The sequence below is a fragment of the Heptranchias perlo genome, chromosome 25, assembly GCF_035084215.1.
Source record: "Heptranchias perlo isolate sHepPer1 chromosome 25, sHepPer1.hap1, whole genome shotgun sequence".
NCBI classification, from domain to species: Eukaryota; Metazoa; Chordata; class Chondrichthyes; order Hexanchiformes; family Hexanchidae; genus Heptranchias; species Heptranchias perlo.
The window spans coordinates 3,531,972-3,604,060 of NC_090349.1; the positions used below are offsets into that span (position 1 = coordinate 3,531,972).

The 72,089-nt window shown below is 47.7% G+C and overlaps 1 pseudogene; it reads right to left on the bottom strand.

The window, feature by feature from the left end:
• Window positions 1-14,549: 14,549 nt before the first annotated feature.
• Window positions 14,550-56,192, bottom strand: LOC137341937 (putative nuclease HARBI1 pseudogene; annotated as a pseudogene).
• Between the last annotated feature and the right edge of the window lie 15,897 nt (window positions 56,193-72,089).

Genomic DNA, 72,089 nt, shown 5'->3' on the forward strand with positions numbered 1-72,089 from the left:
AGTGACTCTCCAGTGTGAGTGCCAGAGCGCAGAATTATCCTTTATTTTTAATATTCATTCTGGGGATGTGGGCGTCGCTGGCAAGGCTGGCATTTATTGCCCATCCCTAGTCGCCCTGAGAAGGTGATGATACAACAGAGTGACTTGCTAGGCCACCTCAGAGGGCAGTTAAAAGTCAACCACATTGCTGTGGGTCTGGAGTCACATATAGGCCCAGAGCGGGTGAGGACGGCAGGTTTCCTTCCCTAAAGGGCATTAATGAACCAGTTGGGTTTTCTTGGTCAATTCTTCCAATCACGAGACTCAATATAATTCTGTTTGTTCAAAAGATCACAAGATAATTCCAGATGAGGAAGGTCATTTGGCCCTTCTTATATCTGATATGTACTGTACTTGCACATTGTTAATTAAACACTAGAGGGCCCTCTGATGGGAGTAACCACACTACAGTAGTTACACTCCAGGGACTCCTCTTATATTGAAAGTTATATCCAAGCAGAGAATGTTCCAGAGAGTCTGAAAGAAAAGCAGCCATTACGTTACCACACCAACTCGAGTGTTTATCGGATATAATAATTTTATCCATTCTCAAACAAGCGTACTGAGCTTGAATAAAGGAGACTATGATGGTATGAGAGCGGAATTGATTAAAGTGGACTGGGAAAATAGATTAAAGGGTAAGACGGTACATGAGCAGTGGTGTTCATTTAGGGAGTTATTTTACAACTTTCAAAATAAATATATTCCACTGAGGAAAAAAGGGTGTAAAAGAAATGACAGCCACCCGTGGCTAAGTAAAGAAATCAAGGATAGTATCCGACTAAAAACAAGGACATATAAGGTAGCCAAACTTAGTGGGAGGATAGAAGATTGGGAATTCTTCAAAAGACAGCAAAAAGTAACTAAAGGATTGATTAAGAAAGGGAAGTTAGATTATGAAAAGAAATTAGCAAAAAATATAAAAACAGATAGCAAGAGTTTCTATAGTTATATAAAAAGAAAAAGGGTGGCTAAGGCAAACATAGGTCCCTTAGAGGATGAGACCGGGAAATTAATGGTGGGAAACATGGAGATGGCAAAAATGCTGAACAAATATTTTGTTTCAGTCTTTACAGTAGAGGACACTAAGAATATCCCAACACTGGACAAACAGGGGACTCTCGGGGGGGAGGAGCTAAATACGATTAAAATCACTCAAGAGATGGTACTCAGTAAAATAATGGGACTCAAGGCGGATAAATCCCCTGGACCTGATGGCTTCCATCCTAGGGTCTTGAGGGAAGTGGCAGTAGGGATTGTGGATGCTTTGGTGATAGTTTTCCAAAATTCCCTGGACTCAGGAGAGGTCCCGGCAGATTGGAAAACTGCTAATGTAACACCCTTATTTAAAAAGGGTAGTAGGCAGAAGGCTGGAAATTATAGGCCAGTTAGCCTAACATCTGTGGTGGGTAAAATTTTGGAGTCTATTATTAAGGAGACAGTAACGGAACATTTAGATAAGCATAATTTAATAGGACAAAGTCAGCATGGCTTTATGAAGGGGAAGTCATGTCTGACAAATTTGCTTGAGTTCTTCGAGGATATAACGTATAGGGTGGATATAGGGGAACCAGTGGACGTAGTGTATTTAGACTTCCAGAAGGCATTCGACAAGGTGCCACATAAAAGATTATTACTTAAGATAAAAAATCACGGGATTGGGGGTAATATTCTGGCATGGGTGGAGGATTGGTTATCGAACAGGAAGCAGAGAGTTGGGATAAATGGTTCATTTTCGGACTGGCAACCAGTAACCAGTGGTGTTCCACAGGGGTCGGTGCTGGGTCCCCAACTCTTTACAATCTATATTAACGATTTGGAGGAGGGGACCGAGTGCAACATATCAAAATTTGCAGATGATACAAAGATGGGAGGGAAAGTAGAGAGTGAGGAGGACATAAAAAACCTGCAAGGGGATATAGACAGGCTGGGTGAGTGGGCGGAGATTTGGCAGATGCAATATAATATTGGAAAATGTGAGGTTATGCACTTTGGCAGGAAAAATCAGAGAGCAAGTTATTTTCTTAATGGCGAGAGACTGGAAAGTACTGCAGTACAAAGGGATCTGGGGGTCCTAGTGCAAGAAAATCAAAAAGTTGGTATGCAGGTGCAGCAGGTGATCAAGAAAGCCAACGGAATGTTGGCTTTTATTGCTAGGGGGATAGAATATAAAAACAAGGAGGTATTGCTGCAGTTATATAAGGTATTGGTGAGACCGCACCTGGAATACTGCATACAGTTTTGGTCTCCATACTTAAGAAAAGACATACTTGCTCTCGAGGCAGTACAAAGAAGGTTCACTCGGTTAATCCCGGGGATGAGGGGGCGGACATATGAGGAGAGGTTGAGTAGATTGGGACTCTACTCATTGGAGTTCAGAAGAATGAGAGGCGATCTTATTGAAACATATAAGATTGTGAAGGGTCTTGATCGGGTGGATGCAGTAAGGATGTTCCCAAAGATGGGTGAAACTAGAACTAGGGGGCATAATCTTAGAATAAGGGGCTGCTCTTTCAAAACTGAGATGAGGAGAAACTTCTTCACTCAGAGGGTGGTAGGTCTGTGGAATTTGCTGCCCCAGGAAGCTGTGGAAGCTACATCATTAGATAAATTTAAAACAGAAATAGACAGTTTCCTAGAAGTAAAGGGAATTAGGGGTTATGGGGAGCGGGCAGGAAATTGGACATGAAGCTGAGTTCGGATCGGTCAATGCCCTGTGGGTGGCGGAGAGGGCCCAGGGGCTATGTGGCCGGGTCCTGCTCCGACTTCTTGTGTTCTTTAGATTTGTGGTTGGGATCAGATCAGCCATGATCTTATTGAATGGCGGAGCAGGCTCGAGGGGCCGATTGGCCTACTCCTGCTCCAATTTCTTATGTTCTTATGTTCTTATGTTCCAGTTGGTCCCTTCCCAGCGCCGATTACAACATCCAACTGTTTCTTAAATGATTCCACCTTCACTACCCAGAAGTCCGTTTAATGTGTCGATCGTTCTTGATGAGAAAGTAAAAATGACAGGGTTACATTAAAAATCAGGGTTTACCCTTAAGTGGATTTGAGTTTGATGTGAGCAAGAATGGGTTTGTGGAGCACCATGCAGCCCCTCTCCTGAGTGGCCCAGTTTAATCAACCCAAGCTTTTAATGCCACGTAAGGAATGGGAGCCTGGAGCTGGAATGAGCCAGCTTTGAAGGGTCAAAGTTCCCTCTGAGATACTGAATGAGAGAAAAAAAGCAGAGAGGAATGGAGGGAATACTGTAAGGGGAGAGAGAGAGAGAGAAGGGAGATTGAGGGAGACTCTGCTCAACTGCTTTCAACAAGTTCAAACTTCTGCAGAAGAAATTTGAAACCAGTCAGATCACTGGGCCGTTTAACAACTCAGGCAATCTCTTCAAAACCCTTTGCCAAGGAGGAAATGGTTGGCAGCAGTGAGCATTAACTTGTTGCTTGTCGATCTCTCCCTCCTCGTGGAAAGGCCTCTGCTCGGTGGGGGGAGTGGGGGGGTCTATGAGGAGATTCCTTGACAGTTCTGAACTGTGCAGTCTCTGCACCAGGACCTGCTGCCTGCTGGACCAAGAGCCCATGCTTTACCTGTAGCCGTCAAAGTCACTACTGCCCATAACTTCTTCACCTCGGGCCCCTTCCAGGCTGCTACAGTGGGCATCGCCCCATCTCCCAATCTTCAGTGCACAGCTGTATCAAGCAGCTCACCAATGCTCTCCTTGCCGGAGCCAATCAGTATATCACCTATGGACAGCCAGAATGAGAAAACTCTGAGATTTGCAGCAGCGGCCAGCTTCCCTCATGTCCAGGGATTAATAGACTGAACTCATGTAGCTATCAGGGCAGTAGAAGGCGAGCCAGGAGCTTCTGTGAGCAGGAACAGCTTCCACACCATCAATGTCCGACTGGTGTGTCATCACCACAGAAGGATCATTCAAGTCTGTGCTGCATTCGCTGGCAGCAGCCATGACCCCTTCATCCTGCGACACTCCTCCACCATCCAGGAATGGCAGAGGATGGCTGTTAGGTGACAAGGGATACCCCCTACAGATGTGGCTAGTAACACCCCTCCCAACACACCGTGCCTAATCAGCTCAGGTACAATCACAGCCACAGCACCAGTAAGGACATCATAGAGCATACCATTGGCACATTGAAGCAAAGTTTCAGGTGCATTGATCGCTCTGGGGGTTCCCTACAACATGGCCCAGGCAAAGTGAGTCACATCAAGGTCGTGCACGCCATTCAACACAACCTGGCAATGGAAAGACGAGTGTAGTTAAAGGAGGCAAAGCAGCAGGTAGCAGCAATATCTGACAAGGAAGAATTGGATGAAGGTGATTGAGAACCAGAGGGAGGGGTGAAGGGATTTGCAAAATTTCACATGTTCCCCCCACCCCGAAGATTTATTGGAGTTATTAAAGAAACCCTGGTGTGACTGTTTTAAAAAATCCAAGGTATCTCAAAATGGCTGCGGTCAGACACACGGCCGAGGACCGGCAGATTTGAAATTGCATTCTCAACAACTCGGCAGGCTTCGTGTCTCAGACAGGTTTCTTTAAACAATGCAGCTGCATTCTAGCCCTGAGGCAAACTATCAACATGGCCGGCCAACACATCAAAATTCGAGCAGGAAGTGATCGCAGGACAAAAGGTGAACCATCAAGGTACATTCGGAACAATGGTAAAGCAGTTAGCGAACAGATCGATACAGGAAATGGCCATTAATGTAAATGGGCCAGAAATTAGGTCCTTTGTCTTAAAGCAGTTATGGAACTCAGAAATACAGGAATTGGCCATTAATGTAAATGGGCCAGAGATGGGGTCCTTTGTCTTACGTTTCGTGCTTAAATCAAACAATGAAGCAAGCTGATGAGGTATGAAAAAAACCTGTTACCAAGAGGGTATAACTGGGGCTGCCCAGTATCTCTCTCTCTCTTCTCTCTTCACCTGGTGGCCGGGGTCCTGCTGCTCACTAGCTCAGACTTGAGAAGGAAGGCCATCCAGAAAAACCTCACAAACGCAGCAGGAGGCCAGGCCTTTTCATCTGTTTCACCGGTGAGCATTAATTTTCTGGCCGCCACAATAAAATCTAGCTCGGTATAAGGGTGGGGGTTAAGGGATATTGCTAAACTTGTGATTTTAGAATTTTCCCTCGATGTGTCCGTTTCTTCCATCCCGATAAGTGTAAGACTGTATTGTATCTATAGCGATTTCTTTTATCTTCTGTATTATACTGTTTACCTTGTAGTTTTAGTTTTCTTATTAATAAACATTGGTTTTCCTTGTACCAATCCACTGGTCTGTTCGTCTGTCTTTGTTACCACTCGATAAGTCCTCAGCTCAGAATCAGGAAGGGGTAAGCGATTCGCAACCGCACTGCGGGCAGGGCAGCTCAGGAAAAACATAACTGGCTGACCTATTATAAGCCCGAGAAACAGTAAAAGAAACCCCTTACGGGGGCAGCACATCGCATTGCAGAGGGTGAGGCCTGGGATCAGTTAATAGAACAGCATTTTCAGTCACCTGCTTATTACCTCCCTTGAAAAGTTACAGAAAGCCCCTCTGCATTAATAGTCCTTGTTACCCTCTTCATTCCTCCCTTAATCCTGCATTAAAGTACCTTGAAACCATTCAGCCAACCTTTGTATCAAAGACATACTGGAAAAGTTACAATGAAAGAACACTGCAGACCAAAGAGCCAAATATGATAAAGGGGACTAACTGACTTAGATTTTGTGCTCAAGTCTCCAAAGTGGGGCTTTGAACTCCCTACCTCCTGACTCAGAAATGAGAGTTGACCCACCGAGCCACAACATCGGGCCAGGACGTTGAAAGGTTTAGAGAGGGACTCAAATTACAATCTGTAGGTTTTTACAAACCTCTCAAACCCATCCTCGTTCCTTGGGCATAATATAACTGAGTGAGAACATTCTACAGGGAATGATTTAATTAGTTGCAGTCTCTGAATTCACTCTTACTATGATTTCATTGTCAGGGCTGGAAAACATTAAGCAATTAGTCTGGGCAAGAATGAAACTATGGCTGAATTGTACATTCTGAGCATCTTTTATTGTTGTTTCAGAGCGGGTGACAGAGAGGAAGTGCAGTTCCAATGATATGTGGATGGTTTAATTCTACACTCTGTATTCATACATTGGTATGTTTGTATTGAGAAGTGTAAGATTAGGGGTGCTTGATAGGACACTGTAGAGGGAGCTTTACTCTGTATCTAACCCATGCTGTACCTGCCCTGGGAGTGTTTGATGGGACGGTGTAGAGGGAGCTTTACTCTGTATCTAACCCGTGCTGTACCTGCCCTGGGAGTGTTTGATGGGACAGTGTAGAGGGAGCTTTACTCTGTATCTAACCCATGCTGTACCTGCCCTGGGAGTGTTTGATGGGACAGTGTAGAGGGAGCTTTACTCTGTATCTAACCCGTGCTGTACCTGCCCTGGGAGTGTTTGATGGGACAGTGTAGAGGGAGCTTTACTCTGTATATAACCCATGCTGTACCTGCCCTGGGAGTGTTTGATGGGACACTGTAGAGGGAGCTTTACTCTGTATCTAACCCATGCTGTACCTGCCCTGGGAGTGTTTGATGGGACAGTGTAGAGGGAGCTTTACTCTGTATCTAACCCGTGCTGTACCTGCCCTGGGAGTGTTTGATGGGACAGTGTAGAGGGAGCTTTACTCTGTATCTAACCCATGCTGTACCTGCCCTGGGAGTGTTTGATGGGACACTGTAGAGGGAGCTTTACTCTGTATCTAACCCATGCTGTACCTGCCCTGGGAGTGTTTGATGGGACGGTGTAGAGGGAGCTTTACTCTGTATCTAACCCATGCTGTATCTGCCCTGGGAGTGTTTGATGGGACAGTGTAGAGGGAGCTTTACTCTGTATCTAACCCGTGCTGTACCTGCCCTGGGAGTGTTTGATGGGGCAGTGTAGAGGGAGCTTTACTCTGTATCTAACCCGTGCTGTACCTGCCCTGGGAGTGTTTGATGGGACAGTGTAGAGGGAGCTTTACTCTGTATCTAACCCGTGCTGTACCTGCCCTGGGAGTGTTTGATGGGGCAGTGTAGAGGGAGCTTTACTCTGTATCTAACCCGTGCTGTACCTGCCCTGGGACTGTTTGATGGGACAGTGTAGAGGGAGCTTTACTCTGTATCTAACCCGTGCTGTACCTGCCCTGGGAGTGTTTGATGGGGCAGTGTAGAGGGAGCTTTACTCTGTATCTAACCCGTGCTGTACCTGCCCTGGGAGTGTTTGATGGGACAGTGTAGAGGGAGCTTTACTCTGTATCTAACCCGTGCTGTACCTTCTCTGGGAGTGTTTGATGGGACAATGTAGAGGGAGCTTTACTCTGTATCTAACCCGTGCTGTACCTGCCCTGGGAGTGTTTGATGGGACAGTGTAGAGGGAGCTTTACTCTGTATCTAACCCGTGCTGTACCTTCTCTGGGAGTGTTTGATGGGACAGTGTAGAGGGAGCTTTATTCTGTATCTAACCCGTGCTGTACCTGCCCTGGGAGTGTTTGATGGGACAGTGTAGAGGGAGCTTTATTCTGTATCTAACCCATGCTGTACCTGCCCTGGGAGTGTTTGATGGGACAGTGTAGAGGGAGCTTTATTCTGTATCTAACCCGTGCTGTACCTGCCCTGGGAGAGTTTTGTTTCGGATCCAGCTCCAGGCAGGTTTTGCCTGATGGGGGGAGCAGGCACTGCCCCCTCCCCCGCTCAGGCTTCTGGTTGAAATTACAGACTGGTTCCTGATGACCTAATCAGACCTGATCCTCATATTTAAGCAGGACCCAGTTCCATCGTGCGGGTGTGGTTAATATGGGGATGTGGTGAGAAGGAACCGCGATCAGTGGGGGAACTGACACCTGTTATTTTAAGTTTGCTAAAACTCAGGAACTCAGTTATGGGAAGGGAATTAAAAAGATGAATTCACATCCGAGTACTGTGTGAATTTTTCTTCAACAGGGAAGAGTTAGCTTGCTGTTGGCGGTGTGATATCCCATTGTCGGGTGTTACGTCCGTGTGAGCATCTGTTCACATTCCCTCCAATTCATGGGTTTTTCTTCCTAATTATATTGCACTCTCCCTGACTAACAGTTTCCCTCTGCAGGTTAGAGGGCAGGTTACAGAGAGTGCTCAGGGGATGTCAGCCATGGCTCAGTGGCAGCACTCTCGCCTCTGAGTCAGGACGTTGTGGGCCTGCAGCCCATCCCCCACTGCTGCTGTTACCTGCTGAGCTTATGACTGTCCCATTGGCCTTAAATCAAATCAGAAAATGCTCGAGAAGCTCAGCAGGTCAGGCAACAGAGTTAACGGGCCTGATATTAGGAGGGAGGCGGGTTGCCATCGGGGGGTCGACTGGGCGCGTGGGTAACCCGCCCAGTAAAATCGGTGGGTTCCGCATGCGATCGTAAGTAAATTGAAGCCACTTACCTTGGCTTCCGGGTTTTGCGCTGGAAAGCTGCGCAGCGAGCGGACTGCGCACCCGCATCATAGGCTGTCAGCTGGAGGAGCCCTATTTAAAGGGGCAGTCCTCCACTGACTGATGCTGCGGAAAGGAGCCAAAATTACAGCATGGAGCAGTGCAGGGGGGAAGCCTACGCCCAGGTTTAATGATGCCTCACTCCAGGTCCTACTGGATGGGGTGAGGAGGAGGGGGAGGACAGAGATTTTCTCCCCGGCGGACGGGAGGAAGCGGCCTGCCTCTGCCACCACGAAGGCCTGGCTCGAGGTGGCAGAGGAGGTCACCAGCACCACCAACATATCGCCCACCTGCATACAGTGCAGGAGGCGCTTCAATGACCTCAGTAGGTCAGCCAAAGTGAGTACACTTACTCATTCCCCTACACTCCGTCTGCCACATCACCGCCCCCACCCCACATCCACTTCTGCACTGCCAACACTACTCTGTCACATCACCCCTCGCACCCACTCAAAGCTCATCCTCATCTTACCTGCACTTACTCACCTCGCCAGTACTCATCCTGCCACTACCACTCAACACAATCCTCATACAATCTCATGGCTCTGTCTCATACTCACCCTCTCATGCACCTCTTTCACGGTCAGCCTCACCCCACCTGCCACTACCTGTGCTACAGCCACAGGGCATGCATCACATATGTGTAGTAGGAAGCATAAGTCAAATGTGTAGTGAGCATGAAGGGGATGCACAAGGGTGTTTAAGGGTTTGTCATGGTTTTTACTTATATTTGATTTCTGATCAACTCACATTACATATTATATTGGCACCACTACTGTCACGTCTTGGCCATTCTTGACTGGCTTGTGCAATAATGCCCTTTCATGAAGTTCTCCATGAACAACCTTGATGCCACCATTGGGTCACCCTACAGTGGGTGTAGGAACATAGGAACAGGAGTAGGCCATTCAGCCCCTCGTGCCTGCTCCGCCATTTGATAAGATCATGGCTGATCTGTGATCTAACTCCATATACCTGCCTTTGGCCCATATCCCTTAATACCTTTGGTTGCCAAAAAGCTATCTATCTCAGATTTAAATTTAGCAATTGAGCTAGTATCAATTGCCGTTTGCGGAAGAGAGTTCCAAACTTCCACCACCGTTTGCGTGTAGAAATGTTTTCTAATCTCGCTCCTGAAAGGTCTGGCTCTAATTTTTAGACTGTGCCCCCTACTCCTAAAATCCCCAACCAGCGGAAATAGTTTCTCTCTATCCACCCTATCTGTTCCCCTCAATATCTTATAAACTTCGATCAGATCACCCCTTAACCTTCGAAACTCCAGAGAATACAACCCCAATTTGTGTAATCTCTCCTCGTAACTTAACCCTTGAAGTCCGGGTATCATTCTAGTAAACCTACGCTGCACTCCCTCCAAGGCCAATATGTCCTTCCGAAGGTGCGGTGCCCAGAACTGCTCATAGTATTCCAGGTGCGGTCTAACCAGGGTTTTGTATAGCTGCAGCATAACTTCTGCCCCCTTGTACTCCAGTCCTCCAGATATAAAGGCCAGCACTCCATTAGCCTTCTTGATTATTTTCTGCACCTGTTCATGACACTTCAATGATCTATGTACCTGAACCCCTCAGTCCCTTTGGACATCCACTGTTTTTAACTTTTTACCATTTAGAAAGTACCCTATTCTATCTTTTTTGATCCAAAGTGGATGACCTCACATTTGTCTACATTGAATTCCATTTGCCACAGTTTTGCCTATTCACCTAATCTATCAATATCACTTTGTAATTTTATGTTTTCGTCTACACTGCTTACAATGCCACCAATCTTTGTGTCATCGGCAAACTTAGATATGAGACTTTCTATGCCTTCATCTAAGTCGTTAATAAATATTGTGAATAATTGAGGCCCCAAGACAGATCCCTGCGGGACTCCACTAGTCACATCCTGCCAATGTGAGTACCTACCCATTATCCCTACTCTCTGTCGCCTTTCGCTCAGCCAACTTCCTAACCAAGTCCGTACTTTTCCCTCGATTCCATGGACTACTTTGTGCAGGTGCCTGTTGCACAACACTGTTGTGTAGCTCCACGTGGTGGAGGTGGACGGCATGCCTGGCGAGGCTGGTGATGTTGCTCGTCCTCCAATGGAGTGATGAATGCAGCAATGGCCCCCCGCCCATCCTGACGGTGTAAGTGTGAGGGAGTCCACAAAGTAGGTAAATGTGTTTGGATAGCAGAGTTTAGGGTATGATTTAATAACTTGGAGTGTGGAGACAACGGTGTGGCAGGCAAAACTTCGTCTGAGGTGACAGAGTGCCCTGCTGCAATGAATGAGGGTTTACCCCGCACCTATTAAATGGACCTTTGCAGCTGCCACTGGCTGCTGGCTGCAACACGTCTATTTTCCCCCAGCATGGGAAACACGCTCTGGGTAGTTCAAAATCCGAATCCTCCTAAAATCTCCAACTAATGAGGTCTGTCAACGACCTCAAGTACCCAGATAATGATCTTAAGTGAGATCCCACCAGCTTTGATTGCCAGTGGGAGTTCCGCATGCGGGGGCTGCGCACGCACCGATTCGCGTCACTGGGGAACCCAGAAGTGGGCGGGTTGGAGCCAGGCTCCGGACCTGCTCCAGGAATCCCCAATTTTAGGAGCCTCCCCACCACAAACGCACCCGCTCAGCCATCCGAAAATTGACCCCATAGTTTCAGGTTGAAGACCTTTCGTCAGAACTGGAAGATGTTAAAAGAGTTAAAGTTTTTGAGCAAGTACAGAGCCAGGGAAAGGGGGGAGGGAAGAACAAAAGGGAAGGTCTGTGATAGGGTGGAGGGCACGAGTGATGAAATAACAAAAGGGGGTGATGGTGCAGGGCAAGGAGGGTGGGAATGGGACAGGTTAAGAAACAAAAGATTGATCAGCAGCTGTAAATGGCAGCATCAGAACCATTACCAGCACCTGCTGACTGAAAAATGGGAGCAGTGGTTCTGATCTGAAGTTATTGAAATCAGTGATGAGTCTGGAAGGTTGTAAAGTGCCTAATCAAAAGATGAGGTGTTGTTCCTCGAGCTTCATTAGAACAGTGTAAGAGGCCGAGGACAGAGAGGTCAGAGTGGGAGTGGGACGGGGAATTAAAATGACAAGCGACCGGCAGGTCAGGGTCACACTTGCGGACTGGGCGGAGGGTGTTCAGCAAAGTGATCACTCAATCTGTGTTTGGTCTCCCCAGTGTAGAGGAGACTGCATCGTGAGCAGTGGATTCAGTATAGTAAATTGAAAGAAGTACAAGTAAATTGCTCTTTTACCTGGAAGGAGTGATTGGGGCCCTGGACAGTGGGAAGGGAGGAGGTGAAGGGACAGGTGTTGCATCTCCTGCGCTCGCACGGGAAGGTCAGGCAGCATCTGTGGAGAAAGAAGCAGAGTTAATGTCTCAGGTCACTGAGCTTCTCCAGCATTTTCTATTTTTATTTCAGGTTTCCAGCATCTGCAGTATTTTGCTTTTGGTTTTTCGGTTTTATTTTGCTACAGTTCCTGGCCAGAAACTCTCACTCCTGGGCCGAAGTCCATTTCTCCGCCGCTTCTGGATGTTATGGTGGCCTCCAACTTCGCCACCGTTTTTCTGCCCCACGATCAATTCTGCACACTTCCTGGCTCTTCATTCCCGTGGAAATACCTCCAGCAGTGCGTCCTCCGATAGCCTACCCTTCAAACAGCTTCTGGACTCACTCGCCCTCCACACCTGTCTCCGAACTTGGATATCAGATGATCAATGCTCCAAGGTGACTCCACCTCAACTTTATCCCAGCACTAGACCTCTGACTTTAACTCTGGACTCCCTCCTATTGTCTCCTCTCTATTCCCCGTTTATTACCAGGACATATCTGTCCTAATCTTGCTATGTAACTTCAGTTTCCCTGTGTCCATTCGCCTGGGCGTTCTGCTGCCGCTCCAGGCCCGAGCCAGTCACATCTATTTCCCCTTTTTTCACCTTTTTTCTTCTTTTCTCTTTACCCCTCCTAGGCCCCTCTTTCCTGTCAGCAGCCTCCTTTCATTTCTCCCCCCTCGGGTAATCTGCCCCCCCAAATCCCGAGCCCAACTCTTCAGTACATCTCGACCTTCCTGCTGCTGTCCCAGGCTTGATTCGCTCCTGGATAAGCCGACAGCTTCCCTCATCTCCACTCCCTACGTCCAAGGGACCCAGACTTGAACATTTATGGTGGACAACTGGTTTAGCCATTCATTCATCACCAGATCTGGCTGGACCACGTAAAGCACTATTGGTCCTGCTCTCCTCTACCAAAACTGCTCAGTATTCCAGGATCATCCTGGAATGCAAAGATAACACCCGGCTTCTCTTCTCCAATGCAAACCGTCTTCTTAAACCCCTCTCCCCTGCCTCCTCCACCTTCACCTCCAACAACAAGTGTGAGGAGCTCATGGATTTCTTTCTCACAAAGATTGAGACTATCCGTTCAGCTGCCTCTGCCACTTCCCTCCCTTCCCCTAGCCCACCAAGCCAAACTTCCCCTTAAGTTCCCCCCTGCCCTAGCCCTGAACTCGCATCTCTCTCTAGTTTCTCTCCTATTTCCCCTCATGCCCTCTCTGAGCTCATCTTGACCATGAGACCCACCTCCTGCTCCCTTGACCCAATTCCCACCAAACTGCTGATCACCCAACTTCGCTTCCTGGCCCCCATGTTAGCTGATATTGTTAACGGTTCCCTCTCCTCAGATACTGTCCTCCTCCCCTTCAAATCTACCATCATCATCCCTCTCCCCAAAAAACCCACCCTTGACCCCTCTGTCCTTGCAAACTACCACCCCATCTCCAACCTCCTTTTCCTCTCCAAAGTCTTTGAATGTGTTGTCTCCCCCCAAATCCGTGCCCATCTTTCCCGCAACTCCATGTTTGAATCCCTCCAATCAGGTTTCCGCCCCTGCCACAGTACTGGAACGGCCCTTATCAAAGTCACAAGTGACATCCTATGTGATAGCGACCATGGTAAACTATCCCTCCTCAGCCTTTGACAGGGTTGACCATCCAGCTGGCTGGGACTGCCCTCGCCTGGTTCCATTCTGATCTATCTAGTCGTAGCCAGAGAATCTCCTGCAATGGCTTCTCTTTCTGCTCCCGCACCATTACCTCTGCAGTCCCCCGAGGATCTATCCTTGGTCCCCTCCTATTTCTCATCTACCTGCTGCCCCTCAGTGACACATCCGAAAACGACAAGTCAGATTCCATATGTACGCTGACGACACCCAGCTCTACCTCACCACCACCTCCCTCGACATCTCCACTGCCTCTCATTTGTCACACTGCTTATCCGACATCCGGTACTGGATAAGCAAAAATTCCCTCCAACTAAATATTAGGAAGACCAAAGCCATTGTCTTCAGTCCCCGCCACAAACTCTGTTCCCTAGCCACCGACTCCATCCCTCTCCCTGGCCACTGTCTGAGGCTGAACCAGACCATTCGCAACCTTAGTGACCTATTTGACCCTGAGATGAGCTTCTGACCCCATATCCGCTCCATCACCAAGACCGCCTACTTCCACCTCCGTAACATCGCCTGTCTCCGCCCCACCTCAGCCCATCTGCTGCTGAAACCCTCCTCTATGCCTTTGTTACATCCAGTTTGGACTATTCCAGTGCTCTCCTGGTTGGCCTCCCATCTTCCACCCTCCATATATGTGAGCTCAGCCAAAACTCTGCTGCCCGTATCCTAACTCGCACCAAGTCCCGTTCACCCATCACCCCTGTGCTCGCTGACCTACATTGGCTCCCGGTCCGGAAATACCTCGATTTTAAAATTCTCATCCTTGTTTTCAAATCCCTCCATGGCCCCTCGCCCCTCCCTATCTCTGTAACCTCCTCCAGCCCGACAACCCACTGAAATCTCTGCGCTCCTTTAATTCTGGCCTCTTGCGCATCCCCGATTTTAATCGCTCCACCATTGGCGGCCGTGCCTTCAGCTGCCTAGGGCCTAAGCTCCCTCCCTAAACCTCTCCGCCTCTCTCTCCTCCTTTCAGATGCTCCTTAAAACCAACTCTGTGACCAAGCTTTTGGTCACCTGTCCTAATATCTCCTGATGTGGCTCGGTGTGAAATTTTGTTTGATAATCACTCCTGTGAAGTGCCTTGGGACATTTTACTACGTTCAAGGCAATATATAAATGCAAGTTGTTGTTGTTGTTGTTGTCAAGTACCACTCCAGAGACTTGAGCACATAATCCAGGCTGATAATTCTGGTGTCCTGGTCAATATTTATCCCACAACCAACATCACTAAAACAGATTATCTGGTCATTATCACATTGCTGTTTGTGGGATCTTGCTGTGCACAAATTGGCTGCCACATTTCCTACATTACAACAGTGTCTACACTTCAAAATTCTTCATTGGCTGAAATGCACTTTGGGACCTCCCAAGGTTTGTAAATGGAAGTCGTTCTTTAATTGTAACTGTTCCCAAAGCTCCGAAGCCAGCAGGGCCTTGGAACGAAGGTCGGGGTGACCAGCTCATCAGAAACGGCACTTAAATAGTTGAATGCAGAGCGAGGTCATTGCTAAAATCATTTCCTTTAATACATTTTGAAAACATTTTTTTCCAGCCCTTCCCTGCCCTTAGTCTGGTTTCAAATATATCAGATCTAAATTGAATTGGACTCTCTTCCTCTCTCATTTTGAAAAGATCCGGTTAAAGTTTTTGTTCAGAACAAAGGAATTCTCCACCTAGGAAACAGTTTGAAGTTATCTGTATTTCCTCACAACCATTTCCTTTCCACTTTGAAGGAACACTCCCCTTACTGGTCGCTCAGTGCTCACAGACTGTGTAGCGCCGATATAAGGTCCCTCATTGGATCCTCTTTGCTCAAAGTGCCAGCAGTCCGGATATTTTTTCCTGTTATTCAGTAAAAAACATAGTTCAAAGTTAGAGCAGTGGGCAGTTGGGGCCAGGAGTCTGGCAAGTAATGTCTTTCATAACAAGTAAAAGCAACAAATGAATTTTATTCATCAAGGGAGTGGTTGGAGTGGGATATAGTCACAATGAGGCGTTCTTGGAATAGGGTATACTCAGAGTGAGGCATACTCGGAGTAGGGTGTACTCGGATTGAGGCATACTCGGAGTAGGGTGTACTCGGAGTGAGGCATACTCGGAGTGGGGTGCACCCGGAGTGGGGCATACTCGATGTGGGGCATGCTCGGAGTGGGGGATACTCGGAGTGGGGTATAGTCAGAGTGGGGTATACAAGGAGTGGGATATAAATGGAGTGGGATTAATGGCACAAATAGAGATAAAAGGGTTTGATCTAGTAGCCATTACTGAGCCGTGGTTGCAGGGTGACCAAGATTAGGAACTAAATATTCCAGGGTACTTGACTTTAGAAAAGATAGGCAAAATGGAAAAGGTGGCGGGGGGTAGAGGGTGATGGGTAGCCCTGATAATAAAGGATGAAATGAAGGCAGTAGTGAGAAAGGATCTTAACTCAGAAAAATCAGGATGGAGAAACAATATGGGTGGAGCTAAGAGATAACAAGGGGCAGAAAACACTGGTATGAGTAGCTTATAGGCCCCCTAACAGCAGTTATAATGTTGGACAGAGTATAAATTTGGAAATTAGGAGAGCATGTAACAAGGAGAATGCAATAATCATGGGAGACTTTAATCTTCTCATAGACTGAGCAAACCAAATTGGCAAAAGTAGTTTGGAGGACGGGTTCATGGAGACAGTTTTCTAGAACAATATGTCGAGGAACTAACTAGGGAACAGGTTATTTTAGATCTAGTATTGTGTAATGAGACAGGGTTAATTAGTAATCTTAATGATAAAGGGTCCTCTGGGGTAGAGTGATCATAATTTGATAAAATTTCATGTTCAGTTTGAGGATGATGTAGTTAAGTCCGAAACTAGGGTCTTAAATTTAAACAAAGCCAATCACATAGATATGAGGAGCGAGTTGACTAAGGTAGATTGGGAAATTAGATTAAAAGATATGACGGTAGATAAACAACAGTGGACATTTAAAGAAATAATTCATCATTCCCATTGAATATTCATACCCTTGAGGAATAAAAACTCCATGGGAAAAGTGATCCAACTGTGGCTAACTAGAAAAGTTAAGGATAGTGTTGGATTAAAGAAGAGGCCTATAATGTTGCCAAGAAGTGCAGTAAATCTCAAGATTGGGAGGGTTTTAGAAATGAGCAAAGGATGACCAAGAAATTGATAAAAAGGGAGAAAATTGAATATGAGAGTAAACCATCAAGAAATATAAAAACAGATTGTAAGAGCTTCTACAAGTATGTAAAAAGGAAGAGATTAGTGAAAGTAAACATGGGTCCCCTAGAGGCAGAGACAGGAGAAATTATAATGGGGAATAAGGAAATGGCAGAGAACTTATACAAATATTTTAAATCTGTCGAAGACCCAAAAAACATACCAGAAATAGTGGGGAACCAAGGGTCTAATGAGAGTGAGGAACTTAAAGTAATTAATATCAGCAAAGAAAAGGTATTAGAAAAATTAATGGGACTAAAAGCCAACAAATCCCCTGGCCCTGATGGCCTCCATCCTAGGGTTTTAAAAGAGGTGGCTGCAGAGATAGTGGATGCATTGGTTGTGATCTTCCAGAATTCCCTAAATTCCAGAACGGTCCCCGTGGTTTGGAAGGTAGCAAATGTAACCCCGCTATTCAAGAAAGGAGGGAGAGAGAAAACAGGGAACTACAGGCCAGTTAGCCTGACATCGTTCATCGGGAAAATGCTAGAATCCATTATTAAGGGCGTAGTAACAGGGCACTTAGAAAATCTTAATATGATTAAGCAGAGTCAACATGGTTTTATGAAATGGAAATCGTGTTTGATAAATCTATTCGAGTTTTTTGAAGCTGTAACTAGCAGGGGTAGATAAGGGGGAACCAATGGTTGTAGTATATTTGTATTTTCAAAAGGTATTCAATAAGGTGCCTCACAAGAGGTTGTTACACAAGATTAGGGCTCATGGGATTGGGGGTAAGATATTAGCATGGACAGAAAACAGAGAGTAGGAATAAACGGGTCATTCTCAGGTTTGCAGGCTGTAACTAGTGGGGTGCCACAAGGATCAGTGCTTGGGCCTCAGCTATTTACAATCTATATTAATGACTTAGATGAAGGGACCAAGTGTAATGTATCCAAGTTTGCTGACGATACAAAGCTAGGTGGGAAAGTAAGCTGTGAGGAGGACACGAAGAGTCTGCAAAGGGATGTAGACAGGTTAAGTGAGTGGGCAAGAAGGTGGCAGATGAAGTATAATGTGGGGAAATGAAAGGTTATTCACTTTGGTAGGAAGAATAGAAAAATGGAACCTTTTTTTAAATCATAGAATCATAGAATTGTTACAGCACTGGAGGCCATTCTGCCCATCGAGCCTGTGCCGGCTCTTTGTAAGAGCTATCCAGTTAGTCCCATTCCCCCGCTCTTTCCCTGTAGCCCTGCAAATTTTTTCCCTTCAAATATTTAGCCAGTTCCTTTTTGAAAGCTATGATAGAATCTGCTTCCACCACCCTTTCAGGCAGCGCATTCCAGATCCTAACCACTCGCTGTGTAAAAATGATTTTCCTGATGTCACCTTTGGTTCTTTTGCCTTAAATCTGTGTCCTCTGGTTCTTGACCCTTCCGCCAATGGGAACAGTTTCTCTTTATTTACTTTATCTACACCCGTCATGATTTTGAACACTTCTATCAAATCTCCTCTCAACCTTCTCTGCTCTAAGGAGAACAACCCCAGCTTCTCCAGTTTATCCACGTAACTGAAATCCCTCATCCCTGGAACCATTCTAGTAAATTTGCACCCTCCCTAAAGTTTGGTGCCCAGAATTGGTCACAATACTACAGTTGTGGTCAAACCAGTGTTTTATAAAGGTTCAACATAACTTCCTTGCTTTTGTACTCTATGCCTCTAAGCCTCCTGTATGCTTTTTTAACTGCTTTCTCAACCTGTCCTGCCGCCTTCCAAGATTTGTGCACATATATCCCCAGGTGTCTCTGTTCCTGTGCCCCCTTTAGAATTGTATCCTTTAGTTTATATTGCCTCTTCTCGTTCTTCCTCCCAAAATGTATCACTTCGTACTTCTCTGCATTAAATTTCATCTGCCACGTGTCCGCCCATGCCACCAGCCTGTCTATATTCTCTTGAAGTCTATCACTATCCTCCTCACTGTTTACTACACTTCCAAGTTTTGTGTCATCTGCAAATTTTGAAATTGTGCCCTGTACACCCAAGTCCAAGTCATTAATATATATCAAGAAAAGCAGTGGTCCCAGCACCGACCCCTGGGGAACACCACTGTACACCTCCCTCCAGTCCGAAAAACAGCCATTCACCATTACTCTCTGTTTCCTGTCATTTAGCCAATTACGTATCCATGCTGCCACTGCCCCCTTTATTACATGGGTTTCAACTTTACTGACAAGTCTATAATGTGACACTTCATCAAACGCCTTTTGAAAGTCCATATACACAATATCAACCACATTGCCCTCATCGACCCTCTCTGTTACCTCATCATAAAGCTCTATCAAGTTAGTAAAATACAATTTGTCTTTAACAAATCCGTGCTGGCTTTCCGTAATTAATCCACACTTGTCCAAGTGACTTAATTTTGTCCCAGATTATCATTTTTAAAAGTTTCCCCACCACTGAGGTTAAACTGACTGGCCTGTAGTTGCTGGGTTTATCTTTACACACTTTTTTGAACAATGATGTAACATTTGCAATTCTCCAGTCCTCTGGCACCACCGTATCTCTGGATGTTTGGAAGATTATGGCCAGTACCTCCGCAATTTCCACCCTTACTTCCCTCAGCAACCTAGGATGCATCTCATCCGGACCGGGTGACTGATCTACGTTAAGCACAGCCACCCTTTCTAGTACCTCCCCTTTATCAATGTTTAGCCCATCCAGTATCTCAACTATCTCCCCTTTTACTGTGACTTTGGCAGCATCTTCTTCCTTGGTAAAGACAGATGCAAAATACTCATTTAATACCTCGGCCATCCCCTCTGCCTCCATGAGTAGATCTCCTTTTTGGTCCCAAATCGGCCCCAACTCTCCTCTTACTACCCATTTACTGTTTATATGCCTGTAGAAGACTTTTGGATTCCTTTTTATGCTTGCAACCAGTCTATTCTCATACTCTCTCTTTGCCCCTCTTATTTCCCTTTTCATGTCTCCTCTGAACTTTCTATATTCAGCCCATTTCTCACTTGTATTATCAATCTGATATCTGATATTGCCCTTTTGGATGAGGGAACTAAATGTAACATTTCCAAGTTTGCAGACGACACAAAGCTGGGGTGGAATGTGAGCTGTGAGGGGGATGCAAAGAGGCTCCAATGTGATTTAGACAAGTTGGGTGAGTGGGCAAGAACATGCAGATGCAGTATAATGTGGATAAATGTGAGGTTATCCACTTTGGTTGTAAAAACAGAAAGGCAGATTATTATCTGATTGGTGATAGATTGGGAAAAGGGGAGGTGCAATGAGACCTGGGTGTCCTTGTACAACACTCGCTGAAAGCGAGTATTCAGGTGCAGCAAGCAGTTAGGAAGGCGAATGGTATGTTGGCCTTCATTGCAAGAGGATTTGAGTTCAGGAGCAGGGATGTCTTACTGCAGTTATACAGGGCCTTGGTGAGACCACATCTGGTGTATTGTGTGCAGTTTTGGTCTCCTTATCTGAGGAAGGATGTCCTTGCCATGGAGGGAGTGCAACGAAGGTTTACCAGACTGATTCCTGGGATGGCAGGACTGACATATGAGGAGAGATTGGGTCGACTAGGCCTATATTCACTCGAGTTTAGAAGAATGAGAGGTGATCTTATCGAAACATATAAAATTCTAACAGTACTAGACAGACTAGATGCAGGGAGGATGTTACTGATGGCTGGGAGTCCAGAACCAGGGGTCACAGTCTCAGGATACGGGGTATGCCATTTAGAACCGAGATGAGGAGAAATTTCTTCACTCAGAGGGTGGTGAACCTGTGGAATTCTCTACCAGAGAAGGCAGTGGAGGCCAAGTCATTAGATGTATTCAAGAAGGAGATAGATATATTTCTTAATGCTAAAGGGTTCAAGGGATATGGGGAAAAAGTGGGAACAGGGTACTGAGTTAGACGATCAGCCACAGCTAATCTAAACCTTATGATACTATTATCACTGTCCCCTAAATGTTCCCCCACTGACACTTGCTCCACTTGACCCACCTCATTCCCCAGAACCAGATCCAGCAATGCCTCCTTCCTCGTTGGGCCAGAAACATGCTGATCAAGAAAGTTCTCTGGAAAATACTTCAAAAATTCCTCCCCCTCTTTGCTCTTTACACTATTACTATCCCAGTCTTTAATAGGATAGTTGAAGTCTCCCATTATCACTACTCTATGGTTCTTGCACCTCTCTGTAATTTCCATGCAAATTTGCTCCTCCACATCCTTCCCTCTAATTGGTGGCCTATAGAATACACCCAGTAGTGTAATGGCACCTCTATTGTTTCTTAACTCTAACCAAATAGATTCTGCCCTTGACCCCACAAGGACATCCTCTCTCTCCAGTACTGCAATATTCTCCTTAATCAATACTGCCACCCCCCTCCTTTCTTTCCTTCCCTATCTTTCCTGAACACCTTTCCTGAATATCCAGGAATATTTAGTACCCAATCCTGCCCTTTTTTGAGCCAGGTTTCCGTTATCGCCACAACATCATATTCCCATGTGGCTATTTGCACCTGCAGTTCACCGACCTTGTTTACCATGCTTTGTGCGTTTACACACATGCACTGTAAACCTATCTTAGACCTATCGTGTTCTCTCTCCGTCTGATCCCACCTAATACTGTACTATTTCTTACTCTATCTCCCAATCCTTTGGGCACCTTGTTTCTCCTCTCTAATGCTACATCCTGGTGCCCATCCCCCTGGCACATTAGTTTAAACCCTCCCTCACAGCATTAGTGAACCTCCCCACAAGGACATTGGTCCCAGCTCTGTTGAGGTGCAACCCGCCTGTCTTGAACAGGTCCCTCCTGCCCCAGAACTGGTCCCAATGCACCAAGAATCTGAAGCCTTCCCCCCTGCACCATGTCTCTAGCCACACATTAACCTGCCTTATCTTCCTATTTCTGTACTCACTAGCACGTGGCTCCGGGAGTAATCCAGAGATTGCTACCTTTGAGGTCTTGCTTTTTAACTTCCTCCCTCGTTCCTGAAACTCCAGCTGCAGGACTCCATCCCTTTCCTTTCCTATGTCGGTGGTACCCACATGGACCATGACTTCTACCCCTTCTCCCCCAAGAATGTTCTGCACCCTCTCCCTGATGTCCTTTACTCTGGCACCAGGGAGGCAACACACCATGCGGGCCTCATGTCGACAGTCACAGAAACACCTGTCTGTCCCCGACTATCAAATTCTCGATGACGACTGTATTTCTACACTTCACTGTGCCCCCTTGTGCAGTCCTTTGCCCCATGGTGCCATGCTCAGGACTGCACTCCTTCGTGATGTCGTCACCCTCACTGGGATTGAGAGTGGCCACACACCCAGAGCATTCCTGCACTGCCGGCCTCTTCCTACCCTTTCGGACCACCACCCACTTGATATCCTGAACTCTCTGTGGCTGTGGGGTGACCACCTCCTGGAACATACCCCACTCTGAGTATACCCCACACCGAGTATACCCCACTCTGAGTATACCCCACTCTGAGTATACCCCACTCCGAGTATACCCCACTCTGAGTATACCCCACTCTGAGTATACCCCACACCGAGTATACCCCACTCTGAGTATACCCCACTCTGAGTATACCCCACTCTGAGTATACCCCACTCTGAGTATACCCCACTCTGAGTATACCCCACTCTGAGTATACCCCACTCTGAGTATACCCCACTCTGAGTATACCCCACTCTGAGTATACCCCACTCTGAGTATACCCCACACCGAGTATACCCCACTCTGAGTATACCCCACTCTGAGTATACCCCACTCTGAGTATATCCCACTCTGAGTATACCCCACACCGAGTATACCCCACTCCGAACATAACCCACTCCAAGTATACCCCACTCGGAGGGGGGAGAGGAAGATCTGGGGGAGAGGAAGATCGGGGGGGAGAGGAAGTTCGGTGGGGAGAGGAAGATCAGGGGGGAGAGAGGATGATCGGGGGGGAGAGGGGAAGATCAGGGGGGAGAGGGGAAGATCAGGGGGGAGAGGGGAAGATCGGGGGAGAGGGGAAGATCAGGGGAGAAGGGAAGATCAGGGGAGACGGGAAGATCAGGGGGGAGAGGGGAAGATCGGGGGAGAGGGGAAGATCAGGGGAGAGGGGAAGATCAGGGGAGAGGGGAAGATCAGGGGGGAGAGGGGAAGATCGGGGGAGAGGGGAAGATCAGGGGGGAGAGGGGAAGATCAGGGGAGAGGGGAAGATCAGGGGGGAGAGGGGAAGATCAGGGGGGAGAGGGGAAGATCGGGGGAGAGGGGAAGATCAGGGGGGAGAGGGGAAGATCAGGGGAGAGGGGAAGATCAGGGGAGAGGGGAAGATCGGGGGGGGAGAGGGGAAGATCAGGGGAGAGGGGAAGATCGGGGGGGAGAGGGGAAGATCAGGGGGGAGAGAGGATGATCGGGGGGAGAGGAAGTTCGGGGAGAGAGGAAGTTCGGGGGGAGAGGGGAAGATCAGGGGGGAGAGGGGAAGATCAGGGGGGAGAGGGGAAGATCGGGGGAGAGGGGAAGATCAGGGGGGAGAGGGGAAGATCAGGGGGGAGAGGGGAAGATCGGGGGAGAGGGGAAGATCAGGGGGGAGAGGGGAAGATCGGGGGGGAGAAGGGAAGATCAGGGGAGAGGGGAAGATCGGGGGGGAGAAGGGAAGATCGGGGGAGAGAGGGGAAGATCGGGGGGGGAGAGGGGAAGATCATGGGGGAGAGGGGAAGATCAGGGGGGAGAGGGGAAGATCGGGGGAGGAGGGGGGTAGATCGGGGGGGACAGGGGAAGATCGGGGGGGAGAGGGGAAGATCGGGGGGTAGAAGGGAAGATCGGGGGAGAGAGGGGAAGATCGGGGGGGAGAGGGGAAGATCAGGGGGGAGAAGGGAACATCAGGGGGGAGAGGGGAAGATCGGGGGGGGGAGGGGGGTAGATCGGGGGGGACAGGGGAAGATTGGGGGGACATCGGGGGGGTGAAGGGGGAGATCAGGGGGACATTGGGGGGGGTGAAGAAGGGGAGATCGGAGATGGAGTCTTCGGACATCGGAGCAGGGTGGAAAGGAAGGTTAATTTTGTGTTTTAACTTCATGCAATGCTTTTTTATTTAATTTATTGCATTTCTTTTTGCCTGATCCGGCCCTTCAGGCCTGGTTGGAGTCGGCTTCCAAACCCAAACAGAACTTCTCCGATTTTCGGAGTCCCGCGCCCCCAACACACCTGCAATTTCCCGGGAAAATCGAGCCCCATGGGACTCAGCTGCTCCATTATATTTAGAAACCTTTTTTTTCTAAACTCCCTTTAGATACCCGATTATTATTCATTTACTTACTGTTTACTTACCCCGAAATACCTACCCTTTTATTCTGGGCCTCTCTGTTGACTGTCTTTCCCCCTCTGCACCTAATTCCCCCTTTCACCAAATTCTCAAGTTCCCACTCTATTCGCAATCCACTCCGATCACTCTGTGCTAAAGGGAGTAGAATGGACCGATTTAGAAGAATGAGAGGTGATCTCATTGAAACATATAAGATTCTGAGAGGGTTTGACAGGGTAGATGCTGAGAGGCTGCTTCCTCTGGCTGGAGAGTCTAAAACTAGGGGGCATAGTCTCAGGATAAGGGGTCGGCCATTCAAAACTGAGATGAGGAGGAATTTCTTCACTCAGAGGGTTGTGAATCTTTGGAATTCTCTACCCCAGAGGGCTGTGGATGCTGAGTCATTAAATATATTCAAGACTGAAATCGATAGATTTTTGGACTCTCGGGAAATCAAGGGATATGGAGATCGGGTGGGAAAGTGGAGTTGAGATCGAAGATCAGTCATGATCTGATTGAATGGTGGAGCAGGATCAAGGGGCCGTATGGCCTACTCCTGCTCCCATTTCTTATGTTCTTATGTTCTTATGCACTCAGAGTGGTTAGAGTGGGGTATACTCGGAGTGGGGTATACTCAGAGTGGGGTATACTCGGAGTGGGGAATACTCGGTTTGGGGTATATTCAGTGTGGGGTATACTTGGAGTGGGGTATACTCGGAGTGGGGTATACTCGGTGTGGGCTATGCTTAGAATGCAGTACACTCAGAGTGCAGTATACTCAGAGTGGGGTATACCCAGAGTGGGGTATACTCAAAGTAGGATATACTTGGTGTGAGTTTTGCTTAGCGTAGGTATACTCAGAGTGGGGTATCCTTGGAGTAGGGCATACTAGGAGTGGGGTATACTCGGAGTGGAGTATACTCGGAGTGGGGTATACTCGGTGTGGAGTATACTCAGAGAGGGGTATACTCGAAGTGGGGTATACTCTGAATGGGGTATACTCGAAGTGGGGTATACTCAGACTGGGATATCCTCGGAATAGGGTATACTTGGAGTGGGGTATACTCGGTGTGGGGTATACTTGGAGAGGGGTATACTTAGAGTGTGGTATACTCTGAGTGGTTGTTGTGGGGTATACTCAGAGTGTGGTATACTCAGAGTGGATTATACTCGGAGTGGGGCATTCTCAGTATGGGGTATACTCGGTGTGGAGTATACTCGGAGTGGGGTATACTCGAAGTGGGGTATACTCTAAGAGGTGTGTATTCGGAGTGGGGTATACTCAGCGTGTGGTAAACGTGGAGTGGGGTTTACTTGGAGTGGTTGGATTGAGTTACAATCTGATTAGATACTGTCTTTATCCCAAATAGCAATCAAGATTGTGCAACTACTCTGCAGGAAAGCAAAGTTTTTTTAGTGAACTTTGTCTTGGTGCCAAGAAACAGACAATAGATTGTGTGTGGATAAAGTCCTGCTTCATTGGTAGATTGTTAATGACCGAGAGTGCTTCGACCTTGTGCCTGAGTTATGGAATAATTAGTGCTGCATAGTTACTGCTTCTTACAGACTAACCCACCTCAAACCTTATCACCAGACTAGTTCGGAGGAACTTCACACTACAATTCTGCTGGTGCCCTGTTTATTTTCCACTATTTTGCCCCATTCTCCGATATGACGCTGACTGTTGCTGAGGTCACCTCAACTCATTCTTCCTGTGTAAACAACACTGTGAATATTAATGGGCTATTTAACTACAGAGTGCATCCCAAAGAGAATGCTATCCCATCCTAAATCAACATGCACACAGGTATACTTGTAGCAGTCACTGGATAGCCAAGAAAAGCAGGAGCCCTGGCTAATGTTTGGGCACTGAGGCCAATTGTAACAATCCCAGTGTTGTCCCAGCTCAGGTCAGCCAGCTCAGCACAGAGCTCAGACGGACCCTAGCACATGTTGGCCTGTTGTGTTTAATGGCACTCTGTACAGTGCCTTCACCCAGCAAAATAAATTCTCATCCTTCCATAGCCTCACCCCATCTAACTCTGTGACCTGCTCCAGCCCTTCAACCCTCCGAGATCTCTGCACTCCTCCAATTCTTACCTCTGGCACATCCCTGATTTTAATCGCTCCACCATTGGCGGCCGTGCCTTCAGCTGCCTAGGCCCTGAGCTCTGGAATTCCCCCCAAGTCTTTCTGCCTCTCCGCCTCTCTCTCCTCCTTTAAGATGCTCCTTAAAACCTATCTCTATGACCAAGCTTTTGGTCACCTGTCCTAATATCTCCTTATGTGGCTCAGCGTCAAATTTTGTTTGATAATCGCTCCTGTGAAGCACTTTGGAACGTTGTCCTAGGGTTAAAGGCTCTATATAAATGCAGTTAGTTGTTGTTGTTCTATAAAAATGCAAATAGTTGTTGTTGTTCTATGTAAATGCAAATTCTTTCTTGTCTTCTTTACTCACCATCATTTATTCTATAGATGTGCTTTAAACTGGGCTCCTGTTCAGCCCTGGCCGTACAATGGACAAAGGGCCGTACAATGGACAAAGGGCCGTACAATGGCCAAAGGGCCGTACAATGGCCAAAGGGCCATAGGCCGTGTTCCAAAACTGGAATATTTAAAACATTTAAAATGGCAGCAAAGAGACAGCTTGTAACTCTCTCCCCTTCCCCCACTCCGGTGCCACTTTTGGTGGATGCCAGCGAGTTAAACTGGAGTATACAAGTGATCCTGAAGCTGGGTAATTGCCTGGAACCTGGGGGTGTACCCATGGGGAGGGAGCAAGTCCCGCTGAGCCACACGTCCGACTCCCCTGCGCTCTCATTTTGATTGAGTTTACTCGGTAGGTCTGAGAGAGTGAGCTGTTACTCAGTGATAACACCCAGCCAATTCTCACCCAGCTGGAGTTTGTTTGCCTAAATCAACAAGGAAAAAAAGAGAGATTTGCATTTTTTCAATCGGGCCTTTCATCTCCTCGGCTTGTTCCAAAGTGCTCTACAGCCAATGAAGTACTTTTTTGAAGTGTAGTCACTGTTGTAATGTAATGCAAATAGCAGCCAATTTGCACACAGCAAGATCCCACAGCATAATCTGTTCAAATGATGTTGGGTGAGGGATAAATATTGACCAGGACACCGGGGAGAACTCTCCTGCTCTTCTTCAAAATAGTGCCATGGGATCTTTTACATCACCTGAGAGGGCAGATGGGGCCTTGGTTTAATGTCTCATCCAAAAGACGGCACCTCCGACAGTGCAGTACTCCATCAGTACTGCACTGGGAGTGTCAGCCTGGATTATGTGCTCAAGTCAACAAGCTTTCCCAGGGAGCCAATGGCACAGAACTAATAACAGGTTAGTACAAGTTAACAGACATTTATCAATCCCACACAAAGATTCGACAGAATGTCTGGGGTGGGAAATGGGAAAATGACACATTGATGCAGTGGGTGAGGAATGTTCATTTAGCAGTGTAGAGGGAGCTTTACTCTGTATCTAACCCGTGCTGTACCTGCCCTGGGAGTGTTTGATGGGACAGTGTAGAGGGAGCTTTACTCTGTATCTAACCCGTGATGTACCTGCCCTGGGAGTGTTTGATGGGACAGTGTAGAGGGAGCTTTACTCTGTATCTATCCCGTGCTGTACCTGCCCTGGGAGTGTTTGATGGGACAGTGTAGAGGGAGCTTTACTCTGTATCTCACCTGTGCTGTACCTGCCCTGGGAGTGTTTGATGGGACAGTGTAGAGGGAGCTTTACTCTGTATCTAACCCGTGCTGTACCTGCCCTGGGAGTGTTTGATGGGACAGTGTAGAGGGAGCTTTACTCTGTATCTAACCCGTGCTGTACCTGCCCTGGGACTGTTTGATGGGACAGTGTAGAGGGAGCTTTACTCCGTATCAACCCGTGCTGTACCTGCCCTGGGAGTGTTCGATGGGACATTCGAGCGGGAGATTTACATTGTAGCTAACCTGTGCTGTACCTGCCCTGGGAGTGTTTGATGGGGCAGTGTAGAGGGAGCTTTACTCTGTATCTAATCCATGCTGCACTTGCCCTGGCAGTGTTTGATGGGACAGTGTAGAGGGAGCTTTACTCTGTATCTAACCCGTGCTGAACCTTCCTTTGCAGTGTTTGATGGGACAGTGTAGAGGGAGCTTTACTCTGTATCTATTGCGTGCTGTACCTGCCCTGGGAGTGTTTGATGGGAGAGTGTAGAGGGAGATTTACTCTGTATCTAACCCGTGCTGCACCTGCCCTGGGAGTGTTTGATGGGACAGTGTAGAGGGAGCTTTACTCTGTATCTAACCCGTGCTGTACCTGCCCTGGGATTGTTTGATGGGACAGTGTAGAGGGAGCTTTACTCTGTTTCTGACCCGTGATGTACCTGCTCTGGCAGTGATTGATAGGTCAGTGTCGAGGGAGATTGTAGAGACTGACCAGAGGTGGCGGTACAGTGATATACAGTCAGGAGGGAGTGGCCCTCCGTGTGCTCAACATTGACTCTCGGCCCCATGAAATCTCATGGCATCAGGTCAAACATGGGCAAGGAAACCTCCTGCTGATTACCATCTGCTGCCTCCCTCAGCTGATGAATCAGTCCTCCTCCATGTTGAACACCACTTGGAGGAAGCACTGAGGGTAGCAAGGGCACAGAATGTACTCTGGGTGGGGGACTTCAATGTCCATCACCAAGAGTGGCTCGGTAGCACCACTACTGACCGAGCTGGCTGAGTCCTGAAGGACATAGCTGCAAGACTGGGCCTGCGACAGGTGGTGAGCGAACCAACACGAGGGAAAAACTTACTTGACCTCGTGCTCACCAATCTACCTGTCGCAGATGCATCTGTCCATGACAGTATTGGTAGGAGTGACCACCGCACAGTCCTCGTGGAGACGAAGTCCAGTCTTCGCACTGAGGACACCATCCAACGTGTTGTGTGGCACTACCACCGTGTTAAATGGGATAGATTCAGAATGGATCTAGCAGCTCAAAACTGGGCATCCATGAGGCGCTGTGGGCCATCAGCAGCAGCAGTATTGTATTCCAGCACAATCTGTAACCTCATGGCCCGGCATATTCCTCACTCTACCATTACCAACAAGCCAGGGAATCAACCCTGGTTCAATGAGGAGTGTCGAAGAGCATGCCAGGAGCAGCACCAGGCTTACCTAAAAATGAGGTGGCAACCTGGTGAAGCTGCAACTCAGGACTACATGCATGCTAAACAGCGGAAGCAACATGCTATAGACAGAGCTAAGCGATTCCACAACCAACGGATCAGATCAAAGCTCTGCAGTCCTGCCACATCCAGTCATGAATGGTGGTGGACAATTAAACAACTAATGGGAGGGGGAGGCTCTGTAAACATCCCCATCCTCAATGATGGCGGAGTCCAGCACGTGAGTGCAAAAGCCAAGGCTGAAGCGTTTGCAACCATCTTCAGCCAGAAGTGCCGAGTGGATGATCCATCTCGGCCTCCTCCCGATATCCCCAGCATCACAGAAGCCAGTCTTCAGCCAATTCGATTCACTCCACGTGATATCAAGAAACGGCTGAGTGCACTGGATACAGCAAAGGCTGTGGGCCCCGAAAACATCCCAGCTGTAGTGCTGAAGACTTGTGCTCCAGAACTAGCTGCGCCTCTAGCCAAGCTGTTCCAGTACAGCTACAACACTGGCATCTACCCGACAATGTGGAAAATTGCCCAGGTATGTCCTGTCCACAAAAAGCAGGACAAATCCAATCCGGCCAATTACCGCCCCATCAGTCTACTCTCAATCATCAGCAAAGTGATGGAAGGTGTCATCGACAGTGCTATCAAGCGGCACTTACTCACCAATAACCTGCTCACCGATGCTCAGTTTGGGTTCCGCTTGCACCACTCGGCTCCAGACCTCATTACAGCCTTGGTCCAAACATGGACAAAAGAGCTGAATTCCAGAGGTGAGGTGAGAATGACTGCCCTTGACATCAAGGCAGCATTTGTTCGAGTGTGGCACCAAGGAGCCCTCGTAAAATTGAAGTCAATGGGAATCAGGGGGAAACTCTCCAGTGGCTGGAGTTATACCTCGCTCATTGGAAAATGCTAGTGGTTTTTGGAGGCCAATCATCTCTGCCCCAGGGCATTGCTGCAGGAGTTCCTCAAGGCAGTGTCCTAGGCCCAACCATCTTCAGCTGCTTCATCAATGTCCTTCCCTCCATCATAAGGTCAGAAATGGGGATGTTCGCTGATGATTGCACAGTGTTCAGTTCCATTCGCAACCCCTCAAATAATGAAACAGTCCGAACCCGCATGCAGCAAGACCTGGACAACATCCAGGCTTGGGCTGATAAGCGGCAAGTAACATTCGCGCCAGACAAGTGCCAGGCAATGACCATCTCCAACAAGAGAGAGTCTAACCACCTCCCCTTGACATTCAACGGCATTACCATCGCCGAATCCCCCTCCAACATCCTGGAGGTCACCATTGACCAGAAACTTAACTGGACCAGCCATATAAATACTGTGGCTACAAGAGCAGGTCAGAGGCTGGGTATTCTGCGGCGAGTGACTCACCTCCTGACTCCCCAAAGCCTTTCCACCATCTGCAAGGCACAAGTCAGGAGTGTGATGGAATACTCTCCACTTGCCTGGATGAGTGCAGCTCCAACAACACTCAAGAAGCTCGACACCATCCAGGACAAAGCAGCCCACTTGATTGGTACCCCATCCACCACCCTAAACATTCACTCCCTTCACCACCGGCGCACTGTGGCTGCAGTGTGCACCATCCACAGGATGCACTGCAGCAACTCGCCAAGGCTTCTTCGACAGCACCTCCCAAACCCGCGACCTCTACCACCTAGAAGGACAAGAGCAGCAGGCACATGGGAACAACACCACCTGCACGTTCCCCTCCAAGTCACACACCATCCCGACTTGGAAATATATCGCCGTTCCTTCATCGTCGCTGGGTCAAAATCCTGGAACTCCCTTCCTAACAGCACTGTGGGAGAACCATCACCACACGGACTGCAGCGGTTCAAAAAGGCGGCTCACCACCACCTTCTCAAGGGCAATTAGGGATGGGCAATAAATGCCGGCCTCGCCAGCGACACCCACATCCCATGAACGAATAAAAAAAAAACTCTGTATCTAACCCATGCTGTACCTGCCCTGGCATTGTTGATGGGACAGTGTAGAGGGAGCTTTACTCTGTATATAACCCGTGCTATATCTGCCCTGACAATGTTCGATGGGACAGTCGAGCGGGAGATTTTCATTGTAGCTAACCCATGCTGTACCTGCCCTGGGAGTGTTTTGATGGGACAGTGTAGATGGAGCTTTACTCTGTATCTAACATGCGCTGTACCTGCCCTGGGAGTGTTTGATGGGACAGTGTAGATGGAGCTTTACTCTGTATCTCACCCGTGCTGTACCTGGCCTGGGAGTGTTTTGATGGGACAGTGTAGATGGAGCTTTACACTGTATCTAACCCGTGCTGTACCTGGCCTGAGGGTGTTTGATGGGACACTGCAGTGGGATCTTTACTCTGTATCTAACCCGTGCTGTACCTGCCCTGGCAGTGTTTGATGATTCATGTTTTATTTATTCAATTTACTCTAAATAAATACAAAATAACAGAAGTCTCAAACAACAGTTTATGGAGCGAATGACAGAGGATGGATTTCAACATTTGTTGGCCAGTCTCGTTTGTTTATATCACCAGTATGGGAGTAATGTGCTGTGGATCGACTCAGTCCCAGATGCTCTGTTCGGCTCTGGCCCCATCTCAGGGGACAGGAAATACTTTAACTTTGCCTGATCAACAAGCTGTCAGATGATGCTTGATGTGCATAATCAGATGTGGAGATGCCGGTGATGGACTGGGGTTGACAATTGTAAACAATTTTACAACACCAAGTTATAGTCCAGCAATTTTATTTTAAATTCACAAGCTTTCGGAGATTTTCTCCTTCCTCAGGCAAATGTTGAAGATCTTGAAACATTTGCCTGAGGAAGATCTCTCAGGAGATCTTGAAACATTTGCCTGAGGAAGGAGAAAATCTCCGAAAGCTTGTGAATTTAAAATAAAATTGCTGGACTATAACTTGGTGTTGTAAAATTGTTTACAATTGCATAATCAGAGTGTAACCAGGCCCCAAGGCACAAAGATCCTTATCTCAAGCACCCTTGTCTCCACTGTACAGCCGGTGCCCAATGCTCTCCATCTATGTAAGTCACACAGAAGCAATTTCATTTCATTCATTAGATAGTCACCACAAATACCTCTTGTATAATAACAGAGCCTCGCCCTCAGTACAGCCCCAGGCAAACCCGTACACAACCTGAGTGGCAGGGCTTCTACCAGCCACTCTGACCCAGACATGACCCTCACCCCAGTCAGGCCCCTTGGGCCGGTGGGAGCCAGCCAGCGGACCCAGAAATATCCAGGAGGGGTCTGGAATGAGTCAATGCAAGTAAACCATGAGGTGAATTGGAGAGAGAGGAGGCCTCGACAAGGCCCTCTCCCTTACTTGCACCAATTGGGACCATTCCTGCCACCACCTCAGGACCTCTGCCAGGCTTCACCTGGCAGTCGGTGGAAACAAGGTGCGGACAGAAGGGAAATGGGCAGGAATCTGAGGGCCTGCTCCCTCTCTCCCTCCCTCCCTCCCTCTCTTCCACTCTCTCTCCCTCCCTCCGTCTCTCTCTCTATCTCTCCCTTCCTCACTCCTTCTCTCCCTTCCTCCCTCCTTCTCTCCCTCCCTCTCTCCCTCTCTCCCTTCTTGCCTTGATCCCTCCCACTCTCCCTTCCTCCCTCCCACTCTCCCTCTTTCCCTCTCTCCCTCCCTCCCTTCTTGCCTTGATCCCTCCCACTCTCCCTTCCACCCTCCATCTCTCCCTCCCTCCCTCTCTCCCACTCTCCCTTCCTCTTTCCCTCTCTCCCTCCCTCCCAGGACCCTGAGGGCCCTCCCCCCTCCCCCCCCCCCCGCTCCTGGGCCCCTCCCTTCCCTCGGCCAGCATTTACATGCAATGTTGAGGGATGGAGTGGCCAGCAGCAGGCCTGGCAGGGGCGGGTGGGGGTTGGAGTGGGGGGAAGTTCAGATGATGGTAATTCTCACTGCTCAATCTGGCTCCGTTTGCACCCGAATCCCAGCCGATTTCAGGGGGGATACAGAGGTCTATCATGCCCCTCAGACCCTTCCTCCACTGGGATCTACTTCTTCTTCACTCAATAGCTGGTTTTCAGGATTCCTCTGACTGAGTAGATGCTTATTACTGATCCATTCACACCACAAGTTCCCAGGTCTGATCAGGTCTGTACAGAGCTGATCTTAGTTGGGGGTAGCAGGCACTAAAGAAAAGAATTTGCATTTATATAGCACCTTTCGTGACCTCAGGACATCCCAAAGCGCTTTACATCCAATGAAATACTTTTGAAATGTAGACACTGTTGTAATGTAGGAAATGCGGTCGTTAGTTTGTGTACAGCAAGATCCCACAAACAACAATGTGATAAATGACCAGATAATCTCTTTAGTGATTGGTTGAGCGGACGGACAGGGCCTCAGTTTAAAGCCTCATCCGAAAGACGGCACCTCCGACAGTGCGGCACTCCCTCAGTACCGCACGGGAGGGTCAGCCTGGATTCTGTGCTCAGGTCTCTGGAGTGGAACTTGAATTTTCTAACTCAGAGGCGAGAGTGTTACCCACTGGGCCACAGCTGACACCCTGAGAGCATATAGCTTGCCCAGTCACCTTAGTCAGGGACGATGCACTGTGTGGGGAGACCCAGAAAAGAGTCCTACGTGCGATGAGTTTCTAGTGGGCTGAAGCCCACTGTCCAAAACTCTCCCTAATTTGGCAATCTCACTTGGGGGGATCCACGGGGTGGCTGGTGTGGGAATGAAAAAGTGTAGCACTGGTGCAGTCGGGGTGCAGATCTGAGGTTGTCTGATGCATATTGTTGGGACAAAGAAGAGGGGCCTTCAGGCTGCATCTATCTGGATATTAGACAGTTCCTCTTTTCCCAGAGAGTAGTGGAGGCCTGGAATACATGGCCGGCTGGTGTGGTAAGTGCTGACTCTCTGCCTCAGGAGGGAGCTCGACCGGTTCCTGACTGGGGCAGAGGTCCCATCATATAGAAGGTAAGTGTCTTTACAGATAACATCTGGCCCATGTGATCTTCTGGACTGGTTTTGATGAGCACAAAATGCATATATAAAAAAAATGTGAGAAAATTCAATCTGTTCCAACAAGCAGCCCCGATTGTTTGGCCTCAGTCTGACCTGTGCTGGTTTTGCTGTCAAGCTGCCCACTTTTGAGTGATCTCTCCGAGAATCTCTGACAAGCAGCACTGCCAAAACCTGCTCCACTTAATTTGAAGCTGAGAAGCCCCCATCATACACACACCACACAGACTCTCACAGTTCACTGACATGATAGCGTCATCTCCTGGGATTGGTAGGCTGCCCGGGGTGTTTGGCTGTCAGATTTTCAGTTCTTGCACAAATGCTGCAAAACCCCCTAATGTTACAGTAATGTTAGTCAGATATCAGCAACTGCTTCATTGCATAATGTTAGTGAAACAGAGAGACTGTCAAACGATAAATGAAAGAAAAAGCTTGAAAATCTTGTTCTGTACTTTCCCCCCAACCCCCGACCCCAGTCTCACATTTTATCGTTTCACTCTTTTAATTATTTCCTATTATCAGGGCTGATTCTCCGAATGCAGAACCTTGTCCAGCTGGAGTGTGTACTGGGAAACTGTGGGGATTGGGATCGGGATCGGGCCTGTGCCAGATACCAATTGAGCTAAGGCTGACACCTTAAAGCAGGAGGAAGCAGTAACTAAAAACTCATGCACTCCAGCCCAATTATATTCCTGTTTTGATTTTGAAGCCCAGGCAGGAACATTTGACAGTCAAAGATAGTTTACACAATGAGCAGGTAATTATGATGTTAAACTTGACACATGTCCTAAATTCCCAACAAATAGACTACCGATAATGCAAAATTTCCCTCAGGCCGTAATCTTGCATTAGCACCTCTGGTATCAAATGTCAAGTAATCTTCCAATGCCATGAACTCCTGGGTAGAGGCACCAACATCAGAGGAAGCAACTGGGACCGAGGACTATCACTGACGTCCAGATCATCAACAACAACAACAACAACAACAACAACAACAACCCACATTTATATAGCACCTTTAACGTAGTAAAACGCCCCAAAGCGCTTCTCAGGAGCGATTATCAAACAAAATTTGACACCAAGTTCCATAAGGAGATATCAGGACAGTTGACCAAAAGCTTGGTCAAAGAGGTAGAAGGAGAGAGAGAGAGGTGGAGAGGTTTAGGGAAGGAATTGCAGAGATTAGGGCCTAGGCAGCTGAAGGCACGGCCGCCAATGGTGGAGCGATTAAAATCAGGGATGCGCAAGAGGCCAAAACTGGAGGAGCACAGAGATCTCGGAGGGTTGTAGGGCTGGAGGAGGTTACAGAGATAGGGAGGGGTGAGGGCATGGAGGGATTTGAAAACAAGGATGCATGCAAATTTTAAAATTGAGGTATTCCGAGAACGGAAGCCAATGTAGGTCAGCGAGCACAGGGGGTGATGGGTGAACGGGACTTGGTGCGAGTTAGGATACAGGCAGCAGAGTTTTGGATGAGCTCAAGTTTATGGAGGGGGGAAGATGGGAGGCCGGCCAGGAGAGCATTGGAATAGTCCAGTCTAGAGGTAGCAAGGGCATTGAGGAGGGTTTCAGTTGCAGATGAGCTGAGGCAGGAATGGCGACACGTGATGTTACGGAGGGGGAAATAGGTGGTCTTAGTGATGGAGAGGATATGGGGTCGGAATCTCATCTCAGGCTCAAATAGGACACCAAGTTTGCAAACAGTCTGGTTCAGCCTCAGACAGTGGCCAGGGAGAGGGATGGAGTTGGTGGCTAGAGAACGAATGTTGTGGCGGGGACCAAAGACAGTGGCTTCGGTCTTCCCAATATTTAGTTGGAGGAAACCTTTGCTCATCCAGTGCTGGATGTTGGACAAGCAGTGTGACAAATCAGAGACAGTGGAGGGGTCGAGGAAGGTGGTGGTGAGATAGAGCTGGGTGTTATCAGCGTACATGTGGAACCTGACATGTTTTTGAATGGTGTTGCTGAGGAGCAGCATGTAGATGAGAAATAGGAGGGGACCAAGGATAGATCCTTGGGGGACTCCAGAGGTAACGGTGCGGGAGCGGGAAGAGAAGCCATTGCAGGGATTCTCTGGCTACGACTGGATAGATAAGAATGGAACCAGGCGAGGGCAGTCCCACCCAGCTGGATGACAGAGGAGAGACTTTGGGAGAGGGATGGTGTGATCAACCGTGCAAAGGCTGCAGACAGGTCGAGAAGGATGAGGAGGGAGAGTTTACCACTGTTACAGTCACATAGGATGTCATTTGATACTTTGATAAGGGCCATTTCAGTACTGTGGCAGGGGCAGAAACCTGATTGGAGGAATTCAAACATGGAGTTGCGGGAAGATGGGAACGGATTTGGAAGGCGACAACACTTTCAGGGACTTTGGAGAGGAAAGGGAGATCGGAGATGGGAGCAGTAGTTTGCAAGGACAGAGGGGTCAAGGGTGGGTTTGTTGAGGGGGGGGTGATGACAGTAGATTTGAAGGGGAGGGGGACAGTACCTGAGGAGAGGGAACAGTTAATAATATCAGCTAACATGAGGGCCAGGAAGGGAAGTTGGGTGGTGAGCAGTTTGGTGGGAATAGGGTCAAGGGAGCAGGAGGTGGGTCTCATGGTCAAGATGAGCTCAGAGAGGGCATGAGGGGGGATCGGAGAGAAACTAGAGAGAGACTTGAGTTCAGGGCTAGGGCAGGGGAGAACTGTAGGGGAAGCTTGGTGGGCGAGGGGAAGGGAGGGAAGTGGCAGAGGCAGCTGAACGGACGGTCTCAATCTTAGTGACAAAGTAGTCTATGAGCTCCTCGCACGTTGTTGTAGGTGAGGGTGGAGGAGGCAGGGGAGAGAGGATTAAGAAGACGGTTTGTATTGGAGAAGAGAAGCCAGGAGTTATCTTTGCATTCCAGCATGATCCTGGAATAGTGAGCAGTTTTGGTAGAGGAGAGCAGGACCTGATAGTGCTTTATGTGGTCCAGCCAGATCTGCTGATGAACGGCTAAACCAGTTGTCCACCATAAACGTTCAAGCCTGTGTCCCTGGGACATAAAGAAGCGGAGATGAGGGGGAATGATGGGTTGAGAGAGAGTCATGATTTTATTGGGGACAAGACATCAAAGGTGGAGGTGAGGGTGTGAATGAGCAGATCAGTAGCTGCAGAAACATCGTGGTGAATGGAGGGCCAAAGGCTGGACAGTTGGGAATTTGAAAGTGCCGTTTTAAGTGACTTAGGGGAGAGTTTTTTCAAACACAGAAGGAAGTGGGATTGGGAGGGGGAAGGGGGATGTGGGTGGAGAGGGATTGTAGGATTTAAAGCCCCTACTTTCAGGATTCTAATTTAATCCAATCCAAGGACTGGTTCGTGACAACAACAAGATCACCATGGTACCGGTATTATGGTTAAAGGCAAAACAGATTTATTAAGCACATCACAATTTGTACAAAAAGGTGATACTTAAAGAGAAATAGTCACAGTCTGTTACTTGAAACCTTGGAAGTATCTCTCCAAGTGATTGCGGCGCAGTCTCTCTCTCTCTCTCTCTCTCTCGCTGTGTTCTGTTGACTGAAGAGTTCTCTTCTTCCTCGCCAGAATCTTGGACGCCTTCCTCAGCTTTTGAGGTCTCTTCTTATCCCCTTTTTCAGTCTATGTGACAGTTCACTATCACATCCACATCTCTCAGCCTTACTATTAGTCATGTCTCTCACCCTTTAGAATTTACATTCCAAGCATAACTCCTGGTCCCATCTGTGCCTTTTGTTACAGAGACCTTATCTTAGAGTTTACATTGCCAGCCTTCACAGGACCGTTTCTATAAACAGACTTCTATTCACTGGCTTGCGGGGGCTTGAGATAGAGAGGCCTGAGCCTGGGTGACTCCTTGATTTATTTTACCTTCAGTTCCTTATCTACATGTCTTCTTGGACATTATATCATTATAGCAAATCCTTCCTCAAGCCTGTGATTTTCCCCAAGGTCTGTTAATTGTCACTTCAATGCTATCAGCATTCTGTTAGTTTTAATTGCAAACTTGACGACAATAACCATCATGCATCCTTCTCGGCCCACAGCCCTTTCTTATTGAATACACGTTACATGGTTCATACTATATTAATACACAGTACAGTTTACATTTATAGATACTTAGATTTATAGTACATTTCATTCTACTTCTACTATTCATTATAATTATACTAAATTATATCTGTTATTGGGTTAATTCTTACAGGATACAAGGAAGAGATCAGAGATGGCCTTATCCATGATTGACATGATGGGAGTAGAGAGGCCACATGAGATGGCAAGGTCGAGGGGGTGGGCATGAATATGGGTAGGGGAGTTTATACGGAGGGAGAGATTAAGGGAGGATAGGAGGGCAGTGAACTCAGAGGAGAGAGAGCACGATGAGTTGAGATGGAGGTTGAAATTACCAAGGATGAGAAGTCGCTTGGTGCAGAGGCTGAGGGAGGAAAGCCGTGAAGATATCTCCCTTGTAAAATTCCCAATGAATAGACAAGTGATAAAGTATTTGGGAAATTTCCCTCAGCCTGTAGTCTTGCATTAGCATCTCCGGTATCAAGTTCAAGTAATCTTCCAATGCCATCAACTCCTGGGTAGAGGCACCAACATCAGAGGAAGCAACTGGGATAGAGGACTATCACTGATATCCAGATCAACCAAGAGAGCTTCATGTGTTGGCTGCCCCTTCTGAGACACAGAGACTACAGAAAATGTTGGGGGAGATTTTAACAAGAGGCGGGGATTGTTGAATGGGAGGCCCAAAGGGGGAGGAGCACCTGGAAGTTCTGAAGCAAGGGAGGCTGGGCTGATATTAACCAGGGCGGGAGTCGGGGGGGGCGGTGTGAAGCAGGGATTGGAGTCGTCTGCTGCCACGGATCTTCGGCCTCTCCTGGCCATTCTGCTGCCACCCGCCAGGTTTCTCTGGAGGATCTGACATGGCGGGGTCGAAGTTGGCAATGATTGAATGCCGCCAGGGGGAACGGTATGGCCTCGGGCTGGTAAGTGGACTCTGCCGATTTTAACCCCTCCCACACACCGTTCCCGCTGGGCCAATATCGGAGGTGGGGGGGGGGGGGGGGTTAAAATAGGCTCCAGCTAACGAAAGATAATTTTCCATTTGCTAAAATGATACAATCTAAAAATGTTCCTATTTGAGCTCTGCCTTCATCATGACCACATCATCCAATTAAAGTCATGACTCTCTCCATGTTGTCTCTTCTCAGGGTGCATTTGGTGGATTAGTAACATCGTAACATTAAGAACAGGAGGAGGCCATTCAGCCCCTCGGGCCTGCTCTGTCATTCAGTTAGATCCTGGCTGGTCTGTATCTTAACTCCATTTTCCTGCCTTTGCTCCATATCCCTCGATACTCTTACCCAACAAAAGTCTATCGATCTCAGTCTTGAAAGATCCAATTGACCCCAATATCCACAGTCTTCTGGGGGAGAGAGTTCCTGATTTCCACTGCCATTTGTGTGAAAAGTGCTTCCTGATTTCCCTCCTAAACGGCCTGGCTCTAATTTTAAGATTATGTCCCCTCGTTTGTGATTCTCCCACCAGAGGAGATAGTTTCTCCGTATCTACACTATCAAATTCTTTTAACGTTTTAAACACCTTGATCAGATCACCCCTCAATCTTCTCTACTCAATGGAATACAAGCCTAGTCTATGCAACCTGATCTCATAATTTAACCTTCTAAGCCCCGGTATCATTCTGGTGAATCTGCACCATGTCTCCTCCAAGACCAATATATCCTTCCTGAGGTGCGCAGCCCAAAATGAGCGCAGTAGTCCAGGTGGAGTCTGACCAAGGCTTTGTACATCTGAAGCATAACTTCCTCCACTTTGTATTCCAGCTCCTCAAGATAAAGGCCAACCTTCAATTGGCCTTTTTGACTGCTTTTTGTACCTCTCTACTGGCTTTAAATGATTTCTGTACTTGGACATTCTTTGCTCTTCTGCACTCTCTAATTTCTCACCATTTAGAAAACATCCTGATTTATCTTTTGAAGGTCCAAAGTGGATGACCTCTGCCACATACCGTTCCCACTGGGCAAACTCCATCTGCTACAGTTTTACCCACTCACTATAATCTGTCTTGCTCCTGGTGCAGAGATCCCTGCATTTTGGGCATTCAATTGGGGAGGCCTGTGGGTCCTGCAAGATGGAAATGGAAACCCCCAGACCCCCAGTCCACCCTGATTGAATATCTGATATGTGCTCTCAGCCTAAAAGCTGCTCTGGGAGTGAGAATTCCTGAAATCTACACTCTTGGCTTCTTGGCAGGCCCCTGATAACATGACTCAACAAAATGAGATGTGAAGCATAAAGCAGTGTTATATATCATCGGAGTTTTGCTTTCTTGTTCTGTAATTACATCTGAGCCCTTAGGGAATGTCACAACCTTGTAACACTTTCCTGGTATCTCTTTCCCATTTCAAACTTTATTTTGTTTCTTGCCTTGGTTTCCGAGTCCCACCACATTCCCAGTCTAAGAGACTGCGTTGGGATAGTGTTGGCCAGATCTCTGTCAGTGCCACTATTCATCCACTAGGAGAGAACATGGGCTCACCTCCTCCAGTTTGTATTCCTTCCTTTGGGGAAAGACCTCGGCCCTGTGTATGCATAGTGCTCCATGTCTGACCTCTGCTCCATGTCTGACCTCTGCTCTATATCTGACCTGTGCTCTATATCTGACCTGTGCTCCATGTCTGACCTGTGCTCCATGTCTGACCTCTACTCGGAGTTTGACCTGTGCTCTATATCTGACCTCTGCTCCATGTCTGACCTCTGCTCCTTGTCTGACCTCTGCTCCATGTCTGACCTCTGCTCCATGTCTGACCTCTGCTCCATGTCTGACCTCTGCTCCATGTCTGACCTGTGCTCTATATCTGACCTCTGCTTGAAGTTTGACCTGCGCACTATATCTGACCTCTACTCGGAGTTTGACCAGTGCCCTTTATCTGACCTCTGCTCCATGTCTGACCTCTGCTCCTTGTCTGACCTCTGCTCCTTGTCTGACCTGTGCTCCTTGTCTGACCTGTGCTCCTTGTCTGACCTGTGCTCCTTGTCTGACCTCTGCTCGGAACCTGACCTCTCCCCCAAAGAAGAGTTTGAAAATGCAACCTGTAATAACCCCGTCCTGCTCAATGACCCCGTCCTGCTCAATGGCCCTGTCCAGTTCGGTAGCAATAAGTTTTGTCATCAATCCGCTTCCCCCTAGTGAGAGATGTGAGGGTGCAATAACAAACTACGATACATGGCCTCAGGCAGTGGCCATTCTGCTGCCATCAGCCATCAGCCATCCTGTCAACTGTGATGCCCATGAATCTAGCACTCCCTTAACTAGTTCAGTCTGATGTCCCGATCTGATCGTGTGACTGACCAGGACTGTCTCAGGACTGTATAGTGACCCAGGCCATGCTCATTCAGACCCGCTTACAAAAAGTCCAGAATTACCTGCCATGTGAAAATTGGTCAGCAAGGGGTTTATGGTTAAAACTTGCACTGTTCCCTTATGATTGTATTAATTTCCTTTCTACTTTATTTTATCCAGACATTAACCCAAGCATGTTAAGAAATGATACGGGAGCAGAAAACAGGCAGAAATACACCCCGAAAATCAAAATCCTTTGAAATGAATGGAATTCAGTCCCGGGTCACAATCCCCATTGATATGAATGGGGTTCAGTCCCGGGTCACAATCCCCATTGATATGAATGGGGTTCAGTCCCGGGTCACAATCCCCATTGATATGAATGGGGTTCAGTCCCGGGTCACAATCCCCATTGATATGAATGGGGTTCAGTCCCGGGTCACAATCCCCATTGATATGAATGGGGTTCAGTCCCGGGTCACAATCCCCATTGATATGAATGGGGTTCAGTCCCGGGTCACAATCCCCATTGATATGAATGGGGTTCAGTCCCGGGTCACAATCCCCATTGATATGAATGGGGTTCAGTCCCGGGTCACAATCCCCATTGATATGAATGGGGTTCAGTCCCGGGTCACAATCCCCATTGATATGAATGGGGTTCAGTCCCGGGTCACAATCCCCATTGATATGAATGGGGTTCAGTCCCGGGTCACAATCCCCATTGATATGAATGGGGTTCAGTCCCAGATCATGGGGTCCCTGAGTACAAACCCTTTTCTTTTTTGACTATTGTTTTGTAGAATAAATGTTGAAAAAGTTGCAGAGTCCTGGAATAGTGAAGAGTTTCACTTTGCCCGCGAGCCTGTCCCTGCCTGTATCTCACTCTGATACTCTGCTGCTGCCCACGCACTGGACTTTTGTTGTGCTGATTAGATCAGGAACTCATACTTTGAACAGAAGCAGGACTGATAAGTGACAGTCAGCTTTTTCATCTTGTTATAAACCATTCCTATCAATAAACTGTTTCCAAATGAGGTGGGTTTAGTTTCCATAGAAAGTAAAGGAAGAAAATTAGGAATCAAATCCTGCAGGTGCTGGAAATCAGAAATAAAAACCCAAAATGCTGGAACACTCAGCAGGTCCGGCAGCATCTGTGGAGAGAGAGAAACAGAGTTAATGTTTCAGGTCAATGACCCTTTGTCTTCCAGTTCTGATGAAAGGTCTTCGACCTGAAACGTTAACTCTGTTTCTTTCTCCACAGATGCTGCCTCACTTGCTGAGCTTCTCCAGCATTTTCTGAAGAATGGTCTGGTTTTTCAGTAAATTGGAATTAACTGTAAGGAGGTAAATATCTCTGTGTTAGGAATTTGCTATCCGGAAATATGCCAGACTTTTGTTTCCTTGTACCAGCTCCGTGAATTTGTTTGATGTGGAGGAGAGGGTGAGTGTCGGTAAAATGTCATGTGTGAACTTTGTGGCTCAGTGTAGGCGTTTATTATAACTGATTATTATATATTAATCCTGAGTTCACTGCTTCAGTATCAGAACATCTACAAAAAAATAGAACCATCAGCTTACTTTATAGCAGTATGAGTATAAAAACACTTTTCATAGTTTTATAAACTGATACATTTGTGCTGATGTTAAAAGTGGGAAAGAATATACCAAGATTTATTTTTCTTTAAGTCCCTGGACAGTTTTCAATCATCAGTTGTTAATTTTTCCCAATGAATTTTCTAACAGGTTGACAAGCCACATAACCTGGGATCCCATAACACAACCACTGCACAGAATCGGTGTATCAAGCACTATCTGGAAATTCCCCCTTCTCGTCTTTCACTCATTAAAGTAATCTTTGTTATTGACTTAAAGGCAGTTCATATAATAAGTGAAAAATGAAACTATTACAGAGTTTAATTCAGTGTATCTCCTCTGCATTGAGCGAATTCTCATCCTCGATTTCAACCTCCATCTCAACTCATCATGCTCTCTCTCTTCTGAGTTCACTGCCCTCCTAATCTCCCTTAATCTCTCCCTCCATATAAACTCCCCTACCCATATTCACGCCCACCCCCTCCACCTTGCCATCTCACGTGGCCTCTCTACTCCTACCGAGTCAATCACGGATAAGGCCATCTCCGATCACTTCCTTGTATCCCTCTCCACCCACATCTGCCTTCCCCCTCCCAATCCCACTTGCTTCTGTGTTCGCCCCGGAAAAAACTCTCCCCCAAGTCACTTACAACGACACTTTCAAATTCCCAACTGTCCAGCCTTTGGTCCTCCATTTACCACGACGTTTCTGCAGCTACTGATCTGCTCAATCACTCCCTCACCCCCACCTCTGATGTCTTGTCCCCATTAAAATCATGACTCTCTCTCACCCTGGTCTTTCTCCTGGTACGGCCCTCATCTCCGCTCCCTTAGATCCAAGGGACGCAGACTTGAACGTTTATGGCGGAGAACTGTTTTCGCCATTCATCGCCAGATCTGTCTGGACCAAATAAAGCACCATCGGGTGCTAATCTCCTCTACCAAAACTGCTCACTATTCCAGGATCATCCACAAATGCGAGGAGCTCATGGATTACATTGTCACTAAGATCAAGACCATCTGTTCAGCTGCCTCTGCCACTTCCCTCCTACCCCTAGCCCACCAAGCCAAACTTCCCCTACGGCTCCCCCCCGCCCTAGCCCTGAACTCGCATCTCTCTCTCGTTTCTCTCCTATCTCCCCTCATATCCTCTCTGAGCTCATCTTGACCATGAGACCCACCTCCTGCTCCCTTGACCCAATTCCCACGAAACTGTTGATCACCCAACTTTATTGCTTTTTTCCTTTTTAAGGAATGTTTTTGAAATATTTTAGATGAGTAAAGGTTTGGGTGCTTTTCTCTAAATGTTGAGCAAGACTTTGAATTTCATTGGAATCCTTATTCATAGGGACACAGCTGGAAATGATATTACACAACTTTCTGGGAATGAAAATTTGGAGACATTTTACTAAATTATTAAGCCATACCTGCTGGTTAACAATGTTTCAGTGTAAACAGAACCCTTAACAGGAACAGTACAGTAATTCTTTTCGTCAGGCAATGACCTTTGAACGGTGAGGATGGGGAGTGTCCTATCCAAGTTGGGAGGAGGGAAAATAAGAGGCACACTTTGAGCAGAATGACATAAGGTCCTTTTCCTTGCACGTGTTGGGCTGCCCTCAGCTGGTCGCACCTGTGGCTGTTGTTGTAGCAAACGATTGATTGCACCTGTAGCTCAGTCTCACCCTAGGTATGAAAAACCCAAAAGAAGGTGCAGCATGGCCATCAACTTTCAAGCACAGGTTCTGACTATTCTGAAAATTAAGGTTGGGTATAGTACGGGCCACATTACATCGGAACATTAGCATCAGGAGGAGACCATTCAGCCCCTCGAGCCTGTTCCGCCATTTAATTAGATCATGGCTGATCTGTATCTTAACTCCATTTACCTGCAGTTGCTCCATATCCCTTGATACCCTTACCCAATAAAAATCTATCAATCTCAGTCCTGAAAGCTCCAAATCTCCCAGGATCTAGAGCCTTTTGGGGGAGAGGCTTCCAGATTTCTACCACCCTAATTACCAAGTAGCTGGCAGGGTCAGAGACTCACAAACCAGCAGCTCTGAGGGGAGAGCAGGAAGTATTTGGAGTGCAATTTTACTCCATTAATGCTTACAGCACAGGAAAGAGGAGCAGTATAGATCAGTCAAGTGCAGTAAGTACCCAGGTACACTATTACTTGTGGAAGCACTTTGAAGATCCAAGCTGACACTCCAGTGCAGTACTGAGGGAGTGCTGCATTCTCGGAGGTGGCGAATTTTTGGATGAGATGTTAAACTGAGGCCACTTCTGCCCTGTCAGGTGGATGTAAAAGATCCCATGGCACTATTCGAAGAAGAGCAGGGGAGTTCTCCCTGGTGTCCTGGCCAATATTTATCATTCAACCAACATCACTAAAAAGTAGATTATCTGGTCATTATCACATTGTTGGTTGTGGGATCTTGCTGTGTGCAAATTTGCTGCTGAATTTCCTACATTAGAACAGTGTCTACACTTCCAAAGCACTTAATTGGCTGTAAAGTACTTTAGGATGTCCTGAAGCCATGAAGAGCACTATATTAATGCAAGTTCTTTCTTTTTCTCTGAGGTTGTAAACCCGAGTGAAGATCATTCCATGTAACTGCCTTCGGATATCCCACTGCCCAGTATAATAGGACAAATGTTGACTCTGACTGTGGAAAGTCCTTTTCTTAAATTTTTCCCCTGCTCATCAATGTGAGAAGTGTCAATTCTGTGGAGTGGAACAATTTGGGGCGAAGAAATTGGGCCATATAGCACCTCATAAATCCCAAAAATAGCAGGCAGGAAGTACGTGAGCACTTCTGAACAGCAATGTGTCACCTGGTATATTGGGTAAGGAAAAACAAGAGGTGTCTTTTACCCACTCCAGAATCAGGTGTTAGGCTCGTTACATATGCAAATAAGGGGCTTAACACCTGCTTCAAGACCCATCAAACACTCCCAGGGCAGGTAACGTATTGGTTAGATACAGAGTAAAGCTCCCTCTACACTGTCCCATCAAACACTCCCAGGGCAGGTACAGCACGAGTTAGATACAGAGTAAAGCTCCCTCTACACTGTCCCATCAAACACTCCCGGGGCAGGTACAGCATGGGTTAGATACAGAGTAAAGCTCCCTCTACACTGTCCCATCAAACACTCACAGAGCAGGTACAGCATGGGTTAGATACAGAGTAAAGCTCCCTCTACACTGTCCCATCAAACACTCCCAGGGCAGGTACAGCACGGGATAGATACAGGGCAAAGCTCCCTCTACACTGTCCCATCAAACAGTCCCAGGGCAGGTACAGCACGGGTTAAATACAGAGTAAAGCTCCCTCTACACTGTCCCATCAAACAGTCCCAGGGCAGGTACAGCACGGGTTAGATACAGAGTAAAGCTCCCTCCACACTGTCCCATCAAACAGTCCCAGGGCAGGTACAGCACGGGTTAGATACAGAGTAAAGCTCCCTCTACACTGTCCCATCAAACACTCCCAGGGCAGGTACAGCACGGGTTAGATACAGAGTAAAGCTCCCTCTACACTGTCCCATCAAACACTCCCAGGGCAGGTACAGCACGGGTTAGATACAGAGTAAAGCTCCCTCTGCACTGTCCCATCAAACACTCCCAGGGCAGGTACAGCACGGGTTAGATACAGAGTAAAGCTCCCTCTACACTGTCCCATCAAACACTCCCAGGGCAGGTACAGCATGGGTTAGATACAGAGTAAAGCTCCCTCTACACTGTCCCAACAAACACTCCCAGGGCAGGTACAGCACGGGTTAGATACAGAGTAAAGCTCCCTCTACACTGTCCCATCAAACACTCCCAGAGCAGGTACAGCACGGGTTAGATACAGAGTAAAGGAAGCAAAGGGTGATGGTCGACGGGTGTTTTTGCAACTGGAAGGCTGTTTCCAGTGGGGTGCCACAGGGCTCGGTACTAGGTCCTTTGCTTTTTGTGGTATACATTAACGATTTGGACTTAAACGTAGGGGCATGATTAAGAAATTTGCGGATGACACAAAGATAGGCCGTGTGGTTGATAGTGAGGAAGAAAGCTGTAGACTGCAGGAAGATATCAATGGACTGGTCAGATGGGCAGAAAAGTGGCAAATGGAATTCAATCCGGAGAAGTGTGAGGTAATGCATTTGGGGAGGGCAAACAAGGCAAGGGAATACACAATAAATGGGAGGATACTGAGAGGTGTAGAGGAAGTGAGGGACCTTGGAGTGCATGTCCACAGATCCCTGAAGGTAGCAGGACAGGTAGATAAGGTGGTTAAGAAGGCATATGGAATACTTTCCTGTATTAGCCGAGGCATAGAATATAAGAGCAGGGGGTTATGCTAGAACTGTATAAAACACTGGTTAGGCCACAGCTTGGGTACTGTGTATAGTTCTGGTCACCACATTACAGGAAGGATGTAATTGCACTAGAGAGGGTACGGAGGAGATTTACGAGGATATTGCCAGGACTGAAGAATTTTAGCCATGAGGAAAGATTGGATAGACTGAGGTTGTTCTCTTTGGAGCAGAGGAGGCTGAGGGGTGATTTAATTGAGGTGTACAAAATTAAGAGGAGCCTGGATAGAGTGGATAGGAAGGATCTATTTCCCTCAGCAGAGAGATCAATAACCAGGGGGCATAGATTTAAAGTGATTGGTAGAAGGATTAGAGCGGAAATGAGGAAACATTTTTTCATCCAGAGGGTGGTGGGGGTCTGGAACTCACTGCCTGAAAGGGTGGTAGAGGCAGAAACCCTCAACTCATTAAAAAATACCTGGATGTGCAACTGAAGAGCCGTGACCTGCAGGACTACGGACCAAATACGGGAAAGTGGGATTAGGCTGGGTGGCTCGTTTCTCAGCTGGCATGGACACAATGGGCCGAATGGCCTCCAAAGGCTGGTACAGCACGAGTTAGATACAGAGTAAAGCTCCCTCTGCACTGTCCCATCAAACACTCCCAGGGCTGGTATAGCACGGGTTAGATACAGAGTAAAGCTCCCTCTGCACTGTCCCATCAAACACTCCCAGGGCTGGTATAGCACGGGTTAGATACAGAGTAAAGCTCCCTCTACACTGACCCATCAAACACTCCCAAGACTGGTACAGTATGGGTTAGATGCAGAGTAAAGCTCCCTCTACTCTGTCCTATGAAACACTCCCAAGTCACTACTCTGCAGTTACCCTGTCAAGCCCCCTCATATCTTATATGTTTCAATGAGATCACCTCTCATTCTTCTAAACTTCAGAGAGTATAGGCCCATTCTACTCAACCCTCAACAGCTCCTCATAGGACAACCCTCTCATCCCAGGAATCAATTTAGTGAACCTTCGTTGCACTGCCTCTAAGGCAAGTATATCCTTCCTTAGATAAGGAGACCAAAACTGTACGAAGTACTCCAGGTGAGGTCTCACCAAAGCCCTGTACAATTGTAGCAAGACTTCCTTACTCTTGTACTCCAACCCCCTTGCAATAAAGGCCAACATGCTAATTGCTTGCTGTACCTGCATAGTAACTTTTTGTGTTTCTTGTACGAGGACACTCAAGTCTCTCTGATCACCAACATTTAATATTTTCTCACCATTTAAAAAATATTCTGTTTTTCTATTCCTCCTAAAGTGAATAACCTCACATTTCCCCACATTATACTCCATCTGCCACCTCTTGCCCACTCACTTAACCTGTCTCTATCCCTTTGCAGACTCTTTGCCCTGATATTAGAATGGAGGTGGGATGGGAGTGGGGTGGGCGACTGGGCATGTGGGTAACCCGCCCAATAAAAACTGTCTGTTTAGCATGCGAATGCAAGTCAATTGGAGCCACTTAACGTGGTTGCCGGGTTTGCCGTTGGAAAGCTGCGCAGCGGACGGTCTGCGCACCCGCATCACAGGCTGTCAGCTGGAGGAGCTCTATTTAAAGGGACAGTCCTCCAATGGCTGCTCCTGGAGCAAAAACCCAAACAGCACAATAGAGCAGCACAGGGGAAAGGCTGCTCCTAGATTCCAATGACCTAACCAGGTCAGCCAAAGTGAGTACACTTACTCATTCTCCTACAACCTGTCTTCCACATCACTGCCCCCACCCCCAACTCATTCTGCACTGCCGACACTACTCTATCACATCACTCCTCACACCCATTTAAGGCTCATCCTCAAATTACCTGCATTTACCACTTTCTCACCTCCCCAGTACTCATCCCACCACTACCACTCAACCCAATCCTCGTACAATGTCATGGCTCTGTCTCATACTCACCCTCTGATGCATCTCTTTCACGGTCAGCCGCACCCAAACCAATGCATTAATTGGTTGGCCATGTCACCATCACTCACTTTCTCCTCTTATAGGAGAAGAGAGCCCAGAATGCACGGGAGAGGGTGAGGACCGGAGGGGGGGCCGCAACATCAGGTCGTCCTCACAGATGCAGAGCAGGAGCCACTGGAGCTGAGCCGAACCCTCAAGTGCCTGTCCATTGGGGACGCCGAGACTGGCACCCGACAAACATCTGGTGACAGAACATTCAGCACACACAATATGAATTGATGTTAACATGCCTTACCATCTTCAGCACCTCAGTATGCTCATCGCAACAGGACACATCTGTCATCATGCTTAATATTGCCTTCTGTTCTTTTACAGGGCCTTCAGCGACCGCTGTGATGGCAGAGGGCGATTCCTCAGAGGACCTGCCGGCCACTGAGGGGGCACCGTCACATCTGAGCGAGCCATCCACCAGCACAGATACACACACCTCGGGGGGTCCCAGTCCTCAGTTAGTTGGGCTTGCACATGGTGAGTCACCACACACGTGAGCACGAGCAGACACTGGTGGCAGGGGCAGCTGTGGAGAGTCCGTGTCGGTGTGAGCACTCTTCTCCAGGCTCTGCTCAGCTGGATGCAGATGCTGAACCCTGGGGGCCATCCATGAAAAGGAGAATGATCGAGGGGCAGCAGCACATTTGCGAGGTGCTGGAACAGGTGCCACGCGCACTCTCCACAATTGCGCAGAGGATGGAGGAGTCCAACTCCTGCATGAGTGTAATGGTGACACAGGTAAGGGAGGGAATCTCTGAGATACTGTCACAGGGACATGAGGGCATCTCTGAGATAGTGTCGCGGGTAAGTGTGGGAATGTCTGTGATGGAGAGAAGGCTAGCCTCCATGGAGCTTCAAGCACGGCTCACAAATGAGTCCATTCAGGCCCCAACAATGGCCCTTCGGACTCAGGGTGAACAACATTCTGCCGCCTTAAACAGGCAGACAGATACTCTGGCACTGGCCTTACAAGGCTTCACACATGTCCTCCAAACTGTCGTCCAGCAGAGTGGTAGGAGTGGTCTGGGCCTGGCCCAGGAGAGGGATGATGGTGAAAGGGGACATGGAAGTGGGGACGCCACTCAAAGCGCTCCCACGTCTCACCCGTTAGCCCCCCTCTCAACCAGTACCCACAATGCTGCCTCCTCTCCAGGTGGCCGAGTCTGCCCCTGCACAGGTACAGGTGGAGCAGTCTTTGGAGGGGCCCTCACGGGCACTGAAACCCAGAGGGCGTAGGCCCAAGGCATCTAATCGGTCAGGGCATGAACAAGAGCAACCTGCCACTACCTCTGCTGCAGCCACAGGGGATGCACCACGGAGAAGTAGTCGGAAGTGAAAGGTGAAGGTTTTGTGAGCATGAAGGGGATGCACAAGAGTGTTTGACAGTTGGTCATGTTTTTTATTTATAATTGTTTTTTGTTAAACTCACATTAAATATTGTTATTGTCACCACTGCTGCCAGGTCTTGGCCATTCTTGACTGGCTTGTGTAATAAGTCCCTTTCACGAGGTTCACCATGAACACCCACACTTGATGCCACCCTTTGGGTCACTCGACAGTGGGTGTATGTGTAGTTGCAGGACTGTTTTGTGCAGGGAGGGGTGGGGTGGGAAGCTGGTGTGGGTGCTGCTCTGTCCAGGTGGTGAGGACTGGACTTTTCACACTGTCTGATGTTAGGAGAACCGTTCACATATCAGTGACTTCCTGGCCTCACAAGCAGCCAGGTGAGCCGCTGTTCTGCCCATGGGTTGCTCCTCCTCAATGTGGGTGGCAGATGTGGATGGGGCCTCCTCCAGTGGCACCCCTCTCTGTTGTGCAGGGCACAACAAACGACTATAATGCGTCCCACTCTATCTGGTGCGTATTGAAATGCTCCCCCAGAACGATCAAGTCACCTGAAGCGCACCTTGAGCAGCCCTATAGCCTGCTCAATTGTGGACCTAGCAGCGATGTGGCTGTCGTTATAGCGATGATGTTGCTCGGTGCTGGGGTTCCTCAGAGGTGTCCTGAGCCACGTGTACAGGGGGTAACCCTTGTCCCCGAAGAGCCAGCCCTTGCAGGTGTTCTGTGCTTGGTAGATGGGTGAGATGTTGGACTCCCGGAGGATGAAGGAATCGTAGCAGCTGCCAGGGAATCTGGCGCACACGTGAAGGAATCTCTTGCGGTGGTCACAGATGAGCTGAGTGTTGATGGAGTGATAGCCCTTCCTGTTGATGAACAGTCCTGGCTCGTGTGGAGGTGCTCGTATTGCTATATGGGTGCAATCGATTACACCCTGCACCCGTGGGAAGCCAGCCACAGTGTGGAATCCCACTGCCCTCTCCGTCTGGCTGAGGTTGTCCATGGGGAATTTGACGTATTGCGAGGCCCTGCGAAACAAGCTGTCGGTGACCTGCCTTATGCATTTGTGGGCAGACGACTGAGAGACCCCGGCGATGTCCCCGGTGGCACCCTGGAATGATCCGGAGGCGAAGAAGTTGAGGGCAGTGGTGACTTTGACAGTGACAGGTAAGGAGATGCTGCTCGGGCTCAGCAGGGAGCAGCTCGGCATGAAGGAGGCTGCAGATGTCTGCGACTACCTGGCGAGTGACTCTGAGCCTCCGTATGCACTGCTCCTCAGAGAGGTCCAGGAAGCTGAGCCTCGGTCTGTAGACCCTGTGACGAGGGTAGTGCTTCCTGCGATGTCGCTATCTCTGTCGTTGCCCTCCATGCTCTTGTGCAGGTGCCTGTGGCGCAGCACTGTGTTGTGGAGCTCCACGTGGTGGAGGTGGACGCTGTGCCTGGCGAGGCTGGTGATGTTGCTCGTCCTCGGATGAAGTGGTGAATGCAGCCATGGTGCCCCCCCATCCTGACAGTGTGAGTTTGAGGGGGTCCGCAAAGTAGTGAAATATGTTTGAACAGTGGAATTTTGAGAGGAAAGTGAGAATTTTCAGTGAAAACACAAAGATCTTGCAGCCAAAACTTTGTCCGGCTGCTGGCTGAATTTCATCTGTTGCAACAGGGAGTGTTTCCCACAGCACAGGAAACACATTGGAGATGCTTCAAAATCACACCCCTGCCAAAATGTGGAGAAAATTAAGTAGTTCAAGTATTTAAACTGTCTCAACAATTGTGTAAAGTATCATCCCGCCGGCTTTAATTGCTGGTTGGACTTCCGCATTCGGGAGGCATGTGCATCAATGGGGAACCTGGACGTCTGCGGGTTGGAGCCGGGATCCGAACCCAAATGGGATTTCCCCGATTTTCGGAGCCCCCCCCCGGCCCCCAACACACCCGCAATTTCCCGGGAAAATCGAGTCCTTTGTGTCCTCCTCACAGTTTACTTTCCCACCCAGCTTTTTATTGTCAGCAAACTTGGATACATTACACTCGGTCCCTTCATCCAAATCATTAATATAGATTGTAAATAGCTGAGGCCCAAGCACTGATCCTTACGGCACCCAGCTAGTTACAGCCTGCCAACCTGAGAATGATCCATTTATCCCTACTCTCTGTTTTCTGTCCTTTAACCAATCCTCTATCCATGCTAATATATTACCCCCAACCCATGAGCCTTTACCTTAAGTGGCACCTTATCGAATGCCTTTTGAAAATCCAAATATACTATATCCACTGGTTCCCCTTTATCTAACCTGCTAGTTTCATTCTCAAAAAACTCTAATAAATTTGTCAAACACTATTTCCCTGTCATAAAACCATGTTGACTCTGCCTAATCATATTATTGTAAACAATTTTACAACACCAAGTTATAGTCCAGCAATTTTATTTTAAATTCACAAGTTTTCGGAGGCTTCCTCCTTCATCAGGTGAACGATGTGAAAATCTGACGAAGGAGGAAGCCTCCGAAAGCTTGTGAATTTAAAATAAAATTGCTGGACTATAACTTGGTGTTGTAAAATTGTTTACAATTGTCAACCCCAGTCCATCACCGGCACCTCCACATTATAATCATATTATGATTTTCCAAGTGCCTTGTTACCACGTCCTTAATAATGGATTCCAGCATTTTCCTGATGACCGATGTCAGGCTAACTGGCCTGTAGTTCCCTGTTTTCTCTCTCCCTCCTTTCTTGAATAGCGGGGTTACATTTGCTACCTTCCAATCCATGGGGACCATTCTAGAATCTACGGAATTTTGGACGATCACAACCAATGCATCCACTATCTCTGCAGCCACCTCTTTTAAAACCTTAGGATGGAGTCCATCAGGGCCAGGGGATTTGTGGCTTTCAGTCCCATTAATTTCTCCAGTACTTTTTTCTCTACTGACATTAATTACTCTATGTTCCTCACTCTCATTAGCCCCTTGGTTCCCCACTATTTCTGGTATTTCTTGTTTCTTCCACTTTGAAGACAGATACAAAATATTTGTTTAATGCATTTGCCATTTCCTGATTCCCCATTATAATTTCTCCTGTCTCAGCCTCTACTGGACCAACGTTTATTTTTTAAAAATTATTTCATGGGATGTGGGCGTCGCTGGCGAGGCTGGCATTTATTGCCCTTCTCTAATTGCCCTTGAGAAGGTGGTGATGAGCCGCCTTCTTGAACCGCTGCAGTCCGTGTGGTGAAGGTTCTCCCACAATGCTGTTAGGAAGGGAGTTCCAGGATTTTGACCCAGCGACGATGAAGGAACGGCGATATATTTCCAAGTCGGGATGGTGTGTGACTTGGAGGGGAACGTGCAGGTGGTGTTGTTCCCATGCGCCTGCTGCTCTTGTCCTTCTAGGTGGTAGAGGTCGCGGGTTTGGGAGGTGCTGTCGAAGAAGCCTTGGCGAGTTGCTGCAGTGCATCCTGTAGATGGTGCACACTGCAGCCACAGTGCGCCGGTGGTGAAGGGAGTGAATGTTTAGAGTGGTGGATGGGATGGCAATCAAGTGGGCTGCTCTGTCCTGGAACTCTCTTCCTTTTTACATACTTGTAGAAGCTCTCACGATCCGTTTTTATATTTTTTGCTAATTTCTTTCATATTCTATTTTCTGCTTTTTTTATCAAATTTCTCCAGCAAAGGTTGCACCGTAACTTTGTAAAACCATTTTATGTCAAAGAACTACTCTTGGTAATCCTGCACCATCAACACTCACGTGGTCCCAAAAACCAGGGTCACCTGTTTTAAAATAAACACAGAAAATCCATTGCGGCTCTTCTTGAGAGCCCAAGGGGTTAATTTGTCTTTCTTTTCATACGATTTGTTTTACATTCCTTTATCATCAATTTTTTTCTCACTGTAGCATTGTCTGTGTGGAAACTTATATCTCAGTCAATTGTAGCCTTTGGCATTTCCGAACATTAACTGACTCTCTCGTGTAATTCGATACTTCTCCCTCTGAGATTAAGTTTCCCCATCCCACCCTCAAATTTTCTCTTCACACAGATTTGACTGATTTTTTTCTCACATTTGTGGACTGCTTCACACTATATTTTGCACACTATTTTTGAGATCATAGTGTTTAATCAATCACAATAGCACAAAATGCTTCGAAGATCAGTTTAATTTATAACTAGAGATCATCCTGCAACTGTAACTTGTAATTCTTTAAATCTGCACTTTATCTTTATCCCATGTCTGGAATTTAATATGCTCAAATAGGTCACTTAACCTCAATAACTCCAATTTTAATTCAGCAATATCAGAATTAAACACAAGACAAAACAGATACATTACACAAAGGAAGAATACACGTAAGACGCAGTAAGAAGGGGGCATGGCCCACAATATCGACAGAAAACACTGATCAGGACAGGCTTTTTAAAGGGACAGTACACTGAAACAACAGAACCTTTCTTTTCCGGGTCTCTGTCTTTTAAACATTTTTCTAGTCACTTAATTCCATCCATATTAAATGTACCGTCTTCGGGAAAGGGATATTTCTTAGTCCTGGTCCATTTGGACCAAATTATCAACTCGTCAGTTGTTTCTTTCCCAAAGTTTCTGTACATGTAAGTAGCAGGTGTTCCCTTTGGAGGGATTCTGCTTATAGTTTATACAATCCTCCACACTGTAATTACACAACAATCAAGGCCGATCTTAACTATCACAATTCTATACTTGATAATTTAGCTGATTGGACAAGACATCATGTGTTCTCTACACCTACTTTAACCAGCTCAGGCTAGGTGTGTGAGAGAAACGTCTGCACTTAGTTAAATCAGCTGACTTACGCAAGATTTTTTCTCAACAGTACTGTCTCCATAATCTTTGGCTGTGGTACCTCTGTTATTTTTCTCTTAAACAATTAAGACCGCTGTATATGCGCAACACTTGAGCTCGCTTTTTCCCTCAGACTATGCTGACCCTCAGACTATGCTGACCCTCTTTCTGCTTCTTCCGTGTTCGCCAGACTGACCTGGATCTCGTAAGGACGCCACACGAGGGTTAGCGATTGGACGATCCGTCGTCAGACTTAACAGATTTAGGAAAGCCGAAGTAGTAAAAGAAAGTTTTACTCACATCGGGGCACCCTCTCCTTCCTCCGTGTCCGAGACGATCCGCCTCTTATTTCGCGAACTCTCGGTGATCGACCGTTGAGATCCCACTTCTGACACCAAATGTTGATCTGGATTCTTTTCCCTCAGTCTGGTTCAGCAAACACTGACTCAAACACACCTTCAGAATTAAACACATCTTTATTTTCCGCGGGGCTTTACTCTCGTGCACCCCAGTGACTCCACCGGAGTCCATCGAATCCAGCAGAGAAAAGCAAATTTACATTCAATATGTTGCATTCTTATACATTTAAAGCTAGAACATTAGCATAACAGCAGATTATCAGGAGCCAATCATAAGCGGAGTCACGCCCCAGTTACATAGTTCAAAACACTTAAAGGTCAAGGTAATCATTAACCTGTTCCAGCTGCACAATGTCCAGTAAACAACTCAACCGGACAATCATCTCCAAACCACAGAATGTTCCAGTTGCACAATGTCTTATCAAGTCACCTGCACTGTTAGGACATAACAGGATACTTTATAATGAATGCTATTGTTCGACCCTCAGCATGTTGCAATACAGTGGTCGTGAACTATTTAGCAAGGGGTAAGGTCAGCATTCTTTTAGGGTCCCTAAGCCTAAGGATTCTCATCATGACTTCCATACTTTTGTACTCTATGCCTCTATTTATAAAGCCCAGGATCCCGTATGCTTTTTTAACCGCTTTCTCAACCTATCCTGCCACCTTCAGTGATTTGTGCACACATATACCCCTAGATCTCTCTGTTCCTGCATCCCCATTAGAATTGGACCATTTAGTTTATATTGCCTCTCTGCATTCTTCCTGCCAAAATATATCACTTCGCACAGCTCTGCGAAGTTAGAAGTTTGAAATGGGACAGGCTGGTTATTACGAACCATTCTGATGTGATAATCAGGCTGTGATTACAGCTGGTTGAGAACACACACACCAACTTCTGTTCATATGGTGCCTCCGAAAAACACATTTCTCCCTCCAGCTGACTGTTTCCCCATGAAGCATAACAATAAACTTCTTCTGCAAATGTACTGAAATCACACTCTCTGTTCTGAAATCATGTAGGAATCACACATGCACCAAAATCACGCATACGCAGGAATCACGCATGTGCTGAAATCATGCACGCACCATAATCGCACATGCACCAAAATCACGCATACCCAGGAATCACGCATGTGCTGAAATCATGCACGCACCATAATCGCACATGCACCAAAATCAGCCATGCGCAAGAATCACGCATGCACTGAAATCACGCATGTGATGCCCTAACTATAACGGATGCCCTAACTATAATCTTTCAAAGTTCTCTAGATTCAGGAACTGTCCCTCCAGATTGGAAAATTGCACATCACTCCGCTTTTTAAGAAAGGAGAGGGAAACCGGGGAATTATAGACCAGTTAGCCTAACATGTGTTGTGGGGAAAATGCTGGAGTCTATAATTAAGGATAGGGTGACTGAACATCTCGAGAATTCTCAGTTAATCAGAGAGAGCCAGCATGGATTTGTGAAAGGTAGGTCGTGCCTGACAAACTTGATTGAATTTTTTGAAGAGGTGACTAAAGTAGTGGTCAGGGGAATGTCAATGGATGTTATTTATATGGACTTCCAGAAGGCATTTGATAAAGTCCCACATAAGAGACTGTTAGCTAAGATAGAATCCCTTGGAATCGAGGGAAAAGTACGGACTTGGTTAGGAAGTTGGCTGAGCGAAAGGCGACAGAGAGTAGGGATAATGGGTAGGTACTCACATTGGCAGGATGTGACTAGTGGAGTCCCGCAGGGATCTGTCATGGGGCCTCAATTATTCACAATATTTATTAACGACTTAGATGAAGGCATAGAAAGTCTCATCTCTAAGTTTGCCGATGACACAAAGATTGTGGCATTGTAAGCAGTGTAGATGAAAACATAAAATTACAAAGCGATATTGATAGATTAGGTGAATGGGCAAAACTGTGGCAAATGGAATTCAATGTAGACAAATGTGAGGTCATCCACTTTGGATCGAAAAAGGATAGAACAGGGTACTTTCTAAATGTTAAAAACAGTGGATGTCCAAAGGGGCTTAGGGGCTCAGGTACATAGATCATTGAAGTGTGATGAACAGGTGCAGAAAATAATCAAGAAGGCTAATGGAATGCTGGCCTTTATATCTAGAGGACTGGAGTACAAGGGGGCAGAAGTTACGCTGCAGCTATACAAAACCCTGGTTAGACCGCACCTGGAGTACTGTGAGCAGTTCTGGGCACCGCACCTTCGGAAGGACATATTGGCCTTGGAGGGAGTGCAGCGTAGGTTTACTAGAATGATACCCGGACTTCAAGGGTTAAGTTACGAGGAGAGATTACACAAATTGGGGTTGTGTTCTCTAGAGTTTCGAAGGTTAAAGGGTGATCTGATCAAAGTTTATAAGATATTAAGGGGAACAGATAGGGTGGATAGAGAGAAACTATTTCCGCTGGTTGGGGATTTTAGGAGTAGGGGGCACAGTCTAAAATTTAGAGCCAGACCTTTCAGGAGCGAGATTAGAAAACATTTCCACACACAAAGGATGGTGGAAGTTTGGAACTCTCTTCCGCAAATGGCAATTGATGCTAGCTCAATTGCTAAATTTAAATGTGAGATCGATAGCTTTTTGGCAACCAAAGGTATTAAGGGATATGGGCCAAAGGCAGGTATATGGAGTTAGATCACAGATCAGCCATGATCTTATCAAATGGCGGAGCAGGCACGAGGGGCTGAATGGCCTACTCCTGTTCCTATGTTCCTATGTTCCTATGTGCAGTTATCACACATATTCTGAAATCACCCATGTGCAGGACTCATGCATGCACCAAAATCACGCATGCGCAAGAATCACACATGCACAGAAATCACACACGTGCAGGAATCACTGATGTGCTGAAATCATGCATATGCTGAAATCACGCATGCACAGGAATCATGCTTGCATGAAATCGCACTTTTGCATGAGCTACACATACACTGAAATCGTGCTTGTGCAGGAATCAAGCATGTGCTGAAATTATGCATGCTGAAATCACACATGTGCAGGAACCATCCGTGTGCTGAAATCACACCAATGCTGAAATTCCGCATGTGCTGAAATCACATGTGCAGAAGAGAAGCACGGTTTTTTTGGGATGGTGTATAAAATCCCCAGAATGAATCAACATACAGAAAACTGCACAATTAGCAAGAACGGAGATCAGCAACACTTAAATAAAACACACAGTGACCACACACAGAGGAAAAGACAAAGAGTCATCGACAGAGGGGATCAGGAAATTCTGTCTCATTCTCTGTCTTTCCCTCTGTGTGAAGTCATTCCCCCCCTTCCCCTTGTTCTATCCCTTTTTAAATATTGTTCATCTGTTAATATGTTTCCGTTCTGAGGAAGGCCCGATGCCTTGTCTTCTCTCCACAGAAGCTGCCTGACCTGCCGAGTGTCTCCAGCCTTTTCTGTTCTTGTTTCGGATTTTCATCATCTTGAAGCCAGAGGAGCCCGATTTGCGGGTGGCCCTCACATTAAAATAGAAGGCTGATTTCTCCCCGCTTTAGGATCTGTTCAAAGGAGTCTGAGTGAAGGCCTGGATCACTGGCCTGTGTGATGTGGATTCCTACACTGTCGTGGACTGAGCAGAGTTAATCATCGCCTGATCCAAGCCTTGTGACATTCTAAACTCTTAGGTTTGTAAAATATTTATTCAAGAAAGGAGGCGTGAGAATAAATCTTCCACGAGAGGTTTAATTGGAGACACAATAAACAGTACCTCTGATAGCTGAGTTTGGTTAACTTGTCGCCCCCCATGGGACTGAGTCCAATTCCCATTCTGTGTGGAGTTAGCTGATCACAGCCACGGTGGTCACTCAGCTGGCACAATTGCCCTCAGCACCACGAAACTTTAAAAAAATCACCCTAGAGATGTGGGCGACATTGGCAAGGCTGACATTCATTGCCCATCCTCAGTTGCCCTGAGAAGGTGATGGTGGGCTTTCTTCTAGAAAACGGGACTCTTACTGAGGTACCATTTCGAAGGCATGGCCAGCCAACTGGTTCCTCCTTCCAAGATGCCATTCTTCACTAGATTCCAGACAGGGAATTTCTGCGAGCTTTTCAACTGTGAGCGACATCACATTAAATGAAATCCAGGCCCCAACAGACCCCCCACCCGCACGCCAGGAGTCACCTGATCGCCACCAGGACAGGAACCTTGGCTGATATTTTGTCCCGCTCTGTAGTACAGTATTGGAGTGATTATATCACTGGACTATTAATCCAGAGAATGATGTTCACTCGGGGCCCGGCTCACCCAACGCCCACTCACCCAATGGCCACTCACCCAGTGCCAGGCTCACCCAACATGAACTCACCCAACGCCCACTCACCCAACGCCCGGCTCACCCAATGCCCACTCACCCAACACCCACTCACCCAACACCCACTCACCCAGCACCCACTCACCCAATGGCCACTCACCCAACACCCACTCACTCAACGCCCACTCACCCAACGTCTGGTTCACCCAACGCCAGGCTCACCCAATGCCAGGCTCACCCAACGCCCGGCTCACCCAATGTCCAGCTCACCCAACACCCACACATCCAACTGCCACTCACCTAACACCCACTCACTCAAATCCCAATCACCCAGCACCCACTCACTCAATGCCCATTCACCCAACGCCCGCTCACCCAACAACCTCTCATCCAACGTCCACTCAGTCAATGCCAGGTCCACCAAATGCCCGCTTATCCATCACCCAGTCACCCAACTCCCACACACCCAACACCCACTCACCCAACTCCCGCTCACCCAACACCCACTCACCCAACTCCCGCTCACCCAACACCCACTCACCCAACTCCTGCTCACCCACTCACCCAATGCCCACTCACCCAACACCCACTCATCCAACTCCCGCTCACCCAACACCCACTCACCCAACTCCTGCTCACCCACTCACCCAATGCCCGCTCACCCAACACCCACTCACCCAACTCCCGCTCACCCAACACCCACTCACCCAACTCCTGCTCACCCACTCACCCAATGCCCACTCACCCAACACCCACTCATCCAACGCCCACTCACCCAACACCCACTCTCCCAACACCCACTCACCCAGCACCCACTCATCCAATGCCCACTCACCCAACTCCTGCTCACCCACTCACCCAACGCCCACTCACCCAACACCCACTCACCCAACGCCTGGCTCACCCAACACCCACTCACCCAACGCCCACTCACCCAACACCCACTCACCCAATGCCCACTCACCCAACACCCACTCACCCAACTCCCGCTCACCCAACACCCACTCACCCAACTCCCACATACCCAATGCCTGGCTCACCCAACACCCACTCACCCAACGCCCACTCACCCAACTCCCACATACCCAATGCCTGGCTCACCCAACGCCCACTCACCCAACACCCACTCACCCAACGCCTGGCTCACCCAACACCCACTCACCCAACGCCCACTCACCCAACACCCACTCACCCAACGCCTGGCTCACCCAACACCCACTCACCCAATGCCCACTCACCCAACACCCACTCACCCAATGCCCACTCACCCAACACCCACTCACCCAACTCCCGCTCACCCAACACCCACTCACCCAACGCCCACTCACCCAACTCCCACATACCCAACGCCTGGCTCACCCAACACCCACTCACCCAACACCCACTCACCCAACGCCTGGATCACCCAACACCCACTCACCCAACGCCTGGCTCACCCAACACCCACTCACCCAACGCCCACTCACCCAACACCCACTCACCCAACACCCACTCACCCAACACCCACTCACCCAACGCCCACTCACCCAACGCCCACTCACCCAACAACCACTCACCCTATGCCCACTCACCCAACAACCACTCAGCCAATGCCAGGCCCACCCAACTCCCACTCACCCAACACCCACTCACCCAACACCCAGTCACCGAACACCCACACTCCCAACACCCGTTCACCCAACTCCCACTCGCACAACGCAGCCAAAGAAGGGACAAGGAGAGAGGACAAAATGGAGGGACAAGGAGAAGGGAAAAGGAGGTGGGACAAGGAGAAGGGACAAGGAGGAGGGTCAAGGAGAAGGGACAAGGAGGAGGGTCAAGGAGAAGGGACAAGGAGGAGAGTCAAGGAGAAGGGACAAGGAAGAGGGACAAGGAGGAGGGACAAGGAGGAGGGACAAGGAGAAGGGTCAAGGAGGAGGGACAAGGAGAAGGGACGAGGAGGTGGGACAAGGAGACGGGATGAGGAGGAGGGGCAAGGAGGAGGGACAAGGAGGTGGGACAAGGAGAAGGGACAAGGAGGAGGGTCAAGGAGAAGGGACAAAGAGGAGAGTCAAGGAGAAGGGACAAGGAGGAGGGACAAGGAGGAGGGACAAGGAGAAGGGTCAAGGAGAAGGGTCAAGGAGGAGGGACAAGGAGAAGGGACGAGGAGGTGGGAAAAGGAGAAGGGACGAGGAGGAGGGTCAAGGAGAAGGGACAAGGAGGAGGGACAAGGAGGAGAGTCAAGGAGAAGGGACAAGGAAGAGGGACAAGGAGGAGGGACAAGGAGGAGGGACAAGGAGGAGGAACAAGGAGAAGGGTCAAGGAGAAGGGACGAGGAGGTGGGACAAGGAGACGGGATGAGGAGGAGGGGCAAGGAGGAGGGACAAGGAGGTGGGACAAGGAGAAGGGACAAGGAGGTGGGTCAAGGAGAAGGGACAAGGAGGAGGGACAAGGAGGAGAGTTAAGGAGAAGGGACAAGGAGGAGGGACAAGGAGGAGGGTCAAGGAGGAGGGTCAAGGAGGAGGGACAAGGAGGAGGGTCAAGGAGAAGGGACGAGGAGGTGGGACAAGGAGACGGGATGAGGAGGAGGGGCAAGGAGGAGAGTTAAGGAGAAGGGACAAGGAGGAGGGACAAGGAGGAGGGACAAGGAGAAGGGTCAAGGAGGAGGGACAAGGAGAAGGGACAAGGAGGAGGGTCAAGGAGAAGGGACAAGGAGGAGGGACAAGGAGGAGAGTTAAGGAGAAGGGACAAGGAGGAGGGACAAGGAGGAGGGTCAAGGAGGAGGGAAAAGGAGGAGGGTCAAGGAGGAGGGACAAGGAGGAGGGTCAAGGAGGAGGGACAAGTAGGAGGGACAAGGAGGAGGGTCAAGGAGGAGGGACAAGGAGGAGGGTCAAGGAGGTGGGACAAGGAGGAGGGTCAAGGAGGAGGGACAAGGAGGAGGGTCAAGGAGGAGGGACAAGGAGGAGGGTCAAGGAGGAGGGACAAGGAGGAGGGTCAAGGAGGTGGGACAATGTGGAGAGACAAGTAGGAGGGTCAAGGAGGTGGGACAAGGAGGAGGGTCAAGGAGGAGGGACAAGGAGGAGGGTCAAGGAGGAGGGACAAGGAGGAGGGTCAAGGAGGAGGGACAAGGAGGAGGGTCAAGGAGGAGGGACAAGGAGGAGGGTCAAGGAGGTGGGACAATGTGGAGAGACAAGTAGGAGGGTCAAGGAGGTGGGACAAGGAGGAGGGACAAGGAGGAGGGTCAAGGAGGAGGGACAAGGAGGAGGGTCAAGGAGGAGGGTCAAGGAGGAGGGACAAGGAGGAGGGTCAAGGAGGTGGGACAATGTGGAGAGACAAGGAGGAGGGGCGTGGAGAGGGACGAGGAGGAGGGTCAAGAGCATGGTATAGAGACAGAAGGTGCCACAATTTCATACGGTCTGACCGGCAAACCCTCCTGATGAAACTGAGCTGAGGAGAGACAGAGTGCTGGGTATCTGTGACAGCAATTCTGCGAAGATTCACTGGGGCCTCATGGAGGGCAGTGACGCTGTCACTGAGAACCAACTGATTTGTAAAGGAATAGCCAGATGTGTCATTGGTATTTATGGTTTGCAAATGAACATCCAGATGTGTCATTGATGTTTATGGTTTGCAAATGAATATCCAGATGTGTCATTGGTGTTTATGGTTTGCAAATGAATATCCAGATGTGTCATTGGTGTTTATGCTTTGTAAATGATTTAACCAGTACATGTGTGGTCGTGTTTGCTGTTCCTGCTATTTGGAGCTGTATGGACACATACACCTGAAGGTCGGTACTCAGTGTAATGAAGTTGAGTTCATTATTTCACCTCTGTAACCGTACCCTCTGCAAGGGCAGTGTTTGTCAGAGGAGACGTGCCTCATCATCGAGTCAAGGTCCTCTCCCAGGAAACTCTGTGTAACTGTTGACCGAGAAAGCAGGACTTTACACGGCCTGGTTGCAATGTGAATATTTCCCTGACTAGAGCTCTCCCTCCTCCTTCACCCCCAAAAACAGTTAGACTTTGCAGCTGCCTGGTTTCAGTTTGTTGACTAGGTGGCCTCCATTAACAGAGCGGAGGGCCAGAGAGATCTAGGGGTGTCAATAGACAGATCTTTAAAGGTGGCAGTGCAGGTAGAAAAGGCCATAAAATGGGGTTCTGGCTTTTATAAGCAGGGGTATTGAATATAACAGCAAGGAACTGATGTTGGATTTGTACAAGACTCCAGTTAGGCCTCAGTTTGAGAATTGCCTGTGGCACTGGACACTCCATTATAGCAAGGATATGAGAGCCAAGAAAAGAGGACAGTGAAGATTCACTGGAATGAGGTCAGGGGGTTATAGGCTGGGAGTTTCCTCGGCGCTGATCCTGTTCCGCTGTCCTAACTTCTCTGGAAGATACTGCCATGTCCGATAAACACTTGAGTTGGTGTGGTCATGTAATGGCTGCTTTTACTTCAGACTCTGGAGTATTCTCGCTGGATATAACATTCAGTAGGAGAGGAGACCCTGAAGTGTAATTGCTACGATATCTTTGGTCCCATCAGGAAGCCCTCTGGTGTTCAATCACACAAACTACAAGTAAATTACGTATCAGATACCGTCACACACAGCAGCACAGGCCTTGTGGAAGGAGGTGCGAATGGCACCTCCATAACCCCAAGGATCCCCTCACAGTGTCAAAAGAAGTTTAATGACCTCACCAGGTCAGCAAAGGTAAGGGAGTTGTCAGCTGATAACTGCAAAGTTTCCACCTGCGCATCGAGGACCCAGGAATTTTGAGGGTTTTTTTTCACAGGGAAGTTTAAGGGCGGAAACCTAATGGGATTTTTCAAAGGTAAATATTGCAAGATTGTTTCTACTGGTGGGTGATTCAGCAACAAGGGGGCACAGACTGACGATTAACATGAAGGAGGATGTCTCCGAAAGCTTGTGAATTTAAAATAAAATTGCTGGACTATAACTTGGTGTTGTAAAATTGTTTACAATTAGAAGAATGAAGCAGGAAGGTAGAAGAGTTTTATTAGAACACGGAATGCTTCAGCACAAGAAGCTACTGAGGCAAAGAATGTGACATCTTTAAAAAGGGAATTGGATAAGTGTCAGAAAAGGAAGAATATTAAAGGATATAGGGTAAGGGCAGAGAAAGGGGATTAAAGTGCATCGGTCCAGTTGAAGAGCCAGCACAGACATAATGACCAGCTGTGCAGTGAATCCTATGATTCTCTGATCTTTTGCTGGGACAAAAATGACTTGGCTGAGATTGAGCTGTGGGTTAGTTCTGAAATATAATACTGAGGGAATTGCAAATTACCAGAGTGGAACCACAGACATGTTCTTGTTTGGGGTTTATAATAATCTTCAATAAACAGCAGACTCTTTGTATTTTGCTGCTGTTTGTTTCTTTTTGTTAACCTTTTCCACACCAAAATCACTAAAATCACCACTCATGTAATTTGCTGGGATTCTACCTGCTGACTCCAGGTCACATTATCATGGAGGGTTCCCTTCCTCCATTTTCTCTTCTGAACAAGTTGGGGGCCAGATGCCAATCACCCCACAGTACCTCCCCCAACATCCCGTCCTTCACGTGTGAGTCTAGACATTGAATGTTAACAGGCTATTCAACTATCAGGGGCGTTCTCCCCGGTATCCTGGCCAGTTTTTATCTCTCAACCAACATCACTAAAAAAGATTATCTGGTCACTATCTCACTGCTCTTTGTGGGATCTTGCTGTGCATAAATTGGCTGCTGTGTTTCCTACATTACAACAGTGACTACACTTCAAAAGTACTTCATTGGCTGTAAAACGCATTGGGACGTCCTGAGGTCATGACAGGTACTATATAATGCAAATCTTTCCCTCTTTCTATTACAGCCAAGTCTGGTCCTGTCCTGTTTGCAGGGTGTCACTGGATAGTGATGAGGAGTTGATTTAATCCTATCCCCAGCTGAGGGGTGCAGAGGTTAATAATCACACCCCTACACTCACTGTTTCGGAGATAGCTGATAAGCATGGCACGGGGATTGAAGTGTTTTTAGTAAATGAGCCATTTGGGCAGCTCTCTTTTTGAAACTGCTGCTATGTAGTTGGAATTAAATATTAGCCCAGTTCTGTTCCTTTGTCACCACACATTCACACATTGAAATATCATCGGACTGGGCAATTCTGATCCTCAGATTGGCTGTAATGTGGTTTGTGTCAACATCTTGGCTTTTTTCCATTGATATAAATGAGTTGGATATAGCTACAAGAGGGAATGATATCAAGGTATGCTACCAAATCAGAGAATATGGTAGAGCATGAGGAAGACCTAGATAGCTTAGGGGAGTGGGCAGATAGATGGCAGATGCAGTTGAATGTAGAGAAATATGATCTCATCCGTGCTTTTGCCACCTCCACACTCAACTATTCCAATGCTCTCCTGGCCAGCCCCTGGCCTTCCACCCTCCATAAACTTGAGCTCATCTAAAGCCCTGCTGGCCCGTATCCTAACACACCAAGGTCTGTTCACCCATCACCCCTCCACTCACTGACCTACGTTGGATCCCGGTCCAGCAACAACTCAAAGTTGAAATTCTCATCCTTGTTTTCAAATCCCTCCATGCCCTCGCCCCTCCCTATCTCTGTAACCTCCTCCAGCTCTACAACCCTCCGAGATCTCTGCGCTCCTCCAATTCTAGCCTCTTGTGAATCCCCCACTTCCTTCGCCCCACAATTGGCGGCCGTGCCTTCAGCCATCTAGGCCCTAAGCTCTGGAATTCCCTCCCTAAACCTCTCCGCCTCTCTCCCTTTCTTTATAATGCTCCTTAAAACCTACCTCTCACCTGTCCTAATATCGCTTCATGTGGCTCGGTGCAAATTTTTGTCTGATAACCTCTCCTCTGAAGCGCCTTGGGACGTTTTACTATGTTAAAGCCGCTATATAAAGGCAAGTTGTTGATTTAGTACATTTTGAGAAGAAAAGCAGTGTGTCTAAATTGTAAGGTTCTTAAGAATAGAGGAACAAGAGATCGAGGCATGCGGATATAAAGATGTGGCCCCCATTACAGGAAGGATATCAGTGCTATCAAAAGAATACTGCGAAGAATCAGTAGACTGATACCAGGAGTGAGAGGTTATAGTTATGAAAATAGGCTAAAAAATGTGGGGTTTTTTCACCAGAATAAAGAACATCATAGGGTGGGGGGGCGGGAACTGAAGGAGGTTTTCAAAATTGATGAGAGGACACATTGGGCAAGATTGTTTCCACTGGGGGGTGAATCGGCAACAAGGGGGCACAGACTGAGAATCAGCACTAGACAAACAAAGGAGGAAGAGGCAATATAAACTAAATGGTACAATTTTAAAGGGAGTGCAGGAACACAGACCTGGGGGTGTACGTACACAAATCTTTGATGGTGGCAGGGCAAGTTGAGAAGGCTGTTAAAAAAGCATACGGGATCCTGGGCTTTATTAATAGAGGCACAGAGTACAAAAGCAAGGAAGTTATGCTGAACCTTTATAAAACACTGGTCAGGCCCCAACTGGAATATTGTGTTCAATTCTGGGCACCACACTTTAGGAAGGATGTCAATCCTTAGAGAGGCTGCAGAGGAGATTTACTAGAATGGTTCCAGGGATGAGAGACTTCAGTTATGTGGAGAGACTGGAGAAGCTGGGATTGTTTACCTTAGAACAGAGAAGGTTATGAGGAGATTTGATAGAGGTGTTTAAAATCATGAACGGTTTTGATAGAGTAAATAAGGAGAAACTGTTTCCAGTGGCAGGAGGGTCGGTGACCAGAGGACACAGATTTAAGGTGATCGGCAAAAGAGCCAGAGGCGACATGAGGAAACATTTTTTACGCCAAGAGTTGTGATGATCTGGAATGAACTGCCTGAAAGGGCGGTGGAAGTAGATTCAATAATAGATGAATAAAGAGGTAAGGGCAAAGTTGAAACCAAATAAAAAAGCATAGACTAAGTACGTGGACAATAAAGGAGAGGATGACAAAAGGGAATTCAAAGAGGTTAGGAAAGCAAAGAGGAACTACAAAATTAAATTGTCAAGAAATATAAAAAGAAATAGTAAAGTATTCTATTGACACATAAATTTAAAAAGAAAAATCAGGATAGGGATAGGGCCATTAAGGGATGCACAAGATAAACTCACAGTAATGACAGTGAAATGGTAGAATATTGAATAGTTACTTTGCCTCAGTGTTTACCAGGGAGACTAACAAGGTGGGCAGGACATTAGAAGAAGAGATCAAAAAAGAGATAAAGACATTTAAGACAGAAAGGGGAGAGATAATCAATGAGGTTGAGATCCTGGGATGAGAGGGTTGTCCTATGAGGAGAGATTGAGTAGACTGGGCCTATACTCTCTGGAGTTTAGAAGAATGAGAGGTGATCTCATTGAAACATACAAGATTCTGAGGGGGCTTGACAGGGTAGATGCTGAGAGATTGTTTCCCCTGGCTGGAGAGTCTAGAACTAGGGGACATAGACTCAGGATAAGGGGTTGGCCATTTAAGACCGAGATGAGGAGGAATTTCTTCACTCAGAGGGTTGTGAATCTTTGGAATTCTCTACCCCAGAGGGCTGTGGATGCTGAGTCGTTGTATATGTTCAAGGCTGAGATCGATAGATTTTTGGACTCTAGGAGAATCAAGGGATATGGAGATCGGGTGGGAAAGTGGAGTTGAGGTCGAAGATCAGCCATGATCTGATTGAATGGCGGAGCAGGCTTGAGGGGCCGTATGGCCTACTCCTGCTCCTATTTCTTATGTTCTTTGTTCTTATGTTCTTGATAAACTAATCAAACTTAGAGAGGATAAGACCTTGGTCCGGATGGATTGAATCGTGAATATTAAAAGAAGTTAGGGAAGAGATGGCAGAGGCACTATTATATATATATATATATAAATGCATCAGAAAAGGGAATAGTGCCAGAGGACTGGCGGACAGCTAATGTGATTCCTATATTTAAAAATGGAGATAGAACCAGTCCAGGGAACTATCGACCAATTAGCTTAATGTCAGTGGTAGGAGAGATAATGGAATCTTTACTCAAAGATGTATTAGAGAAACATCTAGAAACCAAAAATATGCGAACATATGAATATACGAACAATGACGGACAGGAAAAGACCCTCTGGTCCACCCAGCCTGTCCCACACAATGTGATACCTTGTATATCTCAATATATATACTCCCCATCCCACTCAAAACCATGGCATCTCCTGGAGAGGCAAAAAACCAGTGAAAAACCCAGGCCAATTTGGCGATCGACACGAGTCCAGGAGATCACTCTGGCCCTGAATTCCACACATTCCATTACCCACCTTTTGTACGAGGTGATCTCCGTCCCAGACAGAAACAGGTCCAGCTCTCGCTAGAAGGAATTCAGCGAATCGGTGTCCACCGCACGAGCCGGCAGCCTGTTCCAGAGGCCGACTATTCCCCGGGAAAAGAACCAGCTCCCGACATCTGACATCTAACCTCGATCTGGCCTTATACAACTTCAAATAATGACCCCTGGTCCTCACTAACGTATTTAATTTGAACAAACTGTCAACTGGAACACAATCTATCCCTTTCATCATCTTATAAACCTCGATCAGATCACCCCTAAGTCTACGCTTCTCTAAAGTGTAGAGTTCCAGCTCTTTTAGCCTATCTTAATAACTAAGATGCTTTAAGCTGGGAATTAGTCTCGTGGCCCTCCTCTGCACCCTTTCCAAAGCCTCAATATCACCCACCATGTGAGGAGACCAAAACTGGGAACAGTATTCCAACTGAGGCCTGACCAAGGTCATGTACAAGGACAACATAGTCTGCTTTGTCTTCTAGTCAATTGTCCTATAAATGCACCCCCAACGCTCTCTTTGCTCCAGCTATCACTTCATGGCATTGTTCATGAACCTTTACAGACCTATGCACTAGAATGCTCAGATCTCTTTTTCTCCACCTGCTTCATTGCTTTTCCCAGAGGGGTGTATGTATGTTGAGCATTTGTCCTGCCCACATGTATAACACTGCACTTCTCCAAATTGAACATCATTGGCCAGTCACGAGCCCAGTCCCCCAACACATCAAGATCCGCCTGAAGCAGCTGAGCATCGTCTACGGTCCTGACACTCGCACAAATCTTGGATCATCTGCAAACTTACAGATCGTTCCCCCAACACCTACATCTAGATCATTAGTAAAAAGCAACGGTCCCAACACCGATCCCTGCCGGACATCACTGGTGACCGATGTCCAAACAGATCCAGATCCATCTATGTCCCATCTCCCTGAGGACCCTCGGGCAGATATCATCCGGCCCGGCTGATCTATTTTTAGGTTCCAATAATAAAGAATATTCGGCACGGATTTCAAGAGGGAAGGTGATGCTTGACCAACTGCTTCATCAATGACCTTCCCTCTATCATAAGGCCAGAAATGGGGATGTTCGCTGATGACTGCACAGTGTTCAGTTCCATTTGCAACCCCTCAGATAATGAAGCAGTCTGAGCCTGCATGCAGCAAGACCTGGACAACATCCAGGCTTGGGCTGATAAGTGGCAAGTAACATTCGCGCCAGACAAATGCCAGGCAATGACCATCTCCAACAAGAGAGAGTCTAACCACCTCCCCTTGACATTCAACGGCATTACCATCACCGAATCCCCCACAATCAACATCCTGGGAGTCACCATTGACCAGAAACTTACTGGACCAGCCACATATATACTGTGGCTACAAGAGCAGGTCAAAGGCTGGGTATTCTGCGGCGAGTGACTCACCTCCTGACTCCCCAAAGCCTTTCCACCATCTACAAGGCACAAGTCAGGAGTGTGATGGAATACTCTCCACTTGCCTGGATGAGTGCAGCTCCAACAACACTCAAGAAGCTTAACACCATCCAGGACAAAGCAGCCTGCTTGATTGGTACCCCATCCACCACCCTAAACATTCACTCCCTTCACCACCGGCGCACTGTGGCTGCAGTGTGTACCATGCACAGGATGCACTGCAGCAACTCGCCAAGGCTTCTTCGACAGCACCTCCCAAACCTGCGACCTCTACCACCTAGAAGGACAAGGGCAGCAGGCACATGGGAACAACACCACCTGCACGTTCCCCTCCAAGTCACACACCATCCCGACTTGGAAATATATCGCCGTTCCTTCATCGTCGCTGGGTCAAAATCCTGGAACTCCCTTCCTAACAGCACTGTGGGAGAACCGTCACCACACGGACTGCAGCGGTTCTAGAAGGCGGCTCACCACCACCTTCTCAAGGGCAATTAGAGATGGGCAATAAATGCCGGCCTCGCCAGCGACGCCCACATCCCATGAACGAATTTTAAAAAAAACCTCATTGAATTCTGTGAAGAAGTAACAGAAAGAATAGATGAGGGTAATGTAGTAGATGTAATATATTTGGACTTTCAAAAGGCCTTCGATAAGGTACTGCATGGTAGACTCTTGACTAAGGTCGTAGAATGTGGGGTCATGGGACACGTAGCAGAATGGACAGCAAGCTGGTTACAAAACAGAAAACAGATTAAGGGTAGTTACTCAGACTGGCAAAAGGTGGGAAGTGGTGTTCCACAGGGATCGGTGCTGGGACCACTGTTGTTCACCATTTACATAAAGAACTTGGATTCAGGAATCGGAAGTACAATTTCAAAATTTGCGGATGACACTAAATTGTGGCTATAGTTAATACTGAGGAGGATTGTGAGAAAATACAGGAAGACATTAATAAACTTGTAATTGGCAAATGAATTTCAATATAGATAAGTGTGAGGTGGTGTATTTTGGTAAGAAG